General features: G+C 40.9%; 1 protein-coding gene across 2 annotated transcripts; it reads right to left on the bottom strand.

Moving 5' to 3' along the window:
- Positions 1-5,620: 5,620 nt before the first annotated feature.
- On the bottom strand, positions 5,621-58,294 carry RC3H1 (ring finger and CCCH-type domains 1; the record flags this gene model as incomplete). 2 transcript variants are annotated; one of them, XM_080698527.1, is made up of 19 exons in its annotated part: positions 5,621-5,771; positions 7,240-7,355; positions 7,998-8,168; positions 9,818-9,950; positions 10,071-10,161; positions 11,334-11,547; positions 15,712-15,861; positions 20,706-20,873; positions 21,975-22,345; positions 26,647-26,858; positions 27,161-27,442; positions 37,123-37,235; positions 38,592-38,710; positions 40,796-40,928; positions 45,056-45,256; positions 49,203-49,378; positions 50,360-50,599; positions 51,463-51,583; positions 58,064-58,294. In XM_080698527.1, the coding sequence occupies 19 exons, from the start codon at positions 58,292-58,294 to the stop codon at positions 5,621-5,623; spliced, it is 3,393 nt and encodes a 1,130-aa protein (XP_080554653.1). The 2 variants fall into 2 exon arrangements, with proteins under 2 accessions (XP_080554653.1, XP_080554654.1); XM_080698528.1 differs by having other exon boundaries at positions 7,998-8,141.
- Between the last annotated feature and the right edge of the window lie 7,926 nt (positions 58,295-66,220).

Here is a 66,220-nt window from a genome sequence, read left to right as displayed (position 1 = left end):
AAAGGGAAAAAGCCGGCCGTCCACCCAGGACCTGTCTCCACCCTGTCCTGGCCCTTTCACTCACTCACTGGGGTGGGGGCACCTGACAGTTTCCAGTTACAGGATGACTCAAGTTACAACCTAAAATGGATGCCAAAGACTTGTGAGCTCTGTCTGCTTAGTTAAAAAAAACCCAAAAAACAAACAAACAAAAAAAAAAAACACAAGCAAAGAAAAATCAACCAGAAACAGCGAGACCTCGATACGAGAAAAGAAGTCACACCGCTTTCAGTGCACAGGACACATCAGGCTAACGAACTCCACAGACTTCATTTTTCTAAAGACACATTTTTGGACACAAAATCATCTTGAGGTTTAAGTTCTTCATCTTGGGTTATTGCACCTTACTTTCTTAATGAAAATGAAGGTTAACTCTAGGGATGTTTTTACTCAGGGATAAGGTTTAGGGGAAATTCAGTGTTTGGCTGAAAATCCAGAGGGCAGGTTCCAGAGGCAGGGGTGAGTCCGTGTCACGACGACCCGCCTGGTCCAGTGCAGTTGAGAACCCACCTACTGGGGACACACTTACTTTAACAGGTGTCACTTATTCCTGGTTTGGGCAGTTTCTTATTAATTTAACATTCAAGCTAGTGCTTATTATCAATTAGAATCTACTACTTGTGAAAACGCCTTTAGCAATCACAAAAATAAAATCTTAAAGTTCCAAATCTTTTGACCAAAACAGCTTTTTTGAAGTGGCTCAGAAAAGCTAAATTGAGAATTTTAAAAACAATAAAATTAACTGTAATTCACCTCCAATTCCCAATAAGTCATTTCAGCAGAAAAAATTCATAAAGCTGAGCAGAAGAAACAAATAAATATAAAAGTCAGAATTATCCACGGTAGAAAGGTATGGATATGCAGGCAACATGGGAACAGGAGTAGACTGCGTGTTCGTTCCATTCCTAAAGCTGAGAGTAAAATTTGTTTTTAGATTAGTAGGCTCTATTTGACTTATTTTTTATTCTGGTATTGAGATTGAACCCGAGTGGTCTAATCTCTGAGCTACACTTTCAACCCTTATTTTTTATTTGAAAACAGGGTCTCGCAAAGTTGCTGAGGCTAGCCTCAAACCTGCAATCCTCCTGTTTCAGCTTCCCAAGTACTGGGATTACAGGTGTGCGTCACCACACCCAGCTTCTGGTTGATTTTTATTGTCAGAGAAAGAGATAACCTGTGCATAACCAATTAAAACTTTAACATACTTGGACTCTTTTAGGGTTAAAAAATCTAAGTAAACACTGTAGTTAATTTTTAGTCAGGCTGTTAATTTCTCCTAAAAAGTAATTAGCCCACTTCTTATAATGAAATGTAATCATTACAGGCAGTTTTTATAGATAAATTTACATATGAAAACTTTACTCAGTTCTTTAAAGTAATCAAAGAGAAAGTGGAAAAAGACCGTGAGACTTCCACCCACCACCATTTGTACACGTAAGTTAACAGCAGCTGAGTCCTTAGTATGCATCTACTCTTCTTTGAATCTGCACATACTCTGACTATAATTATTGCTCACCAGCCACATGCTGAAGATTACCCAGCCCCACACCCTGGCCACACTAGAAGACAGGGCATCATCTTATAGGCACCAGGGAAAGACATAAAACCGAGGGAGAAGCTTCCTTAACAAGACAATCTCAAGAAGCAGGGGCAGAGGAGGTGCTCTCACAAGATACCGTGAGATGACATTCATTCGTTTGGAGAAACTGATTCTTTTTCATTACTTTTACATTTTATAAAGCCAAGTAATGTTAACAGTTAACTTTTGACAAATCTAAACAGTACAATCAACTCACAAATACTAAAAGTTTTCACAATCAAAATGGCTACTACTTCCCCCAAACCAAAACAGTAAAACACAAGTCTTTGGCTCTCCTTTCAAGAAAACAGCAGGTTACCATTTTTCTCCAGACCTTTGTTTGCCTACCAGTAGGGCAAACACCACATCTGTGCATCACTGAGTAATAACACCATTAGAAAAGGCAACTTCACAGAAGTTATTGGCTGAGCGAATTCATTTGAATGCTCTGTTTTGAGGCAGCAAACTGTCACTGTTACAGATTGGGAAGGGCAGTGGGTAAGTCGAGGGGAAACTGCAGAATGGAAAAGGGCCAGAAAAAAAAAAAGACATGGACAGAAATTAAAATTTGAGCTCCAACACTGAAGACCCATGGGAAGTCTGATGGAGTAATATATGCGAAATAGCGAATGAGAATCATGCCAGTTTCCAATCTTTTAGGCAAAAGAATGCATGGGAAAGAATGGGAAAAAGGAAGGAATTAAAATGGGAGAAGGGAATCGCCCACTTTAATCCGGTGCCAAGCAAACTTTTACACCTTCTGAGTAGCTGACATTAAGAATAATGTCATATCATCTTAAATCTAGAACTTGGAATTTCAGAAACCTATGCTATTACTAACTTCCTTTCAATTAGAAATGAAAGCGGATGGACCTTTGGACACTTGAGGCTCTGCCCAGGACGGGCAGCTACTGGACTGTGACAATATCTCAATCAGGCAAAAGAACCAGATGTAAACCGAGCTGGGTGTCTTATCCCCAGTTTGTCTACACTCTTCCAGAGGCCCCTGGAAACACTAATAAGCTAACATATCTTCCTATTCCGTGCTGTAACAATCCTGGCTTCGCGGCTGAGTAAAAGTGAACACAAAGCGCACTACTCCCCTCTTCACTCTTCCAGAACTGTCCGTGTTCATTTGAATTGTCCAAATCTCGAATTCAGTGAAAAGCAAAGCCATTTTCAGAAGAAATGTAGTATTTAAATAAGAAAGCACAACAACTATGTTTCCTGATTGGTTTTACTTCTTAATGTCCATAAAGGCACAAATAAAACTAAAAAGACCAAAAAAAAAAAAAAAAAAAAAAAGCCCAGAAAACAATGCTTTCCCATTTAATAAAAAGCCGTTGAAAAGTTAAGTAGTTATGCCCAAAGGCCATTCACCTTTACTGGCTCCTCATTACATGAAGTGTATTACAGAGAAAGGAAAAAACTAAAATACCCCGCCCCCAGGTTTTTTTTTTTTTTAATTGAATTCCTAAGCCTGCTGGTGGGCACTAGGAAAGCTGTAAGAATCTCCACTAGGGAAGGCAGAATAACCAATTTAAGAATGCTAAACTGTAGGCACAACAGGATAACAGACTCTTCTGCCTTTCTACCCCATCACACTGCCTCTGGAGTATGGGACCTTGAACGGGCTCACCTAGAATTCCAGATTGAGTTGAACAGTTTTGCCTCCAAATGAGAATACGTTAAGGAAAAAAAAAAGGAGAGACATTAGTGTATTTGGAGAAAATAAGTACAAAAATAACAGAATTTGAACTATCAGGGGTTTCAAAGCAACCAAAATGGAACTTTACTTTTACTCTGAACTTTAACAAAACCAATACCCATAATTCTTTTCCAATTCCAGACCCATTCCATAACTCAGGAATTATCTGACACGTCCAAAGGAGAAGACCTGTCCAAATTTGCCTACAGAAGGTTGGAGGTCAACAATGTTGCCTTTTATAGGTATGCAGAGAAATGAAAACTCTGTCAGATGTATCAAGTCTCTTTCCTTCTCCCAATAAACAGTGAGTATTTAAAATAGAGAGAGGGTTTTTAATTAAGTGGGGAAAAAAGGCCAAAAAAAATATGATTATATATTTAAAAAAGGAAAATGTGTGTATCAACTGAAAACACGCCTCACCTGCATTCAGGGCTTTTACCTCCCAATCAGTCACTTGACCGCAACAGCTGCGCTCAGGCGAAGACATCCTTAAAACATACCAATATATATACAGATATAGCTATGTATATATGTATATATATATAATATATATATAAATTTTATTTAAATAAAAAAGAAAGCTCGAATCCCAAGCCAATATGTGTATATCAAATCCTTGACCAGCCAGGTCTGTAGGGCATAATCAAATTCAATGTGAAATAGTATATAAACACGGTGCCTTGACTGGGCAAATTAAATTGTCGCTACTCAAGAGAGTGTTCTGTCTGGACTCTCCTACTGGTAGGCAATGGCAGGACTGCACCCCCCACCCCTCCCCGGTTGTTTCAGTTAACAAATGGACACAGAGCTTAGACTGAGGCTGTTGTGGCCTCAGCAGGAGTTAAGGGTTAAGATATAAGAAACAAGAAAAATACAAACGTTTGCTTTTACCCAACCAAAGCAACGCAGTAGCTTATTACACAACCAGTGCTTTCTGATTTAGTAGTATAATCCGGAGAGGGAAACTGAAAACGTCAGGCAAACAGGGATGGAGAGTGAGAGTGACACAATCTCCACGAGACACGTTTTCTCGGGCTCAGGCGAGTATAGACTCATGGCATCAGAATATATGCAGCAGAACTCAATAAAATCTTCCTCACTCTTTTTATGGGGGAAGTTTTTGAATGCTGGAAAGCAGTCTATGGAAACTGACTTCAAGATATTTACTACCTATTTATGCTAATAATGCTGAGCAGCAACGAGCGATCAATTCATAAACTCCCCTTGGGGCTCAGGCGGTTTGTATTTATTTACCAAATCTCTTCGAAGCCCTGGAGGATCCAATATTCAGGAATTTTACTTTATGCTTTTAGATTCTGAGAGTAAAACAAAACATAAAATACTTCAAGTCTTAACAGTTTTTAAAACATGGCCAGTTGTCCTGGTTTTTAAGCATTTTATGACTTTAGAAAAAGTTTAATTTGGAAAGCAAAGCTCCAAATGTCCAACATGAGCTCAGCATAGCAATACATTGTGTACTTTTAGTGCTAACACGTTACAGTTCATTCTGAATCTTCATGGGAATCTAGGCAAACACAACACCACAGTGGCTTTCTGATGATGTCAAGAGAACATGAAGGATCCTTACCCCAAAAATGAACTCTTAATTATCTCTCTAAAAGCTGAAAAATAAAAACCCTCCCAAACAATAATAAAAAGTTCCAATGTCTTAAGAAAAACATATCTATCCATGAACTAATGATCCATAAAAGAAAAAACTCCAAATAACACTTCTGAGAAAATGTAGTCTGCTGCACATATTCTAATAACTCAGTCTATTACTGTCTCTGTTTTTCAAGCACCACAGTATTCTCAGAAAAGCCGGTGCTTTTTGTCTGTTGTAGATTATGGGATGGTGAGGGTTGATAAGGACTGGGGATAAAGAATTATACACTGGGTATGTAATAATACCAAAATACAAGAAAAACCTACTTCATTAAGATCATACAATTAATCGAACAGAGTGTATATATAATATCTTCTTCTTTTTTTAAAGCCCTGGTTCCAAGGCGTCCAAAGTTATTAAAATAAAGTTCATTCACAGAACAAAAACAAATTTAATCTGAATTGCTTGCAGATACTGCTAATTTCTTTTCTTTAAATTAAAAAATGCACTAATGTGAACTATGTGCAGGGTTTGTTTTTAGTAGTGGTGTTTGTGCACATTGCCTCCGGTGCTTTTCCTGGTTTTCTCTGACTACTCTCAGAGAAAACACTTAGAAGTTATCTGTTCTTCTGCCCCCTGCCCCACGAGCTGATTAGGAGCAGAAGATGAAGCTAGGACTCCTCGTATTTCAGGGAGCGGAGGTGGGAGCAACTCCTGATCTCTGGGAGTCCGTGTCGCCCCCTCCCGCTCCTGGGTCTTCCGAGAGGCTCAGAGAGGTGGTCTTGCTGGACAGGAGGCTGATATTCTCTTGTGTCAAGGCTGATCCATTAGGTATATCACTGTTCACATTGAAAAGACAAAATAACATGAAAAGATTCTTATCTTTATAAAGGAAAGAGAACAAGGATAACTTAGAGAAAACCAATGGAGTCGGGCGTGACAGCACATGCCTGTAATCCTAGTACTCGGAAGGCTGAGACAGAAGGATCCCAGGTTTGAGACCAGCCTCAGCAACTCTTAGCAACCTAGTGAGGCCCTGTTTCAAAAGCAAAACAAACAAAAGGGCTGGAGCTGTAACTCGGAGGTAGAGTGCCTCTGGGTTCAATCCCTAGTACCACAAAAAAAGAAAAAAATCAATAGGGCCTATCATTTACCATTATATAAAAACAGGTGAATGGCTTCCAAATTCTAATTTATAATTTCTCATTCATGTTTTAGCAATGGGTCAACAAAGTCAATGGTTTTACTGGAACACAGCCTGCCCGTTTGTTTACATATTGTCTACTGCTGTTTTTACAAGGGGCTCAGTTAAAAGTTGCAACAAGAGGCCTATACCTTAGGGATTTATTACTTGGTCTTTAAGAAAAAGTACCTGATCCGTGATTTAGCAGGTTTAATAGTATTGAAAATTATTATTTTTTGAAGTGCTAAAGATTAAACTCAAGTATTCTACCCTTGGGCTACATTCCCAACCCTAGGAAATTATTTTTCAATTAATGTGTGTGTGTGTGTGTGTGTGTGTGTGTGTGTGTGTGTGTGTGTGTGTCTGGGAATTGAAATCAGGGGCATTCTGCCTCTGAGCTACAACCCTATCCTTTTTATTTTATGTTTTGGGTGGTACTGGGGTTCCTGGAAACCCTTCTACCTCTGGGCTACACTCCCAGACACCCATTTTTAAAAAATATTTTTATTTGGAAACAGGGTCTCTTAAGCCAGCGTGGCTAGCTTTGAACCTGTGCAATCCTACTGTCTCTGCCTCCCAAGCGTGGGATTACAAGTGTGCGCCACCACGCCCGGCTCTTTATTTTATTTTTTATTTGAGACAGGGTCTTGCTAAGTTGCTGCGTGCTGCCTCAAACCTACAATCCCACTGGGGATACAGCTTAGTGGCAGAGCACTTGCCTAGCATATGTGAGGACCTGTGTTCATTCCCCAGTGTGGTAAAAGACACAAAAACACAGCCACCTTTGATCCTCCTGGCTCGGCTCTCCAGTAGCTGGGATTACAGGTGTGTGCCAACATGCTCGGGCATTTCACTTTTATATGTAGTTTAATGAGCCAGTGTGGTGGCGACACTTGTAATCCCAGTACTTGGGAGTCTGAGACAGTAGGATCTGGGTTCATGGCCAGCCTCAACTACTTAGTGGGGCCCTCTGCAACTCAGTGAGACCTTGCTTCAAAATAAAGAATAAAAATATAGGGCTGGGGGGTATAGCTCGGAGGTAGAATGGCCCTCGGTTCCATCCCCAGCACCACAAAACAAAACAAAAAACAAAACAAACAAACAAAAAACATCTCTTTCCTTACCTGAATGTCAGCGTAAGGTCTTCAGCTGGAACCTTGTTCTGTGGTTCTGGTTGTCCATTTTCTGCTTGCTTACTTGTATTCAATTTGTTTTTCATGTCCAGAGAACACTGGTTTTCCTTTGAAACAAAGAAAATTAAAGTCAGTTATCTTCTATTTCATGGTGCTAAATACTAACACAAACTGATGAAGCAGAAATCATTCTAGTTCTATGACGAGAACAAATGGAAGGACACATCCCCCAGCGAGCAGCACAGCCCACCTGCTCAGGACGCGCGCTGGGAAGAGGGGAGGGCGCCGCGCATGGCCACAGAGAGGCTGGCAGGGCAACAGGGAGCAGGCTGCCTCTCTCATAGCCACAAGCATGGAGGACTTCAAGGCTACGAAAGCCAGACTGTTCCTTAATGAACACATCTTTAAGAACATAAAAACCGTCCCAAACAGTAAACCATTCCATCTGCTGCTCCGTCAGTAAGGTGAGCAGAAATTTAAGACAATCCCAATAACGACCTTGTTTCTCCTGAAATGAACAGAGAGGTCTGTGTCAAAACACAGCCTCAGCCAGATGGGCACGAGGGGGAAGGGTACGGCAGGAAGGCAGCGGCGGCCTCGATGATGGGGCCGCGCGAGCGCCACCACAGGAGCGCCTGGGAGGAGCTCCACAGGAGCGCCTGGGAGGAGCTCCGGAAGCTCCCAGGACCGCAGGCCAGAGCAGAGCCACAAAGACGGCACTGCCCCTTCCCTTCCGACACAGCACTCACCATGCTTAGCTCCCGCGTCCTCTTCCCGATTTCCCTCTCCACCTGGTGTAGTTCCAAGCTCAGCTGCTCACTTGAGATCATCGCAGGCCACTTTGGAGGCGGTGGGGGGGGCTGTGGCAGGCCAGCAAGGGTGTTTGCCTCCCTCTGCAACACCAGTCTGTTGCTGACAGCCTGGTGTTTAAAGTCAAGCACATATACAACTCAACATACTCTGTAACCACGCACAGAAGAACCAGGTCCGATTTCAGACCACAGCAACTTATATTTACCACCCAGGTATGTAATAAAAATAATGCAACTGTAAGGCCCAATCTCTTTAAGTACTATTTGAATTAAAAAAAGAAAAAAGAAAAATCAGGGGATTTAACTTTACTGAGTACCAACAGTAATTTTGTCTCAGGCATGGAATGAACACGGTGCTTCACCAACCGGGCTACGCCCCAGCCCCTCCCTCCTCTTTTGCTGCTGGGGACCAAACCCAGGGGCATGCTACCTGAGCCACAACCCCAGCCCTACGCTATTTTTAATTTTGAAATAGGGCTTCACTAAATGAGGGTATCCTGGCCTTGGAAACTTGAGAATTTCTGTCTCAGTCCCCCAAGTACTGGGATTATAGGCATGTGCCATCATGCATGGACCCCAGCCCTTTAATCTTATTTTTTAAAATTTGAGAGGGTCTCACTAAGTTGCCTAACCTGACCTAGAACTTATAATCCTCCTGCCTTAGTCTCTCAAGCTACTGAGATTACAGGCATATGCCACCATTCCTAACCATAAATTACTCTTATTTTCTTATCTGAAAGAGTAATCCCTGCGGCTTGGGAGGTGGAGACAGGAGGATCACGCTGGTTTGAAGCCAGCCCCATTTGCTTAAGAGACCCTGTTTCCAAATAAAAATATAAAAATAGGTCTGGGAGTGTAGCCCGGAGGTAGAAGGGTTTCCAGGAACCCCAGTACCACCCCCCCAAAAAAAATAAAGAGAAGTCACTGGGTATGGGGGCCCATGTCTACGATCCCAATACTTGGGAGGTTCAAGGCCAGCTCAACAACACAGTGAAGACTCTCAATAACTTAGACCTTTTTAAAATAAAAAAATAAAAAGGGATGGGATAGCCGGGAGTGGTGGAACCGTCTTGTAATCCCAGTACTTGAGAAGCTGAGACAGGAGGATCACAGGTTCATGGCTAGCCTTAGCTACTTAATGAGGTCCTCCACAACTTAGAGAGACTTTGTTTCAAAACAAAAAATAAAAATAGGGCTGGGGTTATAGCTTGGAGGTACAATGTCCCTGGGTTCTGTCCTCCAGCACCCCCCCCCCCCCCGACAAAAGGCAAGCCAAGCATGGTGGCGCACACTAGAAAACCCAGCATTTGGGAGGCTGAGACAGGAGGAATATGGTTCACGGACAGCCTCAGCTACTTAGTGAGGCCCTTTGCAACTCATGAGACCCCGTTTAAAAAAAAATAATAATAATAATAAAAAATAGGTCTGGGAGTGTAGCTCAGAGATGAATGCCCATGGGTTCCATCCCCGGTACTGCCAAAAAAAAAAAGTCTACCTTGAACTTAAATGAGTCATCCTGGAATATGAGGATGACTATTTCCAGCTGGGAAATTATAGATAATATGTTCTCTATTCTTGGGTAGGAATAATTCTATTTCCTATTATCTTAGAACCGAACCTAGTTCTAAATTTCTTGAAGAAAAGACATCTGTATTCTTAAGAGAAAGACTATAAAGTCTGTGTTCATAGCATCTCCAAGTTCTCTCAGAGCTCTGAGAACCCCCGAGATGGCCTGCACTGGATCTGGGGACTGGCACCTCTAGTCCGCGGAGCTGGGTCTGCTGGCTGATCTGATGGTTCAGCTGCTGCAGCTCCAGTCGAAGCTGTTCTCTCTCGGCTGATGGAAGGGGTTTCCCATGACTGGCCACTTCTGGCATGGATACTCGTTCCCTTTTGTGAGAGAGCATGAAGAGAATTTTCAAATTTTATTTGTGAAAATATTACTGACCAGAAAAACAAAGAGAAGCAGAAAGCTTTTTCAGAATTACACAAGCAAAAAGAGAGACATACCTCTCACTGAAGTGTCCCTGAGAAGCTGCGTTTTGATGAGGTGAGTATGGAGACCCTCCCCAGCCACTGTGGGCTCCACATGGACTGTAATCTGGAAGAGAGGGAGGCGTCGCACTGTGGTGAGACGCTCAGTGTTGACGCTTCTTCTGAGATGCCCATTATCTAACAGGCACACGCAGACTCTGCACACAGCTGTCAGAAAAACTCACTACCAAAGTGTAAGAGTGCTAATATTTGTATCTTCCCAACGCAACCTTCAGTTTTTATATTTTCTTTTCTTCTGTATGAAAAGTTTTATAATAAAAATGCCTTTCTCTGTGGTGCTGGGATAGACTCAAGAGCAGTTTACCTCTGAGTTATACCTCCAGCCCTTTTTATTATTTTGAAATAAGGTCTTACTAAGTAGCTGAGGCTGGCTGTGAACGGCGATCATCTTGTCTTACCCTCCCAAGTACTGGGATTAAAAGCATGGGCCACCCCACCTGGCTAATAATGAAGCTATTTTCAGAAAAACAAAACAAAACAAAACAAAACATAGGCAATCATAATATATGAACATTTTAGTTTATATTCTTAGAATTCTCTGGTTTTAATTTTTTTTTCTTTCTTTCTTTTGTTTTGTTGTTGTACTGGGGATGGAATCCAGGAACCTTCTACCTCTGGGCTACACTCCCAGACCTATTTATATAAATAAATAATAAATAAATAAATAAACAAATAAATGTGTGCATATGTACACACACACACACACACAAATGATTTGGTTTTTTTGTGTCTGTGTGTGATACTGGGGGCCCAGGGGCTTTCTACCTCTGGGCTATACTCCCAGACCTATTTTATACTTTTATTTGGAAACAGGGTCTCAATAAGTTGCCGATAGCCTCACTAATTAGCTGAGGGTGGCTTCAAACCTATGAGATCCTTCTGTCTCAGCCTCCCAAGCGCAGGGATTACAAGCATGCACCACTATACCTGCCTCCTATTTTATATTTTTATTTGGAAACAGGGTCTCACTAAGGTGCTGAGAGCCTAAGTAGTTGAGGCTGGCTTTGAACCCGTGAGTTCCTCCTGTCTCAGCCTCCAAAGTACTGGGATTACAAACGTGCTCCACCACACCCGGCTTAATTATCTTTCTTACAGGAACAAGTCTATAGAAGTTTGAAAATTACTGCCTTGGAAGACTGCAGAAAGCAGATAGTAAGCAGGGAAGAGGGTGTCCTGGGAATCATGGCTACCAAGACTGGCACACCCCGAGAATCCTACCTGAGATGCCAACAGGTTTTGTGGGTACTCCCTGAGGGGCCACAGCCTGCATTGGACCTGCACCCTGATACATCGTTTTGGAAGTTCGAGAGATGGCACCAAAACGGGACACTGTTGGTCTGTCTCCAAATGGGATGAGGTCGTCATCACTGGTCTCCACCGCTCTTCTCTGTAGATCCAATCGCTGCTCTCGCATGCCTTTACTCTCCACGTTCTGGTGAAAGAGCAAATGAGAAGTCTACCCCACACTCTAATTTTCTCTAGCTCTGTAGGAAGATTAAGTAAGGGCATAGTATTTTTATTGGTAAGACTGAAATTACTAGTTGCCTTTGGTTGTCATATAAAATACTGTTTTTTTAAACCTTTGACCATTTCCTACAGTAAGAAATATCTTTTACATCAGGACCAAGTACACACAGACTTTTTTATGGTACTGGAGACTGAACCCAGGGCCTCACAGATGCTGGGCAAGTGCTTTCCCACTGCACTACATCCTCAGCCCTTTTTATTTTGAGACTGTCTAGCTAAGTTGCCCAGGCCAGCCTCAAATTTGCCATCTTCTTGCTTCAGCCTCCTGAGTAGCTGTGATTACAGCCAAATGTCAGCACAAATATATATTTATTGCGTGCTCAGCACATATATTTATCCCTATACACATGATATATGTCACACACACACAAATACACTTATGTCTATATATACAACGATCCTTAACTAATTCAAGTGTACATTAATTTTTGAGAGGCACTGGGTTGGACTTCTTTCACCTATTTGGAAGATTTTTTTTTTTTTTGTGGTACTGGGGTTCCTGGAAGCCCTTCTACCTCCAGGCTACACTCCCAGACCTATTTTATTTTTGGAAACAGGGTCTCTTAAGCCAACGAGGCTGGCTTCGAACCACCGTGATCCTCCTGTCTCCACCTCCCAGGCGCAGGGATGACAAGCGTGCGCCACCACGCCCGGCTATTTGCAAGATTTTTAATTCCCTAAGACAGAGTTAAATACTTTTCAATTCTTAAAGTGTTTAAGAAAATTAGACTTATTTTGATAATATTTATGTTATTTTAATGTAATTACCTTTTATTTTTTTTTTTGCAGCACTGGGGATGAAGCCAGGGGAATTTCTACCTCTGAGCTACACCCTCAGCATTATTTTTTATTCTTTATTTCGAAACAGGATCTCACTGAGTTTGCAAAGGGCCTCGCTAAGTAGCTGAGTCTGTCCACGAACCATGATCCTCCGGTCTCCGCCTCCCAGTGGTGGACGAGGAGTGTGCGCCACCACGCCCGGCTCTGTAGTGACCCTTTCTGAAAGCAAAGTACAAAGCAAGGCTTCCTAACAATCCCACTTCCTCATCTCACTCCACTGATAGGCTTACTACAACCTAAACATGGTATGCCCTAATCACACCACAAACACACCTGTACCTGGGTGTAGAGACAGAGAGGCTTGCGCTTACTTCGCAGTGATGGACTCGGGACCAGCGCCTCCCCTGTGCTGGGCAAGTGCTCTACTACTGAGCTACGCTAACCCTGAAGGCTTCTCTGCACTTCCTCCTCTACAGCTTCCTTCGATCTTTTGGGAGCGATCATCTACTTGTATCTACGTTACAGATAATCGTTTTGTTCTTTACAGTGCGAGCAGCCTCTATGTCTTTTTATGTTTTACAGTACTAAGGACTGAGCCCAGGGCACTGAGCTACATCCCCAGTCCTGTGTAAATTTTTTTTTTTTTACGCTGAGACAGGGTCTTGCTAAGTTGTCCCGGCTGTCTTCAAACTTACAATCCTTTTGCCTCAGTCTCCCAAGTTGCTGGAATTTCAGGCATGTACCAACATGCCCAGCCCGTCTTCTTTTCTATTATTGAGAACTGGAATTTTCTCACCCATTAGGTATTTATCTATGAAAACCTATATAACAATCTAAGTATGTATGTATGTATGTATGTATGTATTTATTTATTTATTTGCGGTACTAGGGATGGAACCAAGGGGCATTCTACCTCCAGGCTACACTCCCAGACCTATTTTTTTTTTAATATATATTTTATTTGGAAACAGGGTCAAGCCAGCTGAGGCTGGCTTCTAACCTGCACGATCTTCCTGTCTCAGCCTCCCAAGTGCAGGAATTACAAGCGTGCGCCACCATGCCCAGCTTTAAGCATCCATTTTAGAGTTAACAAGGGCAAATGGGTTAATAATATTAAGGCACACCTTTCACCCTCAAAATACTACTTTTGTTGTTGTTGTTGTTGTACTGAGAACTGAATTCAGAGGCATTCTACCTCAAGATATACCTACAGCCCTTGTTCATTTTTTGTTCTGAAGCAAGGTCTTGATAGATTGCTGATGCTGGCCTTGATCCTGCAATCCTCTTGTTTCAGCCTCCCAAGTATAGGTGTGTACCACCACGACCTGCTAAGAAATACTACTTTTTGTGTGTGTGTGTGGTACTGGGGACGGGACTCAGGGGCATTCTACCTTCGAGCTATACTCCTGGCCCTATTTTTTACTCCTTATTTTGAAACAAGGTCTCATTAAGTTGCAGAGACTCTCACTAAGTAGCTGAGGCTGGCTTCGAACCTGGAACCTTCTGTCTCAGCCTCCCAAATATTGGGATTACAAGTCACCAACACACCTGGCTTAGAAATACCACTTCTAAGCCTAACTTTTATGCATGTGCACATGGAGACATACGTAAGAACATTCACTATAGCTTTATAAATAATAGTGAAAAATAAAAAACAGCCTAAATTCTCAATACAAAAGTTATTGTATATGTTATACATTATGAGTTATCACATAATATCTGATAAAATATCAGTTGAAATGAATAAACCTGAGCTATGAGTGTAAATGTAAATAAACCTCAAAAACAACGCAGAGTAAAAATCCAAGTTAAAGAACACTATTCATATAAAGACTATAAACTCATAGGGCAACTTTTTTTTTTTGGTAGTACTACAGACAGGACCCAGGGACATTCTATTTCCAAGTTATACCCCTGACTTTATTTTTTTATTCTTTTTTTTTTTTTTTTGCAGTACTTAGGATGGAACCCAGGGGGATTCTACCTCTGAGCTACACCCTAGCCCTATTTTTTATTCTTTTTTTTTTTTTTGGTGGTACTGGGTTCCTGGAAGCCCTTCTACATCTGGGCTACACTCCCAGACCTATTTTTTAACTTCTTTATGTGGAAACAGGGTCTCTTAAGCCAGCGAGGCTGTCTCCGAACCAGCGCGATCCTCCTGACTCTGCCTCCCAAGCGCGGGGATTACAAGCATGCACCACCACGCCCGGCTTGGTTCTTTATTTTGAAACAGGGTCTCAGTGAGTTGCAAAGGCCCTAAGTAGCTGAGGCTGTCCGCAAACCATGATCCTCCTGTCTCAACCTCCCAAATGCTAGGATTATAATCACGCACCACCAGGCCTGGCTTTATTCTTTATTTTGACAGGGTCTTACCATGTTGCAGAGGGCCTCACTAAGTAGCTGAGGCTGGCTGCCAAGTGACCCTGCAATCCTCTTGTCTCAGCCTCCACCTACTGGGATTATAAATGTGCGCCACCACCCCGGGCTGACAACATTGTTTAAGAAAAGTATTTAGGCTGGGATGGAGTAGCCCCAGCTACTCAGCAGGCTCCGAAGGACTGCTTGAGCCCAGGCCTTAAGGCCAGCCTGGTCAACAGAGTGATACACCATCTCAAAAGATAAAAAAGGTAGGGATAATGTTATCCACAAAAATGACAAATCTTAAGCCCAGGATAGAGATTATTGATGGGGAAGAAAAAAGGGGCAAGTAAGATTAAGGAGGTATATATGAGAGGGCTTAAGATTAACTGCTTCTGGAAGAAGTTTCATTACTGGGTGCTCTGCCACTGAACCACAAGCCCATCCCCTTTACTTTGAGATAGGGTCTTGCTAAGTTGCCAAGGTGGACCTCAAACTGGCAATCCTCCAGCCTTATAGCCTGTCAAGATTCATTTCTTAAAAAACTTTCAACATGTCATAGCTCACATGAAGTCGAGTGGCTACAATTCTGACTCGAATAATACTTTTATTCACTAGGTTTAACTTTGTTATTTTAAACTTCAGAACTGTTTAGCATTTGAATATATTTGGTAAAGAAGTATAAGATCTTGATTAATTACGTAAAATAACTTGAGTTCTAAACAACTGTTGGGAAGTTGCTACTGGCACAGAGGTTAATACTCAAAGATTTTTATTTATACCTCAATGAAACAAAAGAACCATCTAGTCTCAAGATGAATTAACTGTGGAGTACAGCATGGCCTGAATGGCAAAGCTCAACGACTTGCGCTGGGGAAAACGCCGAGTCCGTCCAGACCTGTACCCACCACGGTGCCGCCATCACACATACCATCGCGTCCACGCTCCCTGCGGCCACATCTTTGGGTTTTGCATCTTTGCTTCCAATGTAGGAGCCGATGGTGTCACATGACCAAGGAGAATACTGGCTATAGTCATTTCCTTTGTATTTCCCAGCTACTTTCAATTCTTCATCCAAAAACTATAGATGAAGAAAAACAAAACAAAACAGGAAATGAGTTTATGAGTAACAAGACAGAGAAAGCAGGGGATTTCTTAACACATCAAGCTGAAGCAATATAATGTTATTTGAATTTTAAGTGTCATAAATGATTTTTTTCAAGAGTATGAAAAACGTTAAGTGAAGAATGATGTTTTATAGCTTTCAAACTTCGTTGAAGCCAGGTCAAAAAGAAGTATTTCAGTATCTTTTAAGAATCAAGCTAGGATTTTAGAGGAGGCCTGCCCATCCTTTTCTACATTACATTAGATAAAGTCAATATTTAAGCAAATGTGCAAAAAGTCATAGTTATACTAGACCCTCCTTAGTGTTTTTTTTTCAATAGAATCTCATATAAACAAGAACACTGAAACCATTTTAAATGTTCTATACATTTATGATGATGATAATATAGAAATTTTTTTTAATGCAATCTTTTTTTGTTTTATGGTGCTGTGGATTGAACCCAGGGGCATTCTACCTCCATCCTACACTTCCAACTCTACTTTAATTTTATTTGGAAACAGAGTCTTGCTAAGTTGATACAGCCTCCCTTAGTTGGTGAGGCTGGCTTTGAACTTAGTACTAGAATTACAGACATGCGCCACCATGCCCAACTCTGAAATCTTGTTAATAGTGAAAATTCCTATCTTGAATAAATTCTGGTCTATAGGTTGATTCAATGAGGCAAAAAGGATAAGATATCTCGTTTTTATTTTCAAGATAAGTAATTATTTACTAAGAGAAATATGTTAAAGGGAATTGAATAAGCTATGCATCGTGGCGCATGCTTGTAATCCCAGCATTTGGGAGGCTGAGACAGGAGGATCGCAGTTTGAGGCCAGCCTCAGCTACCTAGGCCCTTTGCAACTCAGTGAGACCCATTTCAAAGTAAAGAATAAAAAATAGGGCTGGGAGTGTAGCTGAGAGGTAGAATGCCCCTGGGTTCAATCCCCAATATCATGAAAAAAGGGAAGAAATTAAATAAATTTATATACTGCCATAGATATTTAGAATTAGTGGTTAAATTAAAAAAAAAGAATTATAAAACACTGACACAACTTCAGGATGTATTATTAAATAATCCTATTAGAAAATGATATGTTAATTCAAGCACAAAAAATTAAAATACATCATGGATTAATAGTGATTAAAAATGAGATTTGGGAGGAGTTATTCTCGCTACATTATGTATTTCTAGAATGTATGAGTTTAATATAATTATGCATAGGCTGCTTTTAATTAGAACTGAAGTTTAAATATATAGAGCTTTATGTCAGATAATGAGTCTATATAAAGTTTCTTAGCAGGCAGGCATTGTAGTTTTTTGTGAGAAATAAAATAGTAATAAATATGAACAGCCATTATTTTCTGAATGCCTGCTATGTACCCTTTTTCTTTTTGGTGATGATGATGAGGACTGAACCCAGGGGCATTCTACTTTCGAGGTACATTCCCTTTAAATTTTGAAATGGGGGCTAAATTGTTGAGGCTGGCCTTAAATCTGTGATCCTCCTGGTTTAGCCCTTCAAGCAGTAGGATTTCAGGTGTGTACCACCACGCCCCGCTTGTGTGCCATCTTTTAAAAATACATGTATCTACACTACATCCTGCAGCAATATGTATAATTAACAAAACAAATGAATGAAAAAAATAAAGATCAACAAAGTAAAAAGCTGACTTAAAAAATAAAATTGATAAATCCCTAGCAAGACTGACCATAAAAAAATTATCAATATCAGAAGTATCATGACAGATCACATAGACATTAAAAAGATACAAGACAACACTTTGTCATGATATTTATTAACAGTGCTTTGTGGAAATACAAAGAAGATAACACCCCAAATTATCACTTATTGCCCTGAGGTATTTTATTTTATTTTTGCGGGTCTGGGGATAGAATCCAGGGGCATTCGACCTCAGAGTTACACCCCCTGCCCTATTTTTTATTCTTTATTTTGAAACAGGGTCTCACTAAGTTGCAGAGGGCCTCACTAAGTAGCTGAGACTGTCCGCGAACTACAATTCTCCGGTCTCAGCCTCCTGTGCTGGGATCACAGGCGTGCCCACCACGCCCGGCTCTTCTTATTCTTTACCATCCTGCTGGTATCATTACTCAAATAAATCTTTGCTACATCTCATATAAAACGAAAATTATAAAACTAGAAACAGAGGGGACATTTTATTAATCTGACACAAATTTTCTTCCAACAAATCTATAACCAATCTCATAATGATGAATTAGTAAAAGTATTCTCTAGAGTTGAAAAATGAGTCAGAAATACCTAGTATTTTTTTCAACTTTGTACTGGAGTATAAAATAAGACTGAGACCAAAAAAAACTGGAAAGGAAAAAAAATTAGTAATTATTCACAAAGGAACCCAAAAGAATCTATCTACACAGAAAAAAAAAATACAAAAAAAAATCAATACACAAAAATTGGCTTAATTTCTCATATTGATAGAAAACAGAAAATACAATTCCAAAGGGGATCCACTCAAAGTAAGTTTTAAAAAACATCAGTTAAGAGCTGGGTGTGGTGGCGCACACTTGTACTCCCAGTACTTGGGAGGCTGAGACAGGAGAATTGCGCAGGTTCGAAGCCAGCCTCAGCTACTGAGGCTCTCAGGAACTTAGCAAGACCCTGTTTCCAAATAAAAATATAAAATAGATCTGGGAGTATACCTGGAGGTAGAAAGCCCCTGGGTTCCATCTCCATTACTCCCCCCCCAAAAAAAATCAGTTAAGCCCAGTGTGGTGGGGGCACGCTTGTAATCCCAGTACTTGTGAGGCTGAGCTAGGAGGATGGCAGGTTCGTGGTCAGCCTCAGTTACTTAGTGAGGCCTCTGCAACTCAGTGAGACCCTGTTTCAAAATCGGGCTAGGGGTATAGCTTGGAAGCAGAATGCTTCTGGGTTCCATCCCTAGTACCCCCCCCCCCCACACACACACACACACACACACACACACACACAATCAGTTATCTAAACAAACAGAAGGGTATAATATCATGTTTCTAGAGACTTGGTATTATAAAGATGTCACTTCTTGATATAAAGTAACACTTTCTGATAAAAATAATGTGACCCAAATATGTAATTTAAAAATTTCTAGTAGCTACATTAAAAAATAAAAAGCAGCAAAATCAGCCCAAGTGGAATTATCTTAGTATGTGTGTGTGGAGGGGAGTGCTGGAGTTTGACCCCAGAGACATTCAACCTCTGAGCTGCAACCTCAGTATTTTTATTTTGAAAGTCTCCTTAGGTTGATGACGGTCCCTACTTGCCGAGGCTGTCCTCCCAATACTGCGGTTACAAGTGCGTCCCACCCTGCTTGGCAAAATTCATCTTAATAATATATATTTTGTGTGTGTGTGTGTGTGTGTGTGTGTGTGTGTGTGTGTGTGTGTGTACTACTGGGGACCAAACCCAGGGCATTCTACCACTTAGCTACACTCTCAGCCTTTTTTATTTTTAAATAGGGTCATGCTAAGTTATGTATGTTGGCCTTATATCTGCAATCCTCCTTTACCAGTCTCCCAAGTACTGGGACTGCAGGCATGCAGCACCACACCTAACTTAATAATACATTTCATTTAGTCAGAGACATCCAAGGGTGTGTGTTTGTATATGTGTATAATATATATTTGCTGTTGTTGGGGACTGAACCCCAGGTCTTGTGAATGCTAGGCAAGCGCTCTCCACTGAGCTATAACCCCAGCCTCTGGACTAGTGTATACCCAGTAGCCACATGCTACCACAGCGGCCAGCAAACTGGGTATCCAGAGACTCAGCATGTACTGACTAAACTTGAAGTATACACACACACACACACACACACCCTACACCCCCAGCCCTTTTTACAATTTTTGTGTTGAGATAGGGTCTCACTAAGTTGCTCAGGCTGCCCTTGAACCTGAGATCCCCCTGTCTCAGCCTCCCAACTACTGGGAATAGAGGTGTATGCCACTGCTCCTAACTCTGAAGCAGGTATTTTTGGGAAACCAATGAATGTGCCCGATTTTTAAGAACACTACTGTAATCACATGTCAAGAATTACAATAAAACTACATTAAGAGAATGTAGTATTGGTATAAGAACAAAAATAGACCAATGGAACAGAATAGGGTCCAGAAACCTATGGTCACCTAATTATGACAAAATGACTGGAGGCAGAAGGACGCCCATTTCATTAAATAGTGCAGGGAACATATAATTCCCTTCCAGAAAGAAACGTGGGTCCTGACTCTAACATAATTTATATGTAAAAGAAAATTCTCAGTAGATTGTAGCTCTAAGTGTGAAATAAAATAACAAACCTTCAGAGGAAAATATCTTCACAACCTTGGGAACAGATCAAGATAACTTTGGGAATGAGCAAAAGTTATTTAAACAGGTGCTGAGAGTTTAGCTAAATGGTAGAGTGTTTGCCTAATATGTGCGAAGTATTGTGTTCAACCCCCAGCACCATCACCACACACAAAATAAACATTATTTAATCAGGACACACACACACACACACACACACACACACACACACACACACACACACACACACACAACTAAAGGAACAATACTAAAAGTGATGTGCTAAGCCAGGCGTGGTGGCACACACTTGCAATCCCAGCACTTGGGAGGCTGAGACAGGAGGATCACGGTTCGCAGACATCTCAGCTACTTACTGAGGCCCTTTACAACTCAGTGAGACCTTGTTTCAAAATAAAGAATAAAAAATAGGGCTGAGGGTGCAGGTCGGAAGTAGAATGCCTCTGGATTCAATCACCAGTACCGCAAAAAAAAAAAAAAAAAAGGTGATGTGCTTACTTCCTCTTGATGGAACGCAGGAGGCAGTGTTGGGGAAGGTGCAAAAGGAGGTGGAGAGATAACCTTTCTCTCCTCCAGCTGGGCCATTATTTCCTTTCGTCGGCGATGTAGCTCATCCAGACTAGGATGAGGCTGGGGAGGAGGAGGAAACCGGCTATATGGAGACTCCTGAAAATGGAAAAATCAGTGAAAATTGAAAAAGAATTTCAAAATACATCAATTCAAGTAGCACATATTTTAAATTAGAAGCTTATATACCCATTTTAACATCTGAAAATATTAAGACTTAAAAAAAAAAAAAGCACCCCCAAAGAGCTAAACTTAGGTTTGTGTTCTTGACTACACAGAAAAATTTAGAGATAGATCCTAATAGATTTAGAATTTCCTAATAGACCTAGAATTATCGGTATGTGTTGCTTTAAGGAGCAAGGGAAGATTAAACCCAGGGCATGCTAGGCAAGCACTCCACCACTACATCTCCAGCCCTTTTTTAGTTTGGAGCCAGGGTCTCGCTAAGTTGCCAAGTCTGGCCTCAATCTTGTAATCTTCCTGCCTCAGCCTCTCAACGAGCTGGGATTATACATATGTGTCACCATGCCCAGTTTAGAATTACTAATCAAAACATCTAAAGTTTGGAAACCACAAATGGTTTAGCTGGGTGAGTATCCATTAGTATTTTTTGTGTGTGTGGTACTGGGGACTGAACCTAGGGGCATTCAATCTCCAAGCTACATCCCCAGCCTTACTTTCTATTCTTTATTTTGAAACAGGGCCTCACTAAGTTGTGGAAATCCTCACTACATAGCTGAGGCTGGCCACAAACCTCCGGTCCTTCCATCTCAGCCTCCCAGGTACTGGGATTACAAGCATGTGCCACCATGCCCAGCTTCTATTAGTAGTTTTTTTTAAAAATAAGAACCTGGTCAAATTATGAAAAGGCTAAAAAATAAACTTTTTTACAAAAATAGTTGATCAAAGGATACTGCCACTGGGCGTGGTGGTGCACACTTAAAAATCTCAGTATTTAGGATGATGAGATGGGAGAATCACAGGTTCAAAGCAAGTCTCAGCAATCCTGTTTCCAAATAAGAAATATATAAAATTAAAATAGAACTGAGAGTGTAGTTCGGAAATAGAAGGCCTCTAGGTTCCATCCCCAGTATCAACACCAAGAAAAAAAAAAGGTTACTGCCATGGCAAAAAGGTAAGGATCACTATAAGCAATATCCAATAAAGTGCATGTATTAAGAAAAACAAAGAGTGTCATACTCTGGGATACGAAGGTCTGATCTGAGCTGGGTGAGGAGCCACGGGGTAGTACGCTTCCACCTGTTGGTATCTTTCTCTTGACTCTGGTACATAGGATGGTACTGCAGCAGGTGGAATCTCAATGGGTATCGGGCTTTCTCGGAAAATCTCCTCTCTTGGGTAGGACTGAGCCGGGTACACTCGACGGCCATCATAGTGAGGCGGGTACATAGGTGGGTACTGCTGTGGCGGCATACCATACTGAGAGCTTATAACGCGATCTGGGAGGTAGGGCGAGTAATGATCTGAGTACGGAGGGCCTGGTTCAGGAGCAGAAGGCGGAGGCCGGACAAAGCGGGAAACACACTGTGGTGGTGAAGTGTAGTACACACCTGTACAGTACACAAAGAGGAACCAAGCAACAATGAGCCAATCCATTTTGTCGACGTAAGATCTCTTACTTTTAAAATACAGAAACACTGCCATATTAATAATCTACTTATTTATTTAGGAATCTTTCCCCCCAGCCGGAGGTGGTGGTACACACCTGTAATCCCAGTACTTGGAAGGCTGAGAAAGGATCACAGGTTTATTTATTTTTTATTTTTTATTTTATTTTTTTTACGGGTCTGGGGATGGAACCCAGGGGCATTTGACCTCCGAGCTACACCCCCTGCCCTATTTTTTATTCTTTATTTTGAAACCGGGTCTCACTGAGTTGCAGAGGGCCTCACTAAGTAGCTGAGGCTGTCCGCGAACCGCGATCCTCCGGTCTCAGCCTCCCGAATGCTGGGATTACAAGCGTGCGCCACCACGCCTGGCTTAGGATCACAGGTTTATGACCAGCCTCAGCAACATAGTGAGACCCTGTTTCTTTTGTTTTTGTTTTTTGCAATACTGGGAATGGAACCCAGGGGCATTCTACCTCTGAGCTACAAACCAAAACCTTTTTTTATTTTATTTTATTTTTTGTGGGTTTGGGGATGGAACCCAGGGGCATTCGACCTCTGAGCTACACCCCCTGCCCTATTTTTTATTCTTTATTTTGAAACCGGGTCTCATTGATTTGCAGAGAGCCTCACTAAGTAGCTGAGGCTGTCTGCGAACTGCGATCCTCTGGTCTCAGCCTACCGTTTGCTGGGATTACAAGTGTGCGCCACCATGCCCAGCCTGACCCTGTTTCAAAATAAAATAATTAAATAGAGCTGGGGATGTAGCTCAGAGATAGATGGCCCCTGAATTCAATCCCCAGCAACACCACCAAAAAAAAAAAAAAAAAAATCTCCCTCCTCCCTGTTTATACAATTAGGTTACCTTTATGAGAAATAACAAGGGAAAATTTTCCTTATGGCCAAAGTGTAGAATTCACAGTGGTAGAGTGCTTGCCTAGCATATTTGAGGCCTTGGGCTTCAGTCCCTATGCACGTGCACACAGGCATGAAACACACAAACACCCCCACCCCCAAGCTTAAAAGTTACTGAAAAGGACTTGCATAGAGTTTAGTGGTAGAGCTGGGGTCTAGCATGTGCAAGGTCCCAGGTTAACATCTAGTATGGTAAAAAAACAAAACAAGAAAAACCTAATCTAGTTATATCTAGAGCAGTAGATTACTCCTGTTTTTTTTTTTTTTTTTTTTTTTTTGGTGCAGTTCTGAGAACTGAACCTAGGGGTACTTTACCACTGAGCTATAGTCTCATTTCTTCCTATTTTTTTTTAAGAAGGGGTCTCAAGTTGCTGAGGACTTCTCCAACTTGTGATCCTCCTGTTTCTGCCTTCTAAGCCCTGGGACTACAGGCGTGTGCCACCAACACCTGCCTCTGGTGCTGTGTTAACGCACTACAGATGCTGAAAAACAGAATAGGAGCCAGGTGTGGTAATCACATGCTTGTAATCCCAGAATTCAGGAGGCTGAGACAGGAGGATCATGGTTTGCGGACAGCCTCAGCTACTTAGTGAGGCCCTTTGCTTCTCAGTGAGACCCTGTTTTAAAATAAAGAATTAAAAATCGGGCTGGGGGTGTAGCTTGGAGGTAGAATGCCCCTGGGTTCCATCCCCAGTACCGCAAAAAACAAAACAAAAAACAACAACAACAAAAAAAGCAGAACAGGGCAAATATCCTTGCACTTGTTTCTACTGCAGAGTTCCGAATTTCCTGAATCAACTATTAAGAGCTCATTCTGCTGGTGAAGATCCAGTTCCTGACCCAACAGCTGTGGGAGAAGCGCCTTGATTTCCACACGTGCCTGGAACCAGCGCTTAGCACAGATGCTTTCTCCTGCTGCTTCTTCACTCTGACAGGTTCTCTCATCAGCCACTTCTACAAAGTTGTTTTGGAACTCACCCCTTGAGACCTAGTTTAAGCCTGTTCTCTAGTATTTCCCTTGACATTGCAGGCACTTAAGCCTCTAATTTTACCGAACAAAGCCAGAATGACTTGTTACCTGCAACTGAACCCTGACCGACACACCCAGACCTCCGTCATCTCCTTTGCCTCCTCCCTCATGCCTCTTATTATTATTAAGCCTGGCTAATTTTTCAAATTTGTTTATTTTCTTAATTTTCTTCTTTCCTACCACACTAACTCAGGACTCAATACTCAAACCTAGATCAACAATTTCTATATTGTTCTCAATCTTCTTTATCCATCGGTAAATTTTTCTTTCTATTCCCTATCTCTATTCTCTTTCTCTATTTGGGGTATTTTCCCATAAAGTCTTTCTGATTCCTCAATTCTCAGTGCCCTCCCTTGAGTCTTCTAACTTCGACTGTACACACATAAAAGTCATTTTCTGGATTGTTTTACTACTATGACTTGCATACTATAAACTCCCTACAGGTATATATGCTGCATTTGTTCAAATACTGTTAATTAAAAGAAGAAATATATACAGTGTATATATTTACACCCATTGTAATATTAATTCTTTTATTTAGTCATTTATTTTTGGGTGGCACTAGGGATTGAACCCAAGGGTGTCGACCTCTAAGCTCCAGCGCCATTTTATTTTTATTTTGAAACTGAGTCTTGGTAAGTTATCATGTGTTTGCCTTAAACCTGTGATCCTCCTGTTCAGTTTCCCAAGTACTACAATTACTGGTGTGTGCCGTGACTTTTTTTTTTGGTAGTACTGAGGATTGAACTCAGGGGCATTCTACAACACAGCTATAGCCCTTTCCTTTTTTGTATTTGTTGTTTTTAAACAGGGTGCTGCTAAGTTACTGAGAGTCTTACTAAGTTGCTAAGGCTGGTCATGATCTTATGTTCCTCCTGTTTCTGCCTACAGAACTGTGCCACCACGCCTAGCTGTTCTCCCCCTCCCCCAGTACTGAGGATGGAACCCAGGGGCATTCTACTTCCGAGCTATATGCTCAGCCCTATATTTTATTCTTTATTTTGAAAAAGGTTCTAAGTTGCAGAGGGCCTAAGTAGCTAAGGCTGGCTGCAAAAAATGATCCCTCCTGTTTCAGCCTCTCAAGTACTGGGATTACAAGTGTGTGTCACCACGCCTGGCTAGCTCTGTTGTGTGTGTGTGTGTGTGTGTGTGTGTGTGTGTGTGTGTTTGCACAGGAGTGCGCAGTAATGGGGACTGAACCCAGGGGCATTCTATCGGTGTACACCCCAGTCCTACTTTATTTTTATTTGGAAACAGGGTCTCACTAAGTTGCTGAGGCTAGCTATGAACCTGCAATCCTTCTGTCTCAGCCTCACAAGTGTGGGATTACAAGTGTGTGCCCTAAACTGGGATTTTCTTTCTTCTTTTTTTTTCTTTCTTCTTTTTGCGGGTCTGGGGATGGAACCCAGGGGCATTTGACCTCCGAGCTATACCCCCTGCCTTATTTTTATTCTTTATTTTGAAACAGGGTCTCATTAAGTTGCAGAGAGCCTCACTAAGTAGCTGAGGCTGTCTGTGAACTGGAATCGTCCAGTCTCAGCCTCCCAAAAGCTGGGATCTGCATGTGCCACCACACCAGGCTTGTTCTTTATTCTTTTCTTTCTTTTTTTTTTTATTGGTACTGGGGTTCCTGGAAACCCTTCTACCTCCGGGCTATACTCCCAGACCTATTTTTTATATTTTTTATTCGGAAACAGAGTCTCTTAATAAGCCAGCAAGGCTGGCTTCGAACCTGTGTGATCCTCCTGTCTCAGCCTCCCAAGTGCAAGGATTATAAGTGCACACCACCACGCCCGGCTCTTTATTCTTTTAAGAAAAAACATGGTCAGGAGACTATATTCTGCCTTATTCAGTAAATTTCTATTATCTATATGGGTGATTTATTTCCATACACATGTAAATGCATTTATTAATGCAACTGTACTTGGTAAGGCAATTTATTTATGTGCTCATAAAAATCTGTTTTTCCAAAGTCGGGCATGGTTATGCATGCTTGTAATTCCAGCATTTGGGAGACTGACACAGGAGGATGGCAGTTCACGGCCAGCCTCAGCTACTTAGTGAGGTCCTCCTCAACTTTGTGAGACCCTGTTTCAAAAATAAAGAATTAAAAAAACAGCTCAAAAGGTAGAATACCCTTGGGTTCCATCTCCAGTACTGAAAATAAAATAAAATAAAATAAAAAATTAACAACAACTGTTTTTCCAAAGTATTAAAAATACATTTCTTATCTTAAGGAGACGACCAAGGAAATGGTCGGCCTTATCTAAAGTGAGCAGTATAAATGAAAGCGCATTACCCTGCTGGTAAGGTGCTGGCTCAAAGGGTGGGGCCGCTCCTCGAGGATCTGGATAATAAACATCTGGCTGTGCTGGGTATAGTGGAGAAGCTCGTGAAACCATCTGCAGTGGCTTGGTGACAGGCATAGGAGGCAGATCTGTTGGCCCCCTTGGAGGTACAGGGTGTGGATTCACAGGTAAGGCAGAAATGCTCTTAGGAACAGATTCTAGCCTAAGAGAATAAGATCATGCAAGTCAAGTTTAAGGTCTCTAAAATACTTTTGATCTACAAAATTGTAAAACAAGATCACCACAATTTGGTTATTTGATTTATTCTAACAGTTATCACTCTATAAATCTTGCAATTTTGACCTTTTTCATACCTATGCTAAATGAACTCTAGTACAGGAAACAGAAACAGAAACACAATAAAAGGGAAAATTAGCTCAATTTCCTTAAATAAAAATGACTTCTTCTTCCTTCTACTTCATTTCTAAGGGAGCAACATTAACACAACTGAGGACGGTGACGTACAGGTCAGGAGGGGATCCTGGAGCGCTGCTGCTCAGATGATCTATCTTCCCGGGTTTCAGACTCGAGTCATAGCCGGGGTCTGTCCCTCGTGGGATCAGCTGCGTCACTGTACTCGCTGCGTTCACAATTCCATTGGGGAGAGCAGGGGTTTTCCTGCTGGGCAGATCCACTGCACCTTCATCTGGAAGGATAGCTGCTGAAGGCAGACCCACTTCATTAAGCTGACCCAAAGAGGCACTCAGAGGTCTTCTGGGAACTAAACGTTTGTTCATTTTACGAAATCTAAATAAGAAGCAAAGGCACATACTGAAAACCAAACATAAAAGCAAAACCAAGAACTAGAACGTATTTAATAATATACTTTTCTAATTTGCGAGGCTGAGGCTGGAGGATCACAAGTTCAAGGGCAGCCTGTGCCACCTGATGAGGCCTTGTCTCTAAACAAATATAAAAAGGCCAGGGACCCACCACTGTCAATCAGTGGCAGAGCAGTCGACCCTGTGGCTCAATCTCCAGTGGGGTGGAGGGGATGTGTGTGTGTGTATGTGTAGGTGTATGTATTTTATACAATATGAAGCAGGGAGGCACACTGATTAAGCACAATTTTCCTTGTAACAAACACGTGTTAGCTTGCCACATTACAAATGATGTTATTAATAGGTTCACTTTAACATCTGTTGACATTTCAATTTCTAAAACTTACTAGAGGAGGGGCAGAAGGATTTACAGAAGACAGTTTAAAATCCTTTAGCTCTTCCTCAAACATGTCCTTGGGACATAGTGAGCCTATGTTAAAAGCCAAGAAGACAGGGCTGCACACGTGGCTTAGTGGTATAATACATGTTGAGTTCAATCCTCAGCATGACAAACACAAACAAAAATAACAAAAATAAAACAGAGACAAGGCCGATGTGCACTGTGAAAATTCTGCCATCAAATTGTGTGTCTAGATGTTACTGGGGATTGAACTCCAGGGACATCTACCTCAGAGGTATATCCCAGTCCTTTAAATTTTTTTTTTTTTTTTTTTTTTTTTACTTTGAAACAAGATCTTGTTAAGTTGCTAAGAGACATCTGACAAAGTTGCTGAGACTGGCCTTGAATCTGTGATCCTTCTGGCTCAGCCTTCCAAGTGCTGGAATTATAGGTTACCATGCCTTGCTTAAAACATTTAAATGATAAAAATATTGACTTTTATCAGAATTGCTTCAGAGATGCTAATGCAATGTGTGTCTATATAAAACTGAAATTATTGCCGGGCGTGGTGGCGCACACTTGTAATCCCCGCGCTTGGGAGGCGGAGACAGGAGGATCGCGCAGGTTCGAAGCCAGCCGTGTGTGCTGGCTTAGGAGACCCTGTTTCAAAAATATAAAATAGGTCTGGGAGTGTAGCACGGAGGTAGAAGGGCTTCCAGGAACCCCAGTACCACCAAAAAAAAACAAAAAAACAAAAAAAAAAAAACAAAAAAAAACAAAAAAAAACAAAAAACTGAAATTATTTAAAAAGGTTAAAAGAAATATGTAGAATAACGGCCTACACATTTAAATAGATGCTGTGGCGTAAAAAAAAGAGAAGCAAACAGATTCATCTTTTTTAATGGGGCTGGAGGGGTTATCACTGAGTTATATCCCCAGCTCTTTCTGAGACAGGGTCTCACTACGTTGCTGAGGCAGACCTCAAACTTGCAATCAGCCTCCTGAATAGCTCGGATTATAGGTGTGTGTGCTGCACTGTAATATACACTTGTAATGCTACAGGTTCTAAATCTAAAAAAAGAGAAACACCAAGCCATCAGACTCCTGCATCCTTGTCCTTCAACAATGAGAGCAAGTTTATTTACAATTGTTAGTGCATTTTTAAGAACAATGTCAAAAATAGACCCCAGGAGTAATACAATACTGCTCTTATATGAGTTTCTCACATTTGGAACACTTCAGGGGTGGAGGAGACCAGGAAGAATATAATTGCTTAAAAGTTTGGTACAGCCAGGTGTAGTGGTGCTTGCCTGTAACCAGCATTTGGAAGGCTAAGACAGGAGGATTGTGTTCCGCGATCAGCCTCAGCTACTTAGTGAGGCCCTCTGCAACTCAGTGAGACCCTGTTTCAAAATAAAGAATAAAAAAATAGGAGCTGGGGGTGTAACTCAGAGGAAGATGCCCTTGGGTTCCACCCCAGGTACCGCAAAAAAAAAAAAAAAAAAAAAAAAAAAAAAAAAAAAAAAAGTTTGGTATAGCATCATACAGATTTTGCTCTGTACATCAAGCTTAAGATTTACATTCATAGGAATATAAGATTTACAGTAATAGGTTCACATGTTACTCAGTGTTTTTTTCCCTCTTCACTTAAGATAATTCGGTTTTTTTTTTCCCCCAATTCATTTTGGGTTTTCTTTGCCTGTTAAAACAATGCTGTAATCCAGGCGTGGTGGTGCATGCTTGTAATTCCAGTACTTGGGAGGCTTGACAAGGAATTTAGGACCTCAGCAACTTAGTGAGACCCTTTTACCAAATAAAAAATAAAATAGGGCTGGGGGTGTAGCTCAGAGGTAAAATGTCCAAGTCCAGTCGTCAGTACCACACATACACAAAACTATGCTGTAAATGATAGTTACGTACCATGTATTTGTAACCTTGTATGAATAACCAGAAACAGAACTGTTAGGTCTAAGAGTGTGTGAGTTAGAAATTTTTATAATGTCATACTGCTCTCCAAAAGGGTGTAACTCCTACTAATAATAAAGGACATTATCTTTCAATACTTCCTCAAATATTGGTAGTATCAATTTGCTAATCTGATAGTCCAAAAATATTAAATTGTTTGAATTTGCATTTCTGTAACAGAAGTTTGGGTACAGTTTCACATGCACTTGCAATTACCTCTGTGAACTCCCCTCTGCCATACTTGGGTTACAGGCTGTAAGCCCCCTGGGGTCCTGTGCTGGAAGCTGGGTCCTGAGTGCGGCTATGCTGAGAAGCATGGCCTTGTGTTGAGGCCTGGTGGAAGGAATTAGGTCTAGGGACACCACCCTTGGAAGGCGTTAATGCTCTTCTTATGGACTGGATCATCCTCCCAAGAGTGGCTTGTCATCAACATGTCCACTCCATGGACTTGGCCCCTTTTGCTTCCTCGCCATGTTATGACATTTAACTAGGGAAGAAGGAGGGGGCTCACAAAGGACACACTCCACGCTGCTTGGAGACTTCAGCCACCAAAATCATGAGCCAAATAAACCTCTCCAAAGCCTCAGCTATTTTCTTACAGCAACAGCAAACTCAGAATTAAGGCACTATTAATGGTCATAATCCATTAGTATATTAGTTTCTACCTTGGTTATAGATTTGCAGAAGCTCATTCTGTATCAGGAATGTACCAGACATCATTTCTCTACTCATGTCTATTTTTAAATTGTGGTGTCTGTGCTGTATATGAGTTTCTAATTTTTATGTAATCAAACTTATCAATCAGTCTTTTCCTTTATGGATGCATGGTTGTCATTCTTTTTGTGTGTGTGTGTGTGATACTGGGGATAGAACCCAGGCATTCTACCCCCGAGCTACATCTTCAGCCTTATTTTTTATTCTTTATTTTGAAACAGGGTCTCACTGTGTTGCAAAGGGCATCTCTGTAAGCAGCTGATCTGTCTGCAAACCACAATCCTCTTGTCTCAGCCTCCCAAATGCTGGGATTACAAGGGTGCACCACCACACTGGCTTAGGGTTGTCATTCTTTTTTTTTTTTTTTTTTTTGGTGGTACTGGGGTTCCTGGAAGCCCTTCTACCTCCGGGCTACGCTCCCAGACCTATTTTATATTTTTGAAACAGGGTCTCTTACGCCAGCGCGGCTGGCTTCGAACCTGCGCGATCCTCCTGTCTCCGCCTCCCAAGCGCGGGGATTACAAGCGTGCGCCACCACGCCCGGCAGGGTTGTCATTCTTAAAGAAGTCTTTCCTTAAAAAATTTAATAACAGACTTCCGGGAAGATGGCGACTGAGAAAAGCGGGGCTTAAGAGCCCCGCTAACAACCAATCTCCATTACCACAAAATCAGCGCCTTTCATAGCCAGAAAACACCATCACCAGAGAAACAAAAAAATCACCAGGCTCCAGAGAGAAAGCGGACTGAGAACAGAGCTCAGAGCCACAGAGGAGATACACCAGCCTCACGCCTGAGACCGCGGCAGCAGCACCATACTGCCGGCGGCAGCGGCGACTTCACCAGAAGGCTACAGCAAGCCGAGGTGAGCCGCTGCGGAACAGCCAGGCGGGATTTCTCGCCGCAGGTAAAATCTAAAGCTCCCAGTGGCTGAGCTCAGCACACGCTGCAGGGATTCAGAGTGGAAATCAAAACCAAGAAGAAATACGCCAGCCTCACGGCCGAGGGCGTAGCAGCGGCGCCATATTGCCACCAGCGGCAGCAGCAGAGAATTCACCGAATCCAGTACAGCTACATCTGCGTACTCAAGAACAGTGAGTCAAATTGCGGGCCACAAAGGAGAAATCCCAGTACTGTACTCCCTGGGACTTGACCCAGTGGGGGAGTGGCGGTTGCAGAGATATCACACCATAGGAGAACGTGCAACCTGGCACCCCCCACAGTCTAAAGCAGCCTCTATCGACTCTCTGGGTCGGAGACTCTGTGATACAACCCAGTAAAGGAGTAGTGGGGTCTGAGATACTACAGACTCGAGATCCAGAGCACCTTAAGTGAAGTCATAGTGACCCAAGGGAAGAACCCAGAGAAGGCACAAACTTCCCAAATCATGGGAAAGAGGAATAATACTGGAGTAATGAATGCTCACAACCCCACAACATCAGAACCCGATAAAACAGAAAATCAGAGATTTCTAGAAGATCAAATCAGGAAAATAACTGTAGAAAAAATAGAGGTGCTTCGAAAAGAACTCAGAGAGAGCCAAAAAGAGATAAAGGATGCAATTAATGAAGTAAAGGCCTCAATTCAAAGCACAAAAAACCGATTAGACCACATGGAGAACAGAATCTCGCTCTTAGAAGATGAGCAATCTAAAAATGAACGCATAGTTTCTAATCTAGGAAAAAATATCCGACAGCAGGAATCTGATATTGAAGAAATATGGGCCCATTTTAAGAGAGCTAACCTAAGAATAATTGGAATAGAGGAGGGAAAAGAAAGTGAAACCAAAGGGATCAACAATCTCTTCAAGGAAGTAATAGCAGAAAAATTTCCAAACATAGAGCAAGAGGTCGATACACAGGTCCAGGAAACTTATAGAACTCCCCTTTAGACAGGATCGGAGAAGAGGATCCCCACGCCACATAATTGTCAAAATGACCACTGTGGAAGCCAAGCAGAGAATCTTAAAGGCAACAAAAACAAAGGGCCAAGTGACATTCAGAGGCAAACCAATTAGAATCACTCCAGACTTCCCAAACCAAGTTATGAGAACCAGAAGGGCTTGGAGTAACATATTCCAAACTCTGAAAGAAAACAACTTCCAGCCAAAAATTTCCTACCCAGCAAAACTTTCTATCAAATTAGATGGAGAAATAAGAAGCTTCCATGACAAACAGAAACTGAAGGAATTTATGTCTTCAAAACCAGCACTAGAGAAAACTCAAAAAGATTAACTACAAAGAAGAAATAGGTAACACACACCAGAACCAGAGAAATAAGATTTTCCATCCAACAGACAACTAAGACTGGTTATCTGTGGAGATTCATTATTTATGTTAGTCTTTTACCTATCTCTAAATGGTATTGTTTGCCTTTATTGTTAATTTTTAGGATTTCTAGTTGGAATATTAATATACCTTCAGATATAGCATTTGGAAATATTTTATCCCATTCTATTAGTAACTGTTAACTCTGTTTACATTGTCTTTGGATATACAATTTTTTTTTTTTTTAGGGAGTTTGTATACTCTTCTGTTGCCTGTGCCACTGAAATCATATCCAAGAAATCACTGCCAATTTCAATGTTGTGAGGTTTAATGACCCAGATTTTCTCCTAAAAGTTTATAGTCTTAAGATTTATATTTAGGTCTTTTATCTATTTTGAGTTAATATTTGTATATGGGATTAGGTAAGGGTCCAACTTTATTCTTTTCCATGTAATTATTATGTTTCAACAATATTTACTTAAAAGATTATTATTTCCACCACCAAATGTTCGTGGAAATCTTGTCAAAAATAACTTGACAATATAGGGAAGAATTTAGCTCTAGGCTTTTATTTAACTCCAATTGTTTATATATCTGCCTTTAGAATAGTACTACACTGTTTCAATTATTGTAGCTTTATATGGTTTGAAATCAGAAAATATATATCTTCTAGCTTTGTTCTTTTTCAAGATCGTTTTGGGTATCTAGAGTCCATTTTCCATATTAGGATAGATTTTTTTTTTCCTGAAAAATAAATATATAAATATATAATAGTTTCACCTAAAAAAATAGAAAAAAAAATATTATCTGAAAGTAAAAAGAAATATTGAAATGTTATCTTTAAGTCATCAAAAGCTTGGTATCAGACAAATGAAACTGTTATGTGAGACTATCATTTTTAATTTTGGATAAATTGCTATAATACTAGATGTCAACCACTAAGCCAAGCATGGGAGGGAGGGATGGGGAGAGAATGGGGTGGGGTTCGGGTGGGGGCTGACTGGGCGATGTGTGCATGTATGTCTACAAAAGTTTGTATCCCACTATGATGTATGAATACAGTGCACCAATAAAAAAATAAATAAAAAAAATTTTATAACAATAACAAAAATATCTTAGTATTCTATGATATCCTTCCTAATAGTGAAATTTCTGATACCTCTTTATACACTTATAAAAAATTCATTTTGGCATAAAGATGGAGATACAATTCTCTCAAGTAGATAACAGTTTCTCACCTTTCTCACTATTACTACATTTTCCACTGATAGGAAATATCACTTGGAACATACATGCTACAAGTTCCTGTATATGTCAATAGATTGTCTATTGCATTTCACTGACCTATCTATTCCCCCTATCCCTTCCGGTAGCACTAGGGATGGAAGCCAGGTGCATCTTACCCGGACATAGTGTGTGTGTGTGTGTGTGTGTGTGTGTGTGTGTGTGTGTGTGTGTGTGTACATATTGAAGCAGGCAGAATATCATCAAATTGCTGAAGCTGGCCTGTCTGAGCTTTCTCTGTACTAGAATTATATGTACATGCCATCACAGCCAGCTGCCATAACCAACCTACCTACCCCTCCCCCCCCTCTCTCTAAGGATTAAACCAGGGAATTCTACTTTCAAGCTATATCTCCAGCCTAAACCTGCAATCCTCCTGTTTCAGCCTCTCAAGTACTGGATTACAAGTGTGTACTACCATGCCTGGCTTACCACAATATTTGCATTTACTTTAGTTCAGAATGTAAGTTAATAGTTACTAGTCTAGTCTCTGTTAAAAACTCTTTTCAGCCGGGCGTGGTGGCGCACGCTTGTAATTCCCGCGCTTGGGAGGTGGAGACAGGAGGATCACATAGGTTCGAAGCCAGCCGCACTGGCTTAAGAGACCCTGTTTCCAAATTTAAAAAAAGTATAAAAATAGGTCTAGGAGTGTAGCCTGGAGGTAGAAGGGTTTCCAGGAACCCCAGTACCACCAACCAACCAACCAACCAACCAACACTCTTTTCGAAAATTTCCAAGATATTTGTATACCCAGGGATTTTTTTTTTTTTTTTTTTTTTTTTACTGGGAGTGGAACCCAGAGGCTTTCTACCTCCGGGCTATGCTCCCAGACCTATTTTATATTTTATTTGGAAACAGAGTCTTACTAAGTTTCTGAGAGCCTTACTCAGTAGCTGAGGCTGGCTTCGAACCTGTGCGATCCTCCTGTCTCAGCCTCCCAAATGTGGGGATTACAAGCATGCGCCACCACGCCCGGCTATACGCAGGGATTTTATAAAATTTGTTTTAAGAGAAAATATTTTAAAATGCTAAGCCTGATCCAAGGACATAATGTTTCATCACTTATTTAATTCTTCTCTTAATTAGGTATTTTCCTTTTTTTCTGTTCATTGCTAATGCCCCACCCTACCCTGTGATACAAGGGATGACACCCAGAGTGGTCCACACGTCCACTGTACACTCTACCACAATACACGCAGCCCTCAGCTTAAAATTTTAACTGGGTAGGGCTGGGCGCGGTGGCGCATGCTTGTGATCCCAGCATTCGTGAGGCTGAGACCAGAGGATCACGGTTTACAGGCAGCCTCAGCTACTTAGAGAGGCCTTCCACGACTTAGTGAGACCCTATTTCAAAATAAAGAATAAAAAATAGGGCAGGGGGTGTGTAGCTTGGAGGCTGAATTCCCCTGGGTTCCATCCCCAGACCCGCAATAAATAAATAAAAATAAATAAACAAAATGGGTGTTTTCCTTTTTAATTTAATTTTTGACAAAGGGGCCAAGAGCGATTCACTTTTGCTGGGTAGTGGGAACTGCATTCTACCTCAGAGCTACACCCCAAGACCTTTTCATTTTGAAACAGGCTCTTTCTAAGTTGCTGAGGATGGCCTCAAACCTGCAATCCTCCAGTCGCTCAAAGTGGCACATGCCTGTAAACCCAGTATTTGGAAGACTACGGAGGAGGATTGCAGGGTCAAGGACAGACTCAGTAGGTAGTGAGACTATCATCAAACTATGAGACCCTGTTTCCAAATAAAAATACAACAGAGCTGGAGTTGCAGCTCAAAGACAGAATACCCCTGGGTTCAATCCCCAACAACAGAAAGAGGGAGGGAGGGAGAGAGGGAGGAACACAGACTCACATGGAGACACACACAAACACACGCACCCACCACCTCCACCAACAACAAACCAAACTGCGATTCTCCTGTCTCCTCCTGAAGTGCTGAGATGATGGTCTGTGCCACTGTGCCTGACTTATTTATACTTTATATATGTTAGCTGCTACTTCCAGAACGAGTGTCTTACTAGAAGAGCTTGCCTTTTTATTGACTTTAATAAAATTGAATCAAATATTGTCCTAATTAAGCATCATGCTAAAGTGGTGGCTCTTAAACATGATTTATTAATGTTGAAAAATAATGTATTGGCACTAGATTTTATGCAGATGTCTTTTAGAATGTGTGGGTATGATTACATTATGTTTCTTCTCTAACTCAGTAATTACACTGTATTATTTTTGTACTTAGTCATGGTATCCATCTTAATAAATCATTGAATTTTGACTTTGGGTATTCTTGCATTATTTAACATTAGATAGACCTGCAACTCTCTTGTTTTCTTTGCAGTGCTGGGAATCGACTCCAGGGTGCTACATAGGTGAGGCACATGTTTGACTGGCAGGTTATATCCCAACCCTTGAAAGTTTCTTTCACTGTGTTATCTTTTTCAAATTTTAGTGTCTGTATTACACTGGCTTTATAAAAATAAAACCAGAAAAATTTCCTTTCTTTATTATATATGATAGAAAATTTAACATCAATAGAATTACCTGGTCCTTGAAGTTTCAAAGAACCGATGAAACTGGCCAGGCACGATGGTGCATGCCTGTAATCCCACTACTTGGAAGGCTGGGACAGGAAGATCGCAGGTTTGAGGAAAGCCTCAGCTACCTAGCAAGACCACTTCTAAACAAACAATAAAGGCTAGGGTGCAGCTTGGAGGCAGAATACCCTTGGGTTAAATCCCTAGACACCCCCCAAACTATAAAATTAAGCCAACATCAAATTTTTCCACTGGAAATACATTATTCAATTAGTTAACTTAATTAAATATACTAGATTTTAAAATTTTTTGGTAGTGAAAATGACTCATTTTGAGATTTAGCTAACAGTAAGATAGTTTCTTATATGTAGGAACACTGTAATAAAAGCTGCAGAAACTGCTTTTTAAAAAATTACTACTCTTTTGCTACTTCACAAACTCAGCGAATTCACTCAAATCTCATTCCAAAGGCCAAGTCTCGTGACTTTCCACTTACTTTTCCAGCTCCTCTTGTGAGTGTGCAAATGTGCAGCTGGCCCCCCGAGGGCATCCACCCCTTTGCTTCATGTCTCGACACATGTATGTCTTGTATTTGCTGTGCTGTGGAGGCTAAGGCCAAAATTAAAACATCAGGCAAAACAAAAACCAAAGTCAAAATTTCTCACATCCAGAGTAAAACGACTTGGACATTACTCAGTCTGAAGTTTGGAGAATCAAAGCCAAATGACCGAGGAGTCCTACTGCTGACACGCTGCTACTAATTCTCAAACACACGGCAACATGTAAATTTGTGGATAAATGTCAGGGCAGCTCTATGTTCTTCTTTCCAAGTTTTACATGGAAAATACAAGCCACCAGTTCAAATGTGTGAACGCTCTGCAGTGCTCAGTACAGCTAGCTATGCACAGAACTGTTGCCTCTAAAACACCACGGAACCTACAAAGGTCCTGTACCTAGAGACTGCTATGATCAACTTTGGACTCGCAGAAGAGCACACTGAAGACTTCAAAACCTCCAAAGGCACAGGTTCAGCCCCCTGTTCACAAGGTGGGGTAAGCAGCAAGGGCGCGAAGTTAATGAGGTACACAGGGGATCAGTGTTCCTGGCCACGGTGCGGCCAGCTTTAAGTGTCTCGCATTATTTGTTGTATTCTTTATGATGTCCACTGGGACAAGTTAAACAGTTTAGGCTCTTCTTTCTTTTACTTCTTAGTCATAAGATAAAGCTCTGTGTTTATGTTTATATTAGGAAAGTCGTTTCTACATTACTCTACTTAGCAGGATATTTTTTATCTTTTTTGCCTTTCCAGGAAAATAAAACCACAGAAAAACAAATGGTATACTGAATATGCTTACATAAGCCAGGTAAATTCATAAGTTTTAAGTTCACAGGCTTAACATCACAAAATAACAAGTCTAACGAACTTAAAATAAATCCTGAGGATAAAAAACACTGGAAAAAGTTTAAAACTCCAGCCATAACATTGCATTTTACTGTTACATATTTTGTTTCTAAAACTTTGAGAAAAATTTGGTCTAATAATATGAGATATTATGAATGAAAAACTTTAACATATCAATATAGAGATCTATAGATATATGAGCAGTACTGGAGTAGTAATACAGTAGTAAGACAAAAAAGAGATACATGTTGTTAAATTGATATATAATGCAAAGAAAATAATCTTATTTAAGTGAAATAAACTTTAGCACAGAATCTTTCTCCATCAAATGCTGCTGTATGTACTGTGAAAGTAATCCAGCACAACACTAAGTCAATAATGACCATTTCAGCATTGTCAGATAAAATCAGGGGCCAAGCAGGCTGATTTCTAGCTCCTCTGCTGGACTGTCCACATCCTGGTGCCACCTCTCGCTGCGTAGCTTCGGTGCGCCCACTGTGGCTCACATCGGCTTCGAGGCCCGCCGGCAGTGGCTGACCCACCAATTTCAAGCTGCTCCTTACCTGCTGCTGATCTGCTCCTTTTTTACTGTGGTTCTGGATATAATCAACTAGCCCATGAGCAACTGTACGCACAGCAACCAGCCCATGTTCTAGCTGTTCCCATGTAGGAGGAGGCGCATCTATTCAACAAATCGGGGGGAAAAAACATCTTAAACTATGTTACTCAAAAGTTTGTGCAATATTAAGTTAACAAAGAAGTCAGCGTCCGCACTCCAGTGCAATCAAGTTAAGCATTATTCAGCTTTCCAGGTAACTTATTCACCTAACAACCTTAAAGGAACGGGCACATTCTGCTTTTAAACCTGAGGTTGCAAACTAAATCACCATGGGAAAAAGAAAGGTAACCAAGGAATGAAGCAAGCCAGACACTGCTGCATTAGATGCTCAGTGCTGAAGATACAACCATGTGACAGGGACTGTGCTGGAACGGAGAGCTTGTCTTTCACCTAAGGCAGAGTCACCAACCAGCCTTCTTTTTGATACTGGGGGTTGAACCCAGGGCACGCTAACCACTGAACCACATTCCCCAACCCTTTTTGTTTCATTTTGAGACAATCGTGTTAAATTGCCCGGGCTGCCCTCAAACTTGAGATCCTCCTGCCTCTGCCTCCTGAATTGCTGGAATTACAGGTGACTGCCACTGTGCCCAGCACCACTCAGCTCTAACTGGTTGTTTTTATGTGAATATGCAAGGCTGGCCCTACTAGATATATCACTGTTTTCCAAGGATACTTAAAAATTGAGATTTTTAAGCTGGGCGTGGTGGCACACGGTTGTAATCCCAGTACTTGGGAGGCTGAGACAAGAAGATCCTGGTTCAAGACCAGCCTCAGCTACTTAATGAAGCCCTTTGCAATCCAGTGAGACCCTGTTTCAAAATAAAGAATAAAAAATAGGACTGGAGGTGTAGCTCTGAAGTAGAATGTCCCTGGGTTTCATCCCCAGTACCACAGAAAGAAAGAAAGAAAGAAAGAAAGAAAGAAAGAAAGAAAGAAAGAAAGAAAGGGACGGAGGGAGGGAGGGTAGGTAGGTAGGTAGAGATTTTAAATATGATTTCCCAGATTGATTGACTCACTGATTTTTGCCACTGAGGATCAAACTCAAGACCCCGCACATGCTAGGCAAGTACTCTACCACCGAGGCATAGGTTTCCTAATTCTCCTTTGTTCTAAAGAAAACTTGCCCTGTGAGAAACCAGCCAACCAGGTTAAATTGTGAGGTCTCACCTGGCCAGTGGGGATGATACAGAGGGCTGTGTCTGCGGAGGATACGGGGAGCAGATGCCCTCAGGTGTACGTGCCCCGATTTTATGGTGTGCATGCACCTTTCTGCACAGCAGGCCATGCCGTGTTACTTTGGAGTTCTTGAGTATTTAATACTCCCCTAAAGTCTATTTCTAGCATAGTCAAAACAGAGAGTATTCAGATAAGGATGAATTGAAAAATCCAGAGCACCGATGAGGAGCACAGCAGCATGTGAAAAGGCTACATTCTGGTTCAAGATACTAAAGGAGGTTTGAGTGGGCCTTATAGAGATACTGGGGGAGCTCTGGGTTACAGGGAAGGAAAAATGCAAAGACCTTGACGTGGGAGTGTGGGTGGCCTGCTCCATGGTCATGGTACAGGAAGAGAGGTGCCCCGCCTCCAAACACAGCTGCACTGTCTAATATGCGAGTTTCTTTGGGGGACATTTTTTTGTGTGTGGTGCTAGGGATGAAATCCAGGGGCCTTCTACATCTAAGCTACACCCCCAGCCCTATTTTATATTTTATTTGGAAATGGGATCTCACTAAGTTGCTAAGAGCTTCACTAGCTGAGGTTGGCTTCGAACCAGCGCGATCCTCCTGTCTCAGCCTCCCAAGTATTGGGATGACAAGCGTGCACCACCACACCCAGCTTCTTTGGGAGACATTTTAAACCCAAAGAGTAACATTTTAGGAGGCTGAGACAAGAGGATCATAGTTTTGAGGCCAGCATGTGGTAACTTCATGACACTGTTTCAAATTTTTAAAAAAGGGGGGCTGTGGATGTAACAGAGATAGAATTGCCCTGGGCTTCTCCCCAGTGCTACAAAAAAACAGCACAACAACACAACACAACACTAGTCTGGGAAATTCTAGAAGAAAATAACAAAAGACAATTGGTGAATCTCTGAACAACACCAAGGGTACAGGTATGACGGTCCATCAGTCTCCCCTGAGTTACCTGGACTAGGGTCAATGTTGGCTAACAGCTCCAGATGGGGTCTGAGTCGGTTCAAGTTGGCTGGGTCTCCAGTCCGCTGGAGAGCAATTGTTAGTTCCTGAACACTCTGTGCGAAAGAGGCTGGGGTCTGCAACTTAAAAAAGAGAAATATTAACTTCCCTAAAGACCAGGCGATCCTTTTAAGATACAATAAAGGCTACTTACAATTTCATAGCTTTTTTGCCATTTATTACATTTATCTACCCACATATCTTTCTGCTCTGGCCAAAATGAGTCACCTGCTACGTGAACCAGGCTGGCTCAGCGAGCGGCTCTGATGTGTCTGTGAACGTGCAGCGCGTGCATTAGGGAGCTCCCCGCACATCTCCCTCAGTTAGTCTCCTCCCTTGCTCATCTATGCTACTCTAAAATATTTAAACAAATGAATCTAATATATGTATCCACCAACAAATGAATCTAATATATGTATCCACCACCAAGACTTAATAACATTTCACTATCTTTTTATTTTTTTGGTACTAGGATTGAACCCTGGGACATTCTGCCACTAAACTACATCCTTAGCCCCTTTTTAAAATTATTAAATAATTTTGTACTTGGGAGGCTGAGACAGGAGGATCGCGCAAGTTCGAAGCCAGCCTTAGCTGGCTTAAGAGACCCTGTCTCCAAATAAAATATAAAATAGGTCTGGGAGTATAGCCCAGAGGTAAAGGGCCCCTGGGTTCCATCCCCAGTACCACAAAAAAAAAAAAAAAAAAAAAATACTGTGTATTGAACTCAGGAGCCAACTATACTCCCAGCCCTATTTTATTTTTTCTGTTTGAAACAGAATCTAAGATGCAAAAAGCCTAAGTTGCTGAGGCTGTCCTCAAACCTGGAATCCTCCTGTCCTAGCACTTGGGAGGCTGAGACAGAAGGATCACAGGTTTATGGTCAACCCCAGCTACTTAGGGAGACCCTGTTTCAAAATAAAAAAGAATAAAAAACAGGACTGGGGGTGTAGCTTGGAGGTAGAATGCTCTTGGGTTCGATCCTCAGTACCAAGAAAAGAGATGGCTGGGAACAGCAAATATGGCCAAAGGACAGGAATGTTTTATACGTTTTTTTTTCACTGACAAAGATTTGTAATGTACTTTACAAACTACCAGCAATGCACGAGAGTATATGTATGCACACACACACACATTTTACTAACTGAATAGGTATGTCACTATTTAAATTGTGTACTTTTTTTGCAGTACTAAGGATTGAACCCAGGGGTATTCTATCCCCAAGCTACACCCCCAGCCCAATTTTTATTCTTTATTTTGAAACAGGATCTAAGTTGCAGAGGGCCTCACTAAGTAGCTAAGGCTGGCTGTGAATTCACCTGTGATCCTCCTGTCTCAGCCTCCCAGGTACTGGGATTCCAAGTGTGTGTCACCATATCTGGCTTACATGTATACTTCTTTATTCATTACAGTTGAACTCTATCCCATCAACTGGATATACTGATACATCCTCTTTGTGCACTGATCGTTCATCTTAATTCATTCTTCTCTCTCTCCATTAATTCACTGAGATTAATGCTTTTTTGTCACCTTTTTTTTTTTTTTTGTACTGGAGGTGGAACCCAGGGGCTTCCTATCTCCAGGCTACACTCTCAGCCCAATTTTATATTTTATTTGAAAACAGGGTCTCACTAAGTTGCTGAGAGCCTAAGTAGCTGAGGCTGGCTTTGAACCTGCACAATGTTTCTGTCTCAGCCTCCCAAGCGCAGGGATTACGAGGGTGCGCCACCATGCCCTGCCTTTTTTTTTTTTTCCTGTCACTTTTAATAAATTCTCTATTTGTACTGTGGCTATACAGGCTTAGCAACATATGGCTTCTTAAATTTAAAGTAATTAAATTAAATAAAAATTTAATTCAACAGGTCTACAAGTCACATTTCAAGTACCAGGCATTTAAATGGTTGCTCAGCATGTGTAAGGCCATGTTCAATTCCCAGCACTACAAAAACAAACAAATGAGCCGGGCGTGGTGGGCACGCTTGTAATCCCAGCACTTGGGAGGCAGAGACAGGAGGATCTCGCAGGTTTGAAGCCAGCCGCGCTGGCTTAAGAGACCCTGTTTCCAAATAAAATATAAAATAGGTCTGGGAGTGTAGCCCGGAGGTAGAAGGGTTCCATCCCCAGTACCAACCAACCAACCAACAAACAAACGAAACATCCCAAAATTCAAGTGCTTAACAGCCACAGATGGCTAAGTGATCACCCTACTAGACATTTCCGTTACCTCATCAAGCTTGTCATCACAGATTGCTCTGTATAATAACAAGATATCACATGTATTACAAAGCCTGTTTATCATTTTGTCATACAAAGGTCTCTAGATATTAAATACAGTATGAAAGCAGTGTGTATGACATGAAAAATTATCCTAGGATATATGCCTCGGTATACAGTTCAGTTCAGATAAAAAGGTTAAAACTCTCTGTAAAGTCTTCAAAAAATTATGCTAAGTTTCTATTCAGAGACAGAAAGCTGCTACTTCGAAAGATCATTATTAAGGTTTCAATAAGTTACAACCAGTTTAGTTGCATAAAATCAGATACAAACTCTTGTTCTAACCTAGGACATGTAGGTTATTTGGTTAAAGGAACCCAGGGAAAATGAACAAACTTAAAATTATGCACCAAGCAGTTAAAAAACACATTCTTGGTTCTCATTTGAAATCAATCTACTACTAAGTTCTAGCTTTAGGAATATCAAGAGAAAAAAAAGAAAAAAAGGAAGGAGATAGAGGACAGAATAGTCCGGTAAGAGGTTTGATGGCCAAGAACATATTCTGGTCAGGTCAGCATGACCACATTCAAATCCACTTCTCACTTATTTCCTAGGTGATTTTGGGAAAAAACAAACAAACTTTATTTCGCTTTGTGTAAAAGGGATAACACAAGGCTGCTAACTAGATTAAATGAATTACTTAAAACCATCAGAAACACAGTAAACTTTTCCTAAGTGTTAGCAGTTATTATTTTTATGTTACTCTCTAAGTTTGATCCTGTGTTTCTAAATTAAATGTAGAGTGTGTATTCTATTTAGAGTTGGTAATCATTTCTGGAATTAGAAGTACTTGAAGTAAAATAGCAAAAGTTAAATTAATAATATATATTTTACATGATGTTTCTTACAGCCTATTTTATCATGTTGAACTATGACCAAACAATTATGGTATTACTGTAATTTAAGAGACTATAGCTCTTACCAGCCATGGTGGCGCACACTTGTAACCCAGCATTTGGGAGACTGAGACCCTAGGACTGGTTTGTGGACAGCTTCAGCTACTTAGTGAGGCCCTCGCACACGTTACAAAAATAAAAAGACTTAAAAAAAAAGGCTGGGGTATAATGCCCTTAGGTTCCATCCCCAGTACCGCAAAGAGAGAGAGAGAGAGAGAGAGAGAGAGAGAGAGAGAGAGAGAGAAAATAACTCTTAGCATCAGATACAAATAAGAGAGTCTGACCTAACATTCACATCTACTCTAATGGTCTTTTCATCATACTAGAAATACATAAAGTAAAAATAAGTTTACTGAGAATTTTATCAAACTTAGAATGGTGGTAACTGCATTACATATGCAATTATTCTGGCTGAGAATCGTAAGACACTTGTATGAACAGATCTTATCATTAAGTGCCTGCTACAGGAAGATAATAAAGACATTTAGAAAATGAGCTTAACCAACACAGATCAAACTCAAAGTGAACAATAAACAAAGGGAGAGGCAATGATGAACCAGACAGAAGGCCCTGAAAGGAATGTGGGCGAGCAGCAGATAATGTCTTCTAGCCCATATAGAAACAAACTGAAAATGGGCGTGGTGGCGCACGCTTGTCATCCCAGCATTTGGAAGGCTGAGACCTGAGGATGTGGTTCCTGAACAGCCTCAGCTACTTAGTGAGGCCCTCTGTAACTTAGTGAGACACGGTTTCAAAAATAAAGAACAGAAAATTGGGCAGGTGGTGTAGCTTGTAGGTCGAATGCCCCTGGGTTCCATCCCCAGACCCACACACACACAAAAAAAACCCACACAAAAAACAAAGATATTGTGCTGTGATTCTCAACACGGCATGTCACAGTCACAGTCACATTGAACACAAGTAACAAAAGCCAGATGCGCAGCACTCACTTTCATTTGTTAAGCTGCGTGAATACCAAATCATAAATTGCCCAAACTCCAAAGGCAGTCCAAGAAGTAAGAAACAGAAAAGTCCCCTACCTTGTCAATAATGGACTGCATGTGCGACTTGTGAGACTGGTCCCCATACAGCAGAGAGGACCACTGGTCTGGGGCAATCCTAAGGCCTGCTTCCATAGCAATCTGCACTATCTGGGAATCGTGTTCTCGCCGCAAAGCTTCATAAGTCCTAAATTCTTCTTTCAGCTGCATCAAAGAAGAGTCTTCATCACGTTTGGTGACCTAATAAAACACAATTAATTTCATAATAAGGTAACAAAACAAGTTAATCCTCTATAAACATAAATGGATAACATAATTACTACTGGGGATTGAACACATTATTCCACCTCTAAGCTATGCCCCTAGTCCTTTTTATTTTTTATTTTGAAACAGTCTCACTAAGTTGCAGAGGATGGCTATGAACCTGTGAACTTCCTGTTTCAGCCTCCCAAACACTGGGATTATAGTTATGTGCCTCTCTGCCTGGCACATTTTAAATGTAACAAACAATACTTTTAGGAACAGCAAAATTAAAATGGAATATATTGTTTTGCACATAAAGGATTCCCCCATTATAGGTGTCAAAACCTTCTGGACAGGTCTTAAAGAACGAACATGCCAGCTATGATGTTGCACTCCTGCAAATCCAGGATTTGGGAGGCGGAAACAGAAGGATCACAAGTTTGAGGCCAGCACCTGGAAATTTAAAGACCCGGTTTCAAAATAAAATAATGCCGGGTGTGGTTGTGCATACCTATAATTCTAGTATGTGAAAGGCTGAGACAGGAAGATGAGAGGTTTGAAAACAGCCTCAATAACTTAGCAAGGCTCTTAACAACTTAATGAGACCCTGTTTCCAAATAAATAATAAAACAGGGTTAGAGGTGGAGCTAAGAGGTAGAATGCCCCTTGAGTTGAATCCCTAGAACTAAACTAAAATAAAATAAACTAAAATAAAATAGGGCTGGGAGTGCTCAGGGGTAGAATGATCCTGGGTTCAATCCCCAGTAGCACACAAAAAGAATGAATGTATGTGGGAATGAAATTCAAATACTGGATAGGACTTAACACATACATATAGCTTAAAGTGTGTGTGTGTGTGTGTGTGTGTGTGCGCGCGCGCGCATTTTTAAAAGAAGAAATTACAATTATTTGGAAAAAAATCTATGCTTCTCCATAAATGTAGATCCTAACTCAGGAGCTTTCCTAGTCCTGAACGACACGGCACTGATAACTAAAGAGCTTCAGGTGCTGGGGGATTCTCAAGGAGACTAATTTGTAGTTGGCTTAATTCTCCACACATTTTTTTGTGAAATGGGTATCACCATAAAGTACAAAGTGTGAGGCACTGGACTAGGATATTCATAATGATGAGAATACTGTCCTTTAATAATGAAACAGCTATCACTTACTGGCACTTAAGTCTGTACCAGCACTTAGTATGTTATCTAATTAAACACTACATTACTGGATCAACTCATTTAATTCTCTTAACTTGTTAAAGTAGGTGCAGCTATTATCACCCCAACAACTCAACATTATTTGTCAACCCAAATTTGGGCTAAAGGTCAAACATATCTGAGTAAATTAATTAACTCTAGCCTAGGATAACTTATTCCTTATTTTAAAACATTTTTGCTTTGTTAACTTTTTATTCCCATATGGACCCATACTAGTATAGTAGAAAATTTCCATTTTCTTCCCTCCCAACAAACTACAGAATATTATATAGGCAGAAATTCTAGGTTATACTGATAATATTAAAAAATATATCCTACTGTCATTGCAAAGAAAGTGTAACTTACATTTTGTTAGGGGTTAAGTCTAAAGAAGGACCAAATAGATAAAAATTAACAACTATAGTAAAAAAATAAAATAAAATAAACCACACACACCACACACACTTATATCCCCCCACCCCTATGGTGCTGGGGATTGAACTCAGGGGAGTTCTACAACTGAGCAACACTTCCATCCCCTCTCCCCCTTTTTTGTACTAGGATTATAGGCTTGTGCCATGGTACCTAGCTTTAAAAATTAATGTTTGTTTTTTTTTTCCTTATGGTGCTGGGATTGAACCCAAAGCCTTATGCATGCCAGGCAAGTGTTTTTAGCACTGAGCTACAACCACAGATGGCTATTAATGCTTTTAATTAGGATTGAGATAAGTTAATTTTGTGCGTATTCTGGAGTATTTTTTAGCCATTTATTATTCTTTACAGGGAAAGAACTGCTATTTTCTTCTTTTTTTGGGGTGGAAATGGGGATTGAACTCGGGGCTTTCTACCTTTGACCTACATCCCTAGGGGTTTTTATTTTTGTATTTTAAAATGAGGTCTTGCTAAATTACTGAGCACTGGCCTCAAACTTTCAACCTTACTATCTCAGCATTCCACCTATTGGGATTACAGACACATGCCACTGTACCTGGCTCTTTCTTTCCTTTTCTTCTTTTATCTTTTAGGTTGTGGTGCTAGGATCGAACCCAGGGCCTTGTGCATGCTAGCCAAGCATTCTACCACTAAGCTACATGCCCAGCCCTCTTTTTTAAGCGCCAATATTTTATCTGTCTGATACTGTTATAGACAGAAGTGGCATTATAAGCAGACACCCTAAAATACGTTCCAGATCACACTGTGCAATCATAGTACTCTAACCACTACAACAAAAGTCAGTTACTATATTCAAAGACAACCTGGATCAGCTAGAGTAATTCTGGTAAGTTTTAGCCTCTAAGGAAATGGGCTGGTTTTAGATAATGGAATGTGGTGATCTAAGGCATGGGTTTCCTTAAACCTTCTATTTTCATGAGAGTATGTCCAGGATTACCATATACACTGAAACTGCAAGGCAACTGGAGTTCCAATATTGCATATGTAGCATTACACCAGGAGCAAATCTTCAAGTAAAACTCAGCTGTGCTTCAGGACTCTTCAGACCATTCTGCCTATAGTTTTGTGGAAGCTTGACATAGCTCATTGAGTCTCCTTGAACATAAAAATCTACAATCCTTGGCTCGATCTGTGTTGTTCAATATCTAATATACAAGCCAAGTATACTGGTGCATGCCTGAAATTTCAGAACTTAGGAGGTTAAGACAGGGGACTGCAGGTTTGAGGCCAGGCCCAGCACCTCAGCGAGGCCCGCAGCAACTTAAGGAGACCCTATTTCAAAGTACAAAAATAAAATAGGGCCTGGGGGTGTGGCTGAGGTAGAATACCTGACTTTTATTACCAATACAAAAAAGAAAAAGAATCCAATATACAAAATGAAGAGCTGCAAGCCAGGTGTGGCGGCGCACAGTTATAATCCCAGTATTTGGGAGGCCGAGACTAAAGGATCACGGTTCTCAGACAGCCTCAACTACTTAGTGAGGCCCTTGCAACTCACTGAGACCCTTTTTCCAAATAAAGAGTAAAAAATAGGGCCAGGGTATAGCTCAGAGGTAGAATGCCCCTGGGTTCCACCCCCAGTACTACAAAAACAAAACAAAACAGGCTGCAGATACAGCTCAGTGTTAAAGCATTTTTGTCTAGCATGTAAGAGGCTCTTGTTCCATGTCCAAAACCACCAAAAGAAAACAAAATCAATACTTCATATAATAAGTATATCAGTATATAACATTCAACTATAATAGTACACATAATTTACTTTTTTTTTTTTCTTTTTTTGGTTCCTGGAGAAGGAACTCAGGGGCTTTTGATCTTCAAGCTACATCCTCAATCCTTTTATTTTTTGTTTAAAAACAGGGTCTCGCTAAGTCGCTGAGGCTGGTCTCAAACTTGCAATCCTCCTGTCTCCAAGTACTGATATTACAGGTATGTGCCACCATGTCCAGCTACATTCTTTAAAAATAAGAATTGGCCGGGCGTGGTGGCGCACGCTTGTATCCCCGCGCTTGGGAGGTGGAAACAGGAGGATTGCGCAGGTTCGAAGTCAGCCTCACTGGCTTAAGAGGCCCTGTTTCCAAATAAAACAATATAAAATAGGTCTGGGAGTGGAGCCCGGAAAAGGGTTTCCAGGAACCTCGGTACCACCAAAATAAGTAAATAAAGAAAGAAAGAAAAAAGAAAAAAAAAACTTTTCTCAAAAGGTGTAGAAAATTATTAAACTCAAAAAATTTTACCAATTAAACTTAGGGAAAAGACAATGACTGTTCAAGCCAAACTTCAAGTTCGGTTCATACCTTGAAGCAGGAGGCTCTATAAAGGAGCTGAACAACATGGCCAATGCTAGTTTTAGAGGCTTGGGGAAACCGTGGCTCCAACCTTTGCACCACAAAGAGTACCAATACTTTTCTTGACAAAGCAGAACCATCTTCCAATGCCAACAGAACCAGCTTGAGAGCTTCCTCCTGCATTGCTAGGGAAAGTTGGGCAAGACAAAAATTTATCATGTGAAGAGATATGTGCTTCTTAGAAGAGCAATATATACAAATTTCTGCAGATATCACTCAATTAACAAGCAATACAATAAGATTTTTACAGCTATACTTCTTTTTCTTTCTTTTTTTTTGTGGCACTGAGGATTAAATCTAGAATTCTACTTCTGATCTACACCCCAGCCTGTTTATTTTTATTTGTAAACAAGGTATCACAGTTGATGAGAGTCTCATTACTTGCGGAGACTGTCCTCAAACCTGTGATCCTCCTGTATCAGCCTCCCAAGTACTGGGATTAAAACCATGAACCACCATGCTTGGCTCTTCTTTTTTTTTTTTTTTTTTTTTTTACTCAGTAGTAGGAATAGAACCCAGGGCCTCACCCATGCTAGGCAAGTGCTCTATAACTGAGCTACATCCCAGGCCTATAGCTATACTTTTAAACCATTTTTTAATGTGTGTGTGAGCAGTTTTGTCTTGTAGTCTATATATTTCATTTAAAAAGTAGATAAGTAGCTGGGCATGGTGGCACACACTTGTAATCCCAGAATTTGGGAGGCTGAGGTTAGAGGATTGCGGTTTGCAGACAGCCTCAGCTACTCAGCAAGGCCCTTTGCGAGTCAGTGGGACCCTGTTTCAAAAAATAAAAAGACTAAAAAAAATAGGAGTGGGGGTGTAGCTCAGAGGTAGAATGCCCCTGGGTTCCATTACTAGTACTGCAAAAAAAAAAAAAAAAAAAAAAAAAAAAAGTAGACAAGTGATTAGTGTATTTAGGAAAAACTTCTAGCATTAAGAGAAAAATCTAAAGTTTTGTGAACATAGAAGTACTCAAGCCTGGATTGTCAAGTGGGATGTTGCCTGGTAATGACAGGATACTGCAAAGTCCTAGTCTCTGTTTGTCCCTATGCGTTCTTATACTTTTAGAATCACTAGCAGGAAAACACTGAATTTTAATTACATACCTGGCCCAAGGAACTGGCAGCCCCTTGCCCTGACTGCTGCCCACAGATTGGAAGAGAGCTGCTGAGGGTTCTGGTGCTGAAGAATAAGTTCCGTGACGGTCCGTTCACCTAGAGACCGGGCAGCCCTCATGGCGCGGATCCTGCCTTCTTCCTCCACCAGCTGGCAGTGCACCAGAGTCACCAGCTTCCTCTGCATTGGGCGGCTCAGAACGCTCTGAGTTGTGCTGTTCAGACCCACTCCTGTAGAAGACAGTGAAGACAGTATTTCTGGGTTTACAATACAATTTTACAGTTCAGGAACACATCTTCTGATAGGCTGACTTGCAGGGATATGAATACCTCAGGTCCCTACGAGAATATTTAAAATGAATAGAACTACACAAGTAAAGTTTAGTTAGCATTTTAGAGGTATAGATGTATCTCATGAACTTTAACATTCATTATGGCATTAAAAACACTTATCATGAAGGAAGACAGAAAAAAGAACAAACAACTTTATCAGTTAATTTAACATCCAGATCTTGAGGTTATAGCAGTTCTGGAATACTATTTCTAGTGGTTAATCTTACTTTCATGATTAAACAACAAGCCCCTTCTGGGAGGTAATGGCAAGTTTCACTTTTATTTCATCCCCTTTTTGCACTATCGAAAACCAGATAGAAGAGAGCATACTCAGCAGTATAAAATGATGGGACCGCCGCCCTTGTGAATGAGCAGTGCACATAGGCTCACATCACGTCGCCACTTTATTTATTTAGCATCAAGTAGGCTTTACAATATATAAATTAATCTCATTAGCATTCACTTACAGCTCTCAATTTTTATGAAAGAGGAACCTTTTTTTTTTTGGCGGTACTGGGGATGGAACCCAGGGGCATTCAACCTCCGAGCTACAGTACACCCCAGCCCTAGTTTTTATTCTTTATTTTGAAACTGGTCTCACTGAGTTGCAAAGGGCCTCACTAAGTAGCTCAGGCTGTCTGTGAGCCACAGTCCTCCTGTCTCAGTCCCCCATATGCTGGGGTTACAAGCGTGCGCCACCACACCTGGCTGGAAGCACCTTTAATAGACATTTGCGTGGCATGGCTAAAGTCAAGGTTTACCTCTAGCGCTGCTGAGCGGTTTCAGGTACAATGCTAACTCCTCCACACATTTCCTGGCTTCCTCATAATGCTGTGTGTCTTCCACCCCACTGCACAAGGTAACAGGCTGCTGCTCAGGGACCTGCAGGGCAAAAGAATCGTCAATTAACAGGCACTTCATTGAGCACAGTTTATGCACTGATAACGTGAACACTAGCAATATTAAAACTCCTACCAAGCGGCATGTGATGGTGCACACTTGTAATCCCAGCATTTAGGAGGCTGAGACAGGAGGGTCACAGGTTCGAGGACAGCCTTAGCAACTTGGCAGAACTGTTTCAAAATAAAAAAAATAGAAAGGACTGGGGGTGCAGCTCAGAGGTAGAATGTCCCTAGGTTCCATCCCACTATCACCACCACCAAAACCCCTCATTTCTTTCTTTCAAAAGATCTTTCCTATATACACATACCTTTGTTGTTTTGCATTGTTTTCTTTCTGTTTTTGGTATTGGGGATTGAACCAGGGGCATTCTGTCTTTGAGCTATATCCCTAGCCCTTCCTACTTTGAAACAGCATCTCACTAAGTAGCTGAGGCTGCCTTCGCATGTGATCCTCCCGTGTCAGCCTCCAGGCACTGGGCTCATGGGCATGTACCACCATGCCCAGCTGCACCCTTATTCTGGAACAGCCTTAATGAGAGACAATTCATATACCATGTAATTAGCTGGCTTAAAGTACACAATCCCATGTTTTTAGTACACTCACAGTTGAATAACTATCACCACAACCAACCTTACAACACTTTGACCAAGCAAAAAGCAATCTCTAAACCGTTCTACCGGTCAGCCCCCCACTTCTCGGGACCCCCCAAAGTGCTAGGAGACACGGATCTAGGCTGTGCCTGTTCTGGACTTGCCACCAAGAGGAGAGCAGTGTGCAACGAGCAGCGCTCCCTTCTCCTTCCACTTGTGGCATCTGCAGGGACACCAGGTTGTAGTGTACGGCGGCACTTAGGCCACTGTGGCTGATGAGTGACATCACACTGCACAACTGCATCCCGTCTATGTTTGAGCATCAGCTGAGGAAAACCTGGGCTTCCCATTGTTTTACTATTATGAATAATGCTGATATAAACATCTGTATACAAAGTTTTCTGTGGACATGTTTTCTTGGGTATATACACCTAAGTATTTTTCTTGGGTATTTTAGACCTTTTGAAAACATGCCAGACTATTTTTTTTTAATGGATTATCACCTTATCCACCATATATTTATTATCATTTTTACAAAAGCCATTCTAGTGGGTGAAAAGTGGTATTTCATCATGGGCTTCTATTTTTAAGTTAATTTAAAAAAATTTTTTTCAGTATTGGGGATGGAACCCAGGGCCATTCAACCTTGAAGCTACACCTCCAGCCCTATTTTTTATTCCTTATTTTGAAACAGGGTTTCACTGAGTTGCAAAGGGCCTCACTCCTGTCTCAGCCTCCCAAATGCTGAGATAAGAAGCTTGTGCCACCATGGTTGGCCAAAATTAATGAAATTTTTGGTGCTGGATATCATACCAAGGGCTTTATACATACTGATTTTATTTTTCATTGATAAATAATGATTGTGTATATTTACAAGGTACAATGCTTAAAATGTGAAATAATTAAATCAGGCTAATTAACAGACCCCTGACCTCAGATACTTCTCTTTTGTGGTAAAAACATTAAAAATCTACTCTTTAGGTAGTTTGGAAATATGCAATACTTTTTTATTACAGTCACCATTCTGTGCAACAGGTCACTAAAACTTATTCCTTCCTTCTAACTGATCTTGTATCCTTTGGTTGACATCTCCCTTTCCCCATTCACCTCCTTCTCCCTTCTTTTTGGTTTTATATTTCCCAGGTGAATAAGAATGTTTAGCATCCCCTTTTGTGGTTATTGGTTTATCTATCTCCTTTGGAGAAAAGTTTAGTCAGGACCTTTTCATTTTTCATTTTTGTGGAACTGGGGATTGAACCCGGTAGCATTCTATCTCTGAGCTACATCCCCAGTCCTATTTTTTCTTTATTATAAAACAGGGTCTCACTAAATTGCAGAAGCCTAAGTATCTGAGGCTGGCTGAGAACCTGCGTGATCCTCCTGTCTCCGCCTCCCAAGCACTGGGATTACAAGTGTGCGCCACCACGCCCAGCTTAGTCCGGCCCTTTCTCAATTTTGTTTAGCAAGTTTTAAAGAACAACTTTAGATTTACAGAAAAAGTGGCAAAAAAGTCCCAAAGATGATGCCAAGATTTCTCATTACCCTGCATCTGATTTCCATTACTATTAACACTCTATGTTGGGATTTAGATATTTGTTAACAAGAACAAGCTAATATTAACATATTTGTTATTATTAATTAAAGCCGGTCCACACCCAGCTCTTTCCTTTCTTCTATGCAGCCTCCACATATGAGAGCACACACACAGCCCTTGGCTTCCCAAGTTTGGCTCTCACTTATCTTCTCCCTCTTTTGAGGACAGAGTATCAATAATGAATGTGGAATTCTGCATCAGAAATCTCTTTCCTCTATTATTTAATCATTTACATTCTATCTGTATAGATTCTTGGATATTTATTTTATACTTTATGATACGATGCAGTCCAATCTATTTATTTTGTTTTCAAACTATTTCAACTTTAGCCATTGGGAGCATTCAATTAGCCTCTGCATGCCTGCCCGCCCTTCCTTCCTTCCTTCCTTCCTTCCTTCCTTCCTTCCTTCCTTCCTTTCTTCCTTCCTTCCTTCCTTTCTTTTTTTTTTGTAATTGGGGCATTGAATCCAGCGGCATTCTACCTCTGAACAATATTCTCAGCTCTTTTTATTTTGAAGCAAGGTCTTGCTAAGTTGCTGAAGGTCTCTCTAGATTGTGGAGATTGGCCTCAAACCTTCGATCTTCCTGTCTCAGCCTCCCAAGTACTAGGATTACAGCATACACCACCATGCCTGCCTTAGGAGTGCTTTATATATTCTGAATATGAATCCCTTATCAGCCATATACTTTACAAGTATTTTCTTTTATTCTATCAGTTATCCTTTTATTCTTTTGGTAGTATTTTTTATACACAAGTTTTTATTTATATGTGTGTGTGTGTGTGTGTGTGTGTGTGTGTGTGTATGTTTATATATATATATATATATATATTTTTTTTTTCCCCCCATACTAGGGATTGAACCCAGGGCCTTCTACCGTCAAGCGATAACCCTGACCCTATTTTTTATTCTTTTTTATTTTGAAACAGGGTCTCACTAAGTTACAGAGGGCCCCTTAAGTAGTGAGGCTAGCTGCAAACCTGTGATTCCTTCTCTCTCAGCCTTTCAAGTACTGAGATTACAAGCGTGCACCACCACAGCTAACTGAGTTGTTTTTTGTTTTGTTTTGTTTTTTGGTGGTACTGAGGTTCCTGGAAACCCTTCTACCTCCAGGCTACACTCCCAGACCTATTTTTATATTTTTATTTGGAAACAGGTTCTCTTAAGCCAGTGAGACTGGCTTCGCACCTGCGCGATCCCTGTCTCCGCCTCCCAAGCGCGGGGATTACAAGCGTGTCCACCGCGCCCGGCCCTGGCTGAGTTTTACTTTTGATGAATTCCAATTTATCTTTTCTTGCCTATGCTTCTGTTCATACTTGAGAAATGACTGCCTAATTAATGTCATGAAGATTTCCCAGTATTTCCTCCTAAGAGTTTAATACTTTCACACTTAAATTCAGGTCTTTGATCCATTCTGGGTGAGTTTTTTTTAACACAATGTGAGATAAACTTTGATTTCTATTGTTGTTGCATATGGATATCCACTATTCTCAGCACCACTTGTTGAAAACCGCCCATTTCCTACCAAATGGTATTGGGAACCTTAGGAATCATACAGGTGCAGTTCTATTTCTGGGTTCTCTAACCTACTCGATCTGTATTCTGTCATTTTATGCCAATATCATAAGGCCTTAGTATAGCTTTGGATATGTGAAATCAGGAATTACAAGTTCTACCACTCTGTTCTTTTTAAAGACTATTTTGAGCCAGGTATAGCAGGACATGCTTGTAATCCCAGTACTTGGGAGACTTTTAAACAGGAGGATCGTGGGTTCGCGGCCAGCCCAAGCAACTTGTAAGGCCTTCCACAACTTAGTGAGTCCCTGTTTCAAAATAAAAAATAGGGCTGGGGGTATAGGTTAGAGGTAGAATGCCCCTGGGTTCAATTCCTAGAACCAAAATAAATAAATAAATAAAAAGATTATTTTGGATTTGGCATCCCTTGTATTCTATATAAATTTTAGGAGGTGTTTTTCTGTTTCTAAAAAAAATCTCACTCAAGTATGCTACTGCATAGTATGGTGACTTTTGATAATAATAATGTACTATGAATTTCCAAAAGCTAGAAGAAAGGGTTTTTAAAGATTTCACCATAAGCCAGGCATGGTGGTGCACAACTGTAATCTCAGACAGGAGGATCACAGGTTCAAAACCAGTAACTCAGCAACCCAGTGAGACTCTGCTTCCAATTAAAAAAATCAGGTTGGAGGTATAACCTGGAGGTAAAATGCCTCTGGGTTCAACCCCCAGTAAATTAATAAGTAAATAAATAAATAAAGTTATTAAAAAGATTTTACCCTAAATAAATGATAAATATTTGAGAAGATAGGTATGTTTAACTTGATTTAAATTTTATACAATGTATATATGCATTGAAACATCTTTCTTTTCTTTTGTGGTACTGGGGATGGGATCCAGGACCTTTTTACTTCCTGGCTACACTCCCAAACCTATTTTTATATTTTATTTGGAAACAGGGTGTCACTAAGTTGCTGAGAGCCTCCCTAAGTAGCTGAAACTGGCTTTGAACCTGCGCGCTCCTCCTATCTCAGCCTCCCAAGCACGAGAATTACAAGCGTGTGCCACCACATCTGGTTCTCTTATTTCTTATATACCAGTTAAAAACTAAATTGAGGGGCTGGGATGTGGTGCAGTGGTAGTGTGCTTGCTTCGTATTGTGGTAGGCCCTAGGTTTAATCTCCAACACCATGTTATATGCAACCTCTGTAATATTAACCTTTGCCATGTCGCAGCAATTTATAGGAAGATTAAACTTTAGTTTATGGTTAACGGACCTCAGAGTCACACAAAGTAATAGGAATTATCTAAGTGAGTTATATCTAGCACTCAAAAATTTGCTTTTCTTGACTTTAAGTCTTGTGAGGACACTGATCTCTCATGTATTGTCTTCAGAATTACCAGACTAACTTTTAGATTTGGGAACCCCAGAGATATTTTGCTCCTGTTCTAAACAATTTTTTGAGGTTTTTTTGTGGTAGTGGGGATGGAACCCCAGGGGCATTCTACCTCCAAACTATACGCCCGGCCCTACTTTTTATTCTTGAATTTGAAAAAAGTTGCAAAGGACCTCACTAAGTAGCTGAGGCTGCCCGCGAGCCTCGATCCTCCTGTCTCAGCCTCCTAAATGCTGGGATTACAAGCGTGCGCCACCATGTCTGGCTTCCTAAACAAATATTTCTAAAACCCTGTACACTGTAGTTTTTGTCATCTTTCTCAACATTTCAGTTCGTGTCTACGAAGTAAAACTGCATGAAGCAGCTCCATCTTTCTTACTGAATAAGGTGAAAGGTTTTATGAATAATAGTTTCCTCAATGTTAAGCTTTTCTTCTTTTTCAGTACTAGGGGTGAAATCCAGGGGCAGTCTACCTCCAAGCTACACCCCAGACCTATTTTTTATTCTTTATTTGGAAACAGGGTCACACTGGGTTGTAAATGGCCTTACTAATTGCCTGAGGCTGTCTTGAACCATGATCCTCCTGTCTCTGCCTCCCAAATGTGGGGATTACAAGCATGCACCACCATGCCTGGGTCTTAAGGGGAAAAAAAAAAAAAAATCTTTTTGACTTACCTTTTAGGTTTCTTTAGTAATCTAAATAGCTAGGATTATTGAGAATCTGACCACAAGATTAAGTGGACATTTCTAAGTGAACATTACTATGCCTGGAAATCACTGGGATTGCCACAATATACCAAACATACTAAAATAAAGATTTATACTATGTCTATTTAATTATTATTATTTTTTTTTCAGTACTGGGGATGAAACCCAGGGACGTTCTACTTTTTTTTTTTTTTTTTTGGTGGCACTTGGGGTGAAACCCAGAGGCTTTCTACCTCCGGGCTATACTCCCAGACCTTTTTTATATTTTATTTAGAAACGGGGTGTCACTAAGTTGCTGAAAGCCTCACTAAGTAGCTGAGGCTAGCTTCGAACCTGTGCGATCCTCCAGTCTCAGCCTCCCAAGCGCAGGGATTATAAGCATGCACCACCGTGCCCGGCGGGGCATTCTACTTCTGAACTACACCTCTAGCCCTATTTTTGATTCTTTATTTTGAAACAGGGTCTCACTGAGTTGCAAAGGGCCTGAGTAGCTGAGGCTGTCCGCAAACCTCGATCCTCCCGCTCAGCCTCGCATTATGTCTATTTAAATAGAAGGCAATGCTACTCAGTTCTAATTCAACAGGTCTCTTTTAAAAGGAAGCGCCCACACATGCACACCTACAAAGCTGAGAGGCGTCAGTCACCCGTCTTACCTGAGCACCCACTAGCTGCAGCAATGCAGAGTTCACAGGCAGGAGCTCAATGTCGGTGTTGATAGTGGTCTGGTCAAATGGGCAAGCCTTGCGGTGGAGTTTATTCAGGCACATCTTGCAGACAGTATGGCCACAGCCCAAGCTGATGGGCTTTCGAATGGTTTCGTCGAAAGTCTGAGTGCATATTGGGCAGGAGAGGAAATCCGTCCATTGTGGAGCTTGTACAGGCATTGCTTCTGGAGTTACAATTCACTAACACACACAATTCTAAAGCAAAGATTCCACTGGAATCAAAATCTTTGAAAAAAGTTTATCTTTTTTTGTTAAATATCTTTTGTAGATACAGTCAGCACATAGTGTGAAAAATAACCTGGAACACAAAGAAAAAGGAAAATTTAAGACTATAGTTCAATTACACTTCTGAAAAGAAATCCCAAGTCCATCTGCACCCTACAGTTTGAGGCCAGTTACTCATGCTTGCACTTTTACAGGATTAAGGCCATAAAAAAAAAAAAAAAAATCTAGTCTCATTCCTTCATTTAGAGGGAAGTAGTCCCCAGGAAGATGAAATGCCTTGCCCAAAGTGAGACTTAAAAAAGTTAGTAATAAAGTTAGATCTCTGCCGGGTGTTGCGGCGTACGTAATCCCAGCATTTTTGAGGCTGAGACTGGAGGATCGAAGGTCTCGGACAGCGTCAGTTATTTAATGAGGCCCTTTGCAACTCAGTGAGACCCTGTTTCAAAATAAAGAATAAAAAATAGGGCTGGGACTGTAGCTTGGAGGTAGAATGCCCCTGGGTTCCATCCCCAGTACTGCAAAAAAATAAAATAAAGTTAGATCCAGGACCTAAGTCTCTCAAGTTTATCCAAGACTCTGATTTTATATACACACGTCTATAGCTATACAACAATATACATATATTTCTAGTACACATTTGAAAACAACCTTTTTCATAAAGGAGGCCAATAATACTGATATGCCTTGTCCTTTTGGTAATAAGAGATTTAATCCAAGGATATTCTACCTCTGAGCTATACCTCCAGCTCTCTGTGTTATTTTGAAACACTTGCTAAGTTGCTGCTGCTGGCCTCAAACCTGAAATCCTTCTGCTTAGCTTCTTGAGTACTAGGGTTATGCCACCACACTCAGCATTAGACCTGGACATGGGTATCTGCAGTTGTGAAAATTTATCGATGTCTTTAATTTAAATGTATACTCTTATATGTTACAAATAAATAAGAGGCTTTTTAAAAAATGGCCTAAAATAAAAACTACCTTAAAATATGTTGTCATGCCAGTGGTGCACGCTTGTAATCCCAGCATTCGGGAGGCTGAGACCAGAGGATGGCGGTTCACAGAAAGCCTCAGATACTTAGGTCCTCTGCAACTCAGTGAGACCTGGTTTCAAAATAAAGAATAAAGGCCGGGCGTGGTGGTGCACGCTTGTAATCCCTGTGCTTGGGAGGCTGAGAAAGGAGGATCGCACGGGTTCAAAGCCAGCCTCAGCTACTTAGTGAGGCTTTCAGCAACTTAGTGAGACCCTATTTCCAAATAAAATATAAAAAAGGTCTGGGAGTATAGCCCAGAGGTAGAAAGCCTCTGGGTTCCAACCCCAGTACCACCAAAAAAAAAAAAAAAAAAAAAAAAAAAGAATAAAAAATAGGGCAGGGGGTGTAGCTCAGAGGTTGGATGCCCCTGGGTTCCATCCCCAGACCTGCAAATAAATAAATAAATAAATAAATAAATAAATAAATAAATAAATAAGGAAAAAAAGAATGAGAACAATTTCAATTAACAAGGACTTCCTAACAATTTTTTTTGGGGGGGGTACTGGGGTTCCTGGAAGCCCTTCTATATCCAGGCTACACTCCCAGACCTATTTTTTTTTTTTTTTTTTTTTTAGAAACAGGGTCTCTTAAGCCAGCGCGGCTGGCTTTGAACCTGCGTGATCCTCCTGTCTCTGCCTCCCAAGTGTGGGGATTACAAGAGTGCGCCACCACGCCCGGCGTTAACAATTTCAATTAACAAAAATTCTACTGTCTAATCCATCATTCTGATGGGTTAATAAAAGCCAAATCATAAAATTTATCACTTGTGTCTATTGGAAGTTTTCTTGTTAAATATAAAACCCAACCTGAACCTACAATATTTACAAACAAGTTTTGAAAGATGAGAATTGATGTTCAGAATAAAGTATTATAGTACTATGAGTTATTAACGATTTGATTATATTCAGTAGTCTGCTAACAAAGATGAAAATGAATCTTATTTAAGCTCTAATTTAATAGAAAAGTGGATTATTTATACAACTTACTCTTCAAGTATTATATTTAATCATGTTTTATTGAAATTACTCAACCTTGAGAAGAAGCCTGCTATTGACAATAGAGAACTTCCTATGAGGTATGCTAAGAGCTTTATCTATTCATTCAATAAATACTTTCAAGCACTCTTATGTGTCAGATTCTGTGTAAATTACGACAGAGCCTGGAGCATGCCTGTAAGCCCAGTTATTTGGGAGGCTAAGGCAGGAGGATCACTTCAAGGCTAACCTGGGTAATTTAGCAGACTCTGTCTCAAAAAGTTTTTTAAAAGGGCTGTGGCTGTAGCTTGGTTATAGAGTGCTTGCCTAGCAAATGTTGAGTTCTTGGGTGCAATCCCCAGTACTGCAATAAGCAATCAAAGGAGGGATAGTGAAATAACAGAGTCACAATTTATTTACCTTTGTTTAGTCAACAACACATTAAAACTTAACTTAGTTTGGGTTTTTATAAAGTATCCTACTAGATAGTAAAAAATGAACACTGGGAGATTAGCTCAGTAGTAAAGTACTTTGCCTAGCACACCTGAGGCCCTGGTTCCATCCCTAGCACCATAAAAAAAAAAAAAAGAATAAAGAATAAAAGGAGAGAGGAAGGGAGAGAAGGAGGGACGGAGGGAGGGAGGATTAAAGCTGGGCGTGGTGGCACATGCTTGTAATCCCAGCATTTGCGAGGCTGAGACAGGAGGATCGTGGTTCGTGGCCAGCCTCAGCTACTTAAGTGAGGCCCTCTGCAACTCAGTGAGACCCTGTTTCAAAAATAAATAAAAAAGCCGGGCGTGGTGGCGCACGCTTGTAATCCCCGCGCTTGGGAGGCAGAGACAGGAGGATCGCGCAGGTTCGAAGCCAGCCACGCGTGCTGGCTTAGGAGACCCTGTTTCCAAATAAAAATGTAAAAATAGGTCTGGGAGTGTAGCCCGGAGGTAGAAGGGCTTCCAGGAACCCCAGTACCACCAAAAATAATAATAATAATAAATAAATAAATAAATAAATAAAAAATAGGGCTGGGGGGATAGCTCAGAGGTAGAATGCCCCTGTGTTCCACCCTCAGTAGCACACAAAAAAAAGTATATGAGTATATAAAAGTAGGTTTATATTTAAGTATTACTAATAAATTAACTATCACTAATAAATTGAGACTATCATCTGTATGCTAAAAATAAAATGTAATTCTGTTTGATTTGTAGACAAATGCTAAAATGGTACACATGCTAGAAAATAAAGAACGTCATAAAAAGGTAACTTGGCAGATGTAACATTCAAAATGAGAGCTGGACATCAGAAAAATGTCTGGTGAAGCTGACTAGTCTGACATAATTCCCATGTGAACTTGCCGGTGATCAGCATGGCAGTTTGTGTTCATGCCACAAAGTGGCATTCTGTGCTATCTGCGCAAAGGCTGAGTTCAGGATTCTTTCCTTTTTACTAATCCAGGTTGTACACAATACTTAAGAATCTGGCAATTAATCAAGAAGAAAGAACATAGCACTTTATTCTCTTCAACACTATACAAACCCTGAAGAGCACAATATATTTGATTGCAAATCATTATAATTTTTCTACTCCTACAGCTGTCAGCCACATAGCATGCCTAAATGCATCACACAGGGCAAACCTATAAAAGGTATGTAATGCTGTGATCTCATTTTACAGATGAAAGAAATGAAGTGGCTAAGAAGTCATAGAAATATTAACGCAAATATTCTATCTCAAAATCCAAACTTGACAATAGCATCAGGAACAGACTGAAGATTAAATATAAAGAAGGGAGAACTACTTGCAGTTTCATTAAAAAGACACTGGAGCCAGGCATGGTGGCGCACCCTCCTAATCCCCGCGTTAGGAGGCGGAGACAGGAGGATCGCGCAGGTTCGAAGCCAGCCTTGCTGGCTTAAGAGACCCTGTTTCCAAATAAAATAAAAATAGGTCTGGGAGCATAGCCCAGAGGTAGAAGGGTTTCCAGGAACCCCAGTACCCCCCCCCCACACACACACGACACTGGACTTGATATAAATCATCTTGATATAAATCATCAGGACCCTGCCTCCTCTAGTAGCTGTTGACTTCACAGCCACTGCTCTTCTGGCCAAACCTGATGGCAGACCAAAGCTTGGACTCCGACTCCCAAACAAGACAAGGCGCAGAGGGCTACTCTCACCTTCTCCAAAGGCCCAATGACCCACATTCCTCTCATCCGTCTGAATTCACTGGCTGTTTTCCAACTCGACATTCCACATGCTGGAGTCCTCACAGCTTTATCTTGAGTTTTCCTTTCTCATCATTTTCCAGTTTAAAATCCTGAAATGGCTTCCCATTATAAGAAAATCCAGATTTCTTACTTTGGGTTATAAAGCCCTAATGACATGACCTGTAATTATCTCTCCAGCTTCATCTTGTCCCCATCACTGGATCTTAGTGCTAGCTACTCTGTCTAAGCTTTGAGCCAGAGGCCACTCTTTATCATTTATATGCTACTAAAAATGTCCACTTCTCAGGACCCTGACCTGATCACTTAAACTCTAGAATAATCCCTACATCACTCTCTTTAAGTACTCTGTAAAACATTTCTGTCACCTAGAAAATGTACTTTATGCTAATATTTTATTTACCCATTGCCCATTTTTTCCTGTTAGAATACAATCCCCAGGAGAACAGAGAACCTCTAGTTCATGATGAAAGCTATAGCTCTTCACTACCATTCAGGTACAGTAAAGAAATTAGAGTTCATAGACCTGTGAAAACCTAGTCACACAGATACCTAGGGTATTTAGGAGTCTAGATTAAGAAATTCTAAGCCGGGCGTGGTGGCGCACGCTAATCCCAGCATTCGGGAGGCTGAGACCTGAGGATCGAGGATCGTGGCTCGCAGACAGCCTCAGCTACTTAGTGAGGCCCTCCACATCTCAGTGAGACACTGTTTCAAAATAAAGAAAAATAAATTGGGCAGGGGGTGTAGCTCGGAGGTCGAATGCCTCTGGGTTCCATCCCCAGACCCGCAATAAATAAATAATAATAAATAAATAAATATAAAAATTCTAACCTATGTTATTCTTTTGTGAATCTTAAAACTTCAGCAAGTATTTAAGATTCACTGTATGCTCAGCATATGGAATATGGAAAGCAGAAAATATGGTCAATATAAGTTTATATATCCTTGCATATGATTTCAGGCACAGTAAAACTTCCAAATTATTCTTTTTTTAACATGAAGTGGGGTTTTTTTTTGTATGTTTTTGTGGTACCAGGGATTGGCATTGTCCCTCTGAGTTACACCCCAGCCCTATTTTTTATTCTTTATTTTGAAACAGTCTCATTAAGTTGCAGAGGGCCTCGCGAAGTAGCTGAGACTGGCCAAGAGCCTACAATTCTCCTGCCTCAGCCTCCCAAATACTGGGATTACAAGTGCATACCACCATGCCACGCCTGGCTTAACATAAGACTTTATCAGTAAAAGATGTCTTAACAGAACATCTAGTTTCCAACATGAGATGACTAACATTTACTTATGTCCCTACCACTAACAAGTGCTGTTATGTTTTTCAAATACCTTTTTCCATTTTATCTTTAAATCCCAAAGAAGTTGAAAATTTTTCCTTATTTTTATTTTATTTTTTTGTGGTACTGGGGGTGGGACCATTCTATTTCCAAGCTATACCCCAGCCCTATTTTTAATTCTTTATTTTGAAACGGTCTCACTGAGTTGTAAAGGGCCTCACTAAGTAGCCGAGGCTGTCACTGAACCACGATCCTCCAGTCTCAGCTTCCCAAATGCTAAGATTACAGGTGTGTGCCACCATGCCTGGCAAATTTTCCTTATTTTTACAAATAAATTTAAAAAAACATTCAGAGCACTAGTTGAAGGTTACACAGGGAATAAACAGCAAATTCAATTCACAACCACCCCAGGTCTACTAACACTAAAACCTACGTTTCCCATGTACCAGTTTAAAGTGGTGTTGCTTGAAGACAAGAAAGAGTTTTATCAGAGTTATGCAGTTGGTCAAGGGCAGGCAGAGGGCTGGGCCTTGTTTTAGGTTCCCTTGAACCCTCCCTGGATTACATGCAACTTATCATGGAACCTCTGAAAGATTTTGAAAATATCCTTGTCATGCTGAAACTATAATTAACAATATTTGGCCTATGTCAAGGCATACATGAACCTTGGAAACACTACTAAAACTGTATATATAGGCTTATTCTCTTTTATCAAATACATACATCATCATCTATGTTTGCAGGAAAAAATAATTATCCTATATATTAGTCTCTTTTTTAAATTTTATTTTATTATTTGCGATGCCAGGGAATGGAACCTAGGGCCATTCCACCTCCGAGCTACAGCCCCTGCCCCATTTTTTATTCTTTGTTTTGAAACCGGGTCTCACTGAGTTGCAGAGGGCCTCACTAAGTAGCTGAGGCTGTCCGCGAAACACAATCCTCCAGTCTCAGCCTCCCGAATGCTGGGATTACAAACGTACACCACCACGCCCGGCTTATTCCTTATTTTGAGACAAGGTCTCGCTGAGTTGCAAAGGGCCCCACCAAGTAGCTGAGGTCGTCTGCGAACTGCAATCCTTCTGTCCCAGCCTCTCAAATGCTGGTATTACAAGCATGTGCCACCACACCTGGGAATCTCAATATTAATATGTGTAAAAATGGATGGCAGCAAATGTCTGGAAAAATGCAACAAACTTAAGAGCAAGTACACAGATGGGCAACTTACAAAATGTATATAGTCACCAATTACATACATGCAAATAAATTGAAAGAGAAAATAAGAATATATGGGATGGAGATGTAGCCTAGTGGTAGAGCACGAGTGAAGTGGAAGGAGAGGAGAGAGGGAAGAAGAAAGGAAGGAGAAAGAAAGAAAAGTCAGAGCACATTTAAAATGCAACTTAGGACGATTTCTAAGATAAATTATTCTAAAACTAAAAATATTTTTCTTCATTAAATTGACCTCCTTTTATACATTTAGATAGCTAAATCATAAAAAAAAAATTCCTTCTTTCTTTCTTGATAAAAGTTTTCCTATGTTGCCGAGGCTGGCCTTAAACTCAGGATGATCCTGCCTCAGCCTACAGAGTAGCTGTGATTACAAGCATGTACCACCCTACCTCACTCTCAAAATTAATTTTAAAACCTTTTTTAACTTCTCTGTAACTTTAACTCTGCCAAAGAACTAGCACAGCTTTAATTTTATGTATTACTTCTATTTATATTAACTTAGAAAAATGAGGTATATAGTTGCTAGCCTTTTGATTTTTTCTAGTAAAAGAGTTCTCAGTGACAACTATAACAAGCTTGATGGAACACACACACACACACACACACACACACACACACACACACACACACAATTAACAATTATTTCTTCAGTATAAATAAAAGCATTCTTGTGCCAGGTGTGGTGGCACAGGCTTGTACTCCCAGTACATGGGGATGCTGAGACAGGAAGATCACAGACTCCAAGATAGCCCCAGCAACTTATTGACCTATTTTCAAATAAAAAATTAAACAGGACTAGGGGTGTAGCTCAGAGGCAGAATGCCTCTGGGTTCAATCCCCAATACTGCAAAGAAAAAAAAAAAAAAGCATTCTTGTGACTATAAAGACAGGTATGTGAGACCACAAGGAAAATAATATTTGTAAAGCTTTGCTTTGCTTGAAAAATTTGATGATTAAGAATAGAAAATTAGGCCGGGCGTGGTGGCGCATGCTTGTAATCCCCGCGCTTGGGAGGCAGAGACAGGAGGATCGCACAGGTTCGAAGCCAGCCGCACTGCGCTGGCTTAAGAGAACCTGTTTCCAAATAAAAATATAAAATAGGTCTGGGA

The sequence above is a fragment of the Muscardinus avellanarius genome, assembly GCF_963383645.1.
Source record: "Muscardinus avellanarius genome assembly, chromosome: 7".
Classification (NCBI taxonomy): Eukaryota; Metazoa; Chordata; class Mammalia; order Rodentia; family Gliridae; genus Muscardinus; species Muscardinus avellanarius.
The sequence above is the reverse complement of the archived record's forward strand: the minus strand, read 5'-3'. Positions and strand labels throughout refer to the sequence as shown.